This window comes from Prunus persica, chromosome G5 (genome assembly GCF_000346465.2).
Source record: "Prunus persica cultivar Lovell chromosome G5, Prunus_persica_NCBIv2, whole genome shotgun sequence".
NCBI classification, from domain to species: domain Eukaryota; kingdom Viridiplantae; phylum Streptophyta; class Magnoliopsida; order Rosales; family Rosaceae; genus Prunus; species Prunus persica.
In genome coordinates this window covers 5379390-5451478 of record NC_034013.1, presented here as the reverse complement: position 1 = coordinate 5451478, position 72089 = coordinate 5379390, and the positions used below count along the sequence as shown (strand labels likewise).

The 72089-nt window shown below is 36.2% G+C and overlaps 4 protein-coding genes across 5 annotated transcripts; 1 reads left to right on the top strand and 3 right to left on the bottom strand.

Annotated features, from left to right (window-relative positions):
• On the bottom strand, positions 15482-19100 carry LOC18777726 (poly(U)-specific endoribonuclease-B). 2 transcript variants are annotated; one of them, XM_007210764.2, is made up of 8 exons: positions 18768-19100; positions 18581-18658; positions 18426-18494; positions 17953-18027; positions 17796-17864; positions 16723-17331; positions 16459-16530; positions 15482-15874 (listed from the first exon to the last, which is right to left on the bottom strand). In XM_007210764.2, the coding sequence occupies exons 1-8, from the start codon at positions 18879-18881 to the stop codon at positions 15647-15649; spliced, it is 1314 nt and encodes a 437-aa protein (XP_007210826.2). In that variant the 5' UTR covers positions 18882-19100; the 3' UTR covers positions 15482-15646. The 2 variants fall into 2 exon arrangements, with proteins under 2 accessions (XP_007210826.2, XP_020419888.1); XM_020564299.1 differs by having other exon boundaries at positions 17953-18042; positions 18768-18999.
• LOC18777913 lies at positions 19836-55987 on the bottom strand. The gene is made up of 64 exons (XM_020563802.1): positions 55738-55987; positions 54394-54497; positions 53874-54008; positions 53733-53783; positions 53437-53531; positions 53198-53315; positions 52482-52583; positions 52202-52390; positions 51947-52107; positions 51396-51566; positions 50192-50284; positions 49766-50090; positions 49552-49656; positions 49383-49478; positions 48666-48733; positions 48159-48279; positions 47868-48074; positions 47568-47768; positions 47297-47406; positions 46669-46765; positions 46481-46579; positions 46213-46377; positions 46059-46133; positions 45546-45965; positions 45116-45463; positions 44889-45020; positions 43389-43502; positions 43124-43308; positions 42870-42978; positions 42496-42639; positions 42081-42371; positions 40397-41044; positions 40101-40292; positions 39899-40002; positions 39030-39319; positions 38844-38928; positions 38338-38673; positions 37353-37712; positions 36767-37256; positions 35472-35635; positions 34255-34417; positions 33860-34129; positions 33503-33697; positions 32782-32824; positions 32402-32526; positions 31740-32240; positions 30218-30985; positions 30040-30113; positions 29577-29925; positions 29394-29492; positions 29170-29325; positions 27712-27893; positions 27040-27546; positions 25516-25693; positions 25284-25420; positions 24544-24670; positions 24063-24284; positions 23612-23971; positions 22903-23061; positions 22523-22807; positions 22229-22444; positions 22055-22107; positions 21138-21246; positions 19836-20500 (listed from the first exon to the last, which is right to left on the bottom strand). The coding sequence occupies exons 1-64, from the start codon at positions 55832-55834 to the stop codon at positions 20153-20155; spliced, it is 13023 nt and encodes a 4340-aa protein (XP_020419391.1). The 5' UTR covers positions 55835-55987; the 3' UTR covers positions 19836-20152.
• On the top strand, positions 61814-62539 carry LOC18777288. Its single transcript, XM_020564703.1, has one exon. It carries the CDS (start codon positions 61814-61816, stop codon positions 62147-62149), a length of 336 nt encoding a protein of 111 aa, XP_020420292.1. The 3' UTR covers positions 62150-62539.
• LOC18777289 (cation/H(+) antiporter 1) lies at positions 68520-71643 on the bottom strand. The gene is made up of 4 exons (XM_020564663.1): positions 71491-71643; positions 70274-71269; positions 68949-69889; positions 68520-68802 (listed from the first exon to the last, which is right to left on the bottom strand). Exons 1-4 carry the CDS (start codon positions 71641-71643, stop codon positions 68520-68522), a joined length of 2373 nt encoding a protein of 790 aa, XP_020420252.1.

Below are 72089 nucleotides of genomic sequence, written 5' to 3'. Positions count from 1 at the left end.
TATGACTAGATCTAGCCAAATTTGGGTTGGTCTGCCCAAGTCTGTGGCTGAATTTGCATATGTTTGGCTAGTTTTGTCTAGGTTCCGCTAGACTTTCCCATATTTGGTTATAATTTCACACATACTGTTATGTATGTCCAGTTTCAACTATACATGTCTAGACACTACTAGAAATCGGACCATAAACATCCATGGTAATCTTTTCTCCATAGATCTACTTTAATGCTTTCCCTGGATTTACTCTGTTTGTAGATAAATGTTTTTCTTAGGATTCCAGTTGGAGATCCTTTCAAAAAATTCATATGCAGAAATATTGATTACTATTTCTGGTACAAAAGGAGGAATTGTTGAATTATACCATTATGGAAACCATGGAAGCTGCTTATTTTTTAGAGAAGCAGAAACATGATAATACTAGAATGGAAGTCTTTGTACGTTTGGCTAAACTGGAGGCTGCAAATGCTGACCTTGCAAAATCCCTAGCCACCGTGCAATGGAATCTTGAAGAAGAGGTTAATCTTTTTTGTTCAAGTTCAACTCCTTTTGAAGCTGCTACCGTGCAAAAATATCTTTGAAGAAAGTATATTATACGGTGGCTGGTAATAGCAGTGAAAACTAAATTATACTATACATTTCTCAACCGATCACCCACATTCTCCCCTCCTATCTTCTTGCCATCGTATCTCTTATGATTTTTTTTTAATAATCTTTTTGCACAACAGAAAGCATAAAAAAAATAATGGGGGGAAGAAAGATATATGAGAATCAGGCATAGGAGGCTGAGATTTGTTATTTGATTTGGTATTTATGTCACACACTCAAAAGTCTCAGCAATACATTATTTAATAAAATACATTAAAATCAGTAAGTTTTGAATACCATGGTACTTTTCTTATCTTTTGAAAATCCTAATTGAATACAACCAGACTTGCATTGATTATTTAAAAATCCTAATTGAGTACCATCAAACTTTTATTGATTACTTAAAATCATAATTGAATACCACTTTACTTTTAAGCTTCAAAACAATCCATTAAAATCTCAATTGAATACACCCTCCTTAATAAACTTTCGATTTTTCATGTCATTATTGTTGTAATTACTATATATAAATAATTTCAAATTCTCAATATATAATAATTACATACTTTGTATGTGGTATAGATTTCAAATTCATATCTGAGCCTTACAAATTCATATAGTTTAAAAAGGATGGTAAAATTTATAGTCCAAAATCCACTTGATTCCAAATTAACCCTTTTTTTTTAATTAGGAAAAATAGCCTTCATTGATACTGGAAAAAACCAAGTACAATCACCAAGAAAAACTGAGATGGTGCAGTTTTCCTCGTTTGGAGATTTTTTTCAAAACCTGCAACAAATATGGGAAAAACATAGTTTCCAACGATCTATCTTCGTATAACATTGAACACATATGCCAATCCAACAATCATGGCAAAAAACAATTGGGCAGATTAAGCAAACTCCTCAGAATACGATAAGAAGTGTTAGAGAGAGGGCTTTGAGAGATGGAATGGCTCAGAAGAAATTAGCATAATGGGCTTGTTATTCAAATCGCTCAAATGAATTATTCACTTACCCAAAAGACAACGGAAGAGGAGGATGAGAGGGAAGGAAGGACAATGACGCTTCTTTCTCCTCCTCCCATTTATTCTCTATTGAGTTTTTTTTTGGGACTTAGAGAAGAAGAGAGAGTGTGGCTAGGGTTTTTCGGATGAATATGTCCATCTAAACAAACTTTAGACTGTCTTACAAGAGAACATACAGTTTTTGTGTACATAAATTGCATATATAATTTATTTACTTAACTCGCCCCCTTTCCGTGATTTGTAGAATATTTTGATTAATAGAAAAAGAAGGATGATGAAATTTCTAGTGCTGAATAAATTTTATTCCAAACGAATCCATTTGATTTCAGATGTGGTTCTAGGACTGTGAGGAATAAAAATTTATTTACCAAAAGAAAACAAGGTAGCTAATTACATTTTTATGGTACATAGAGATTGACCTGATTTTTACTTAGACTCAATCAACATTATTCCACCCACTTGAGTTAGACTAAAGACTAGATTAAGGTTTGTGAAGCATTCATTTTGAACATTTCTGCCACCCACATGGGACGGGTCTTTACCTTTAGAGCATCCACAGTGGGGGGGTGTATTTTTTGGGGTGTAAAGCCACTTTTACATCCTTTTTACACCTCCAGGGGGTGTAAATACGTTTTTTGCTCCAATGAAAAACGATGTAAATCCAAAGATGCATATTCGATTTGTTTGTGATAATTCTTTTTTGTGTTTTTTTTTTTTTGTGTTTTAACTTTTTTAAATTATTTTTATGTGTGTTAGATTATTTTTATTTTTCCAACTAAATGGACCCAAAAAAATTTTAATTTGGAGAACGTATTATTTTACCTACAAATTAACATAAAAATATCTATGTAGAAATCTGGGCCATTGGAAGTGCAATGCAAATTGCATGAAATCTGGGCCTTCCATTTTGAATTCCAATCCTTCTCTTTCCCTTTTTCTTTTGTGGGTCCCGCTTGCAAAGGATGTAAAAAAAATATGCAAATGTGCATCTAATTTTACATCTCCATGGTTGTGATGTATTTTTCCAACAATTTACATCTTCCCATTGGAGATGATTCCGGCGACAAAGGGTGTATATTTAACATATACCCCATTATACACCCCTCCACTGTGGATGCTCTTAGGGAAGAAGGAGCTCCTCCCCAGTTAAGGAGACAAACTTTTTTCTTTACAAAATTATAAATAATTTTAACTACTTAAGATGCAGGGGGTAGGATCGAGGATGCAAGAATCAGTGCTCTTAACCACTTAAGTTTAAAAAAAATAAAGAAATTTCATTAAGATGGGTGTTTTGTTGACTATTGAATAATCGATGAGCAACCATGTTAATTAGATGATTTTTATAGAGTGCTGCTAAACGAACCCTGAAATTAACTGAGTACACCATATGATCTAAGTACACCTTAATATTTTAATCAAAATATAAAATTAACTAAGTACACCCTATTTAACTACCAAAAATACCCCTAGTACACCCTAATACACTCTATCACACAACACCTTAATGGATCTGAATCATCTCCTTGGATTTTGTCTGCTTGACTTTTAATATAAAGCTGCCACATAAAATATAATACAATCCAATGATGAAAACAACTGTCACGCCATATATGGTAGTGAATCAAAAATAAAAATACATTTTTGCCAAACGGACAAAAGCTACATCGATAGTTATCTTCTTCTTCAGAAATCGAATCAAGGAATCCCAAGTATAACACTCAACGATGCCAATTTTAGCCAGAAAAAGAAAAAAAAAACCCTTCTATTTCCAATCAAATGATCACCAATCTGACTGGTTCACAACGTAATTAATAATCCATCCCGCATATACTTCCATGACGGCAGCAAGCTGTGAGTGAGATAGGTGGGAGGAGATGAACGCGTGGGATTGAGGTTATGGAGCATTTTGTTTAGGGTAGAATTCCTTATAATCGGTGTAGGTGTTGGAGGAGGCCTAGTTGTTTTTATTATTCTTATTATTATTTGAAGTGTTTCTCATTGCAAATTATTGCCCTAACAAACATAACCAAAAGGAACTGCAAATATCGTGTATTCTTTTCTCTTCCATATTTTCTTCTTTTCATTTCAAATCCAGCTAACACCTCTATTTTACTCTCTCAATTGAAAATTATAGAAAAAATAATAGGGGTTTTAGCTGACTTGCTTATAAATTATAATAGGATTGAGAATAAAATGATTTCTATAAGTTCAGAGTAAAAAAGAAAGGCAATGGGATAAAATAAATAAAAATGGGGTTTTGAGGATTTTGTGGACTCTCAAATTTTTGAAGAAGAAGAAGAAAATTAGATATCCTTTTTGGTCATTTTATATTGGAGTAAATGAGTAATTCAATAAATAATTTGGTAGTAGGGCATACTCAGTTAATTTTAGGGTTCGTTTAGCAGCACTCTTTTTATATTATCTATTCTTGTGATTAATCTAAGAATTCGAAGACAAACAATTTATTTCTGTCAAACTTCCTATTGTGACAATATTTTCATCAATTTTTTGTTAACATATTTCTAGAACAACATTTACAATTACTTTATTTTTAAACATTAGCAACATGGTGATTAAGGCGTTGGAGGAGTGGAATGGCAAGGATTTGAATCCCCCTTTGCGTGTGTGCTACGGGTTCTTTTTTTCTTTTTTCCATTGCATGCATATATCGTGATATTTTTCCCAAATTTTGTTGAAGCGTGTGAGAAATTGTCGACATCAATATTTTCCCGATATAATCGTTGATATTCTCAATAATTATACGATATGTGTATGAATATGTCTCAAAATATCCTAGTCCCGAAAAAACGATAAAATTGGGATTCCAAATGAGTGTTGCTATTTTCACCCAATGTCTTTTTTCTTCAACCACCTTATCTTCAACATTTTAAAGACAAATTTTTTCCTTTGTAAAATGACTTCTAAGGACTTAGGGAAAAAACCTCAACTCACGTGACCCACCTATTCTACCGTTTGACAAATAGAAAAAGAAAAAAAGAAGTGGTTTTATATATGTGCTTCATTTTTCAGTCCATTGTTTGATTTTATTCCATGTTCAGTAGTTCAATTATTTTCATTCTTTTTTTGGGTCTACAAGGTGTTGTTTCTATTCCTTTCACCTTTCTCTTTTTACGCCCAAATGGAACACAATAGAAAATTGCCCTTTAAATGACACCTTTCTCTTTAAAACATTTATCCACAATATTTTCAAAAGCTATAAGTAGAGAAAAAAAAAACCTAAACGATCCAAAAATTAAAATATTAGATCAAAACTTTTATCCAGTCCGTGATCCTCTCCATATATCAACTACTATTGATTAGAAAAGAGAATTTGCTTAAATTAATAATTAAAGGGTATTTTAGGAATAACGGTGGGTAAAAAAATAGGATTCTGTTTTTCGAATTTACATAGTAGGTGGAACGATAAGATGAATAAAAAAATAAAATTAAGATAAAAATAGCAGCACTCTTCCAAATATACATAGCATTAATGACATTAGCTGAAGCAGAAGCTTACCATTAACGTTTCTATTTTATATATTGGCCAATATTCACAAATGAGCCACTAACACACCCTATATATACTAGTGCATATAGGGCAGAGTTTGCGTGAAGGATATTGCTTTTCACCAAATTGGTAAAGCTAGACGTGGGCTCTAGTCAGTCGATGATGCACCAAAAAACTAGTTAGAGTTATTAGTTTCTCATCTTAGTTTTCTGGTAAATCATCTATACGATTTAAGCTTGAATCCACTGAAAAAATTGATGTTGACGACCAAAATAGCTAGAACTGAAGATGAATTCTAGTCGATTAGTGATGCATCAGAAAATTATAGTGCACATTTACCAACTTTAGTTTTCAGGTGAATCTCTAATTCGATTAGATTTCAGGTTTTCAAGAAGCTACACCATGACCACATATATTTTGCATTGCAGACTTCACCATTTACCCTCTTGTTTCTATTTTATTTTATTTTTTGGCTTGATAGGCATTTCCAAATATTTGTTCTACCCATCTTCCTCTATTTCTACACAGATCTGACTATCAACTATAGCTAGATATGACAAGATCTGCCCAATTCTGGCCGGATTGGCTATGTTTGGCTAGTTATTTCTAGGTTCGCCTAGACTTTCTCCAATTTGGTTAGAATTTTACTAATTCAACTATGTATGTCTGGTATATGTGTCTAGATCTGGCTAGATTTGGCTTAGATATGGCCAGATCTGGTCAAGTCCAGCTAGATTTGTCGACATGTAACTACATATGCAGACTATTTAGCATTTGTCATCATGGTCATATTAAGTTAAATATTCCCATACTCATCTACATTTGGATAAATTTCTCTTGATCTATATAAGTCTGCACCGATTTAGCTAGATCTCCACAACTCTAGCTAGATCTGTACAGTTTTTGTGGGAGCAAATTTCCCAACGAGAATATTCAATTGGAAAGATTCCCCTTTCTTCCTCGCCGCCTTTTTCTCCCTGCAAAATAGAACAAATAAGAGGACCACACCCGGGGGGTGTTGGCCAAAGGCCCTCCGATGCCTAAATTAGTTCAATTGAATCGTATAGAAAACAATAGCTAATAGGGTACGGAGATGTGTTTATAGTATAAAACGGGCGGTTAGAGCCTTATGTAAAAGAGAGAGAGAGAGAGAGAGAGAGAGAGAGAGAGAGAGAGAGAGAAGAGGTGGCTAAGGTCTGTGAGGGGAAGATCTCTACAGAGTTTTTAGTAGTAGTTCTGACGTACCTCAATCCTTGTGCGTAGCCAAGTATTTATAGGAGGCCTCGACGAGGTTAGTGAGGTTGGTGAGGTTGGTGTATTTACGGATTTGATTAATCAAACCCTTAATTAAGTCAAATACACCCAATCTGAATCAAATAACCTCCCAATTAATTCAAGTAACTCCCAATAATTGAGAATTGTGGTAGGAATCAAATCAATTCTCGACCTAATTAGGTAACACTCAATTTAATTGGGTAATCTCTAATTAAATTGAGTAATTCCCAATTAGGTTGAATAATTTTCAATTAGGTCAAATAATCCCGAAATGGGAGGAATTACTTGACCTAGGGTTCATATTTAATTCGGTTCCCACAGTTTCGTCCAGAGCTATTCAGGTGTAGCTAGCTAGATCTGCTCGAGTACGACTAGATATACCCATGTCTTGCTAAACTTATGTTGTTCCCTATATCTGCACTAATTGTTTTGGATATACCAATTAGCCATGGAGGACACAACTTATACCCCACCCCATCCTTGGGCATAGGCGCAAAGCTATGCTAAGGCCTTAGAGAATCTCAAGCAAAGCCATTTTGACTAGAATTAGGGCAAAATGCAACTCCAGCAGACTTGCTATCTGGCTCTCTATTTTGGAGAACTCCCTATTTGAGTTTGGTGGCTCTTTACATTTAGAGAGGAGGAGAGAGAAATTGAGGGTTTTCCATTTCTTCCTCTTCTCTCTCCCTAGGCCTACAACCCTCTCTCACCTCTTACTTTTTGATTTTTTAATAAACTTTTAATTTAGAGAGTAAGAGAGAGAAATAATAAAATATTATAGATTAGCCAAAATAGAGATCATTTTTAGTAGTTTGCTATAATAGCTTTCTAACCATTTCAGCTAAAATTTGGCTAAAATTTAGAGACTATCCTGGAGATGCTCTTAGCCCCCCAATTTATTTAAGGGCTTGTCCAATATAGGCCCCTACAATTTCTATTTCCTAGACATATACCCATCATTCAATAAATCTATGTGTAAAACTCAATTTCAAACTTAAATGACCAGTAGGATATAAGAGGTCATAGTATTCCTATGTTTTTACATCCTTGCCATCAAACTTCATATTTTATTTATAATTTATTCCAAGCATTTCATTAACTGTCATAATTGTAATTAAAACTCCCTATTAATATAATATCAATCACCCTATTTCTTTTGGTTGTCATTCCCTCCAACATATTGCCCCCTAAAATTGCAAACCAAAAAAAAATATATATGTAAATTACATATCCAATAATGTACATATGAAAAATATAAATATAAATATATACGTATAAAAATATAGGTCAATTACTTTGTAATACATTTTTCATAAATTAAAAATAGGTACATAATAATTTATAGAAAATAGGTGCGTTGTATAATTGAAATTTATGCACATTTTTTTTTATAAATTAAAAATAGGTACATTATTTAGAGAAAAAAATAGATACAAAATTTAGAAGAAAAAAATAGATTCATTATACTAGGTAAATTGTTTTACTAGGTATATTATTTAGAGAAAAAAATAGATACAAAATTTAGAAAAAAAAAATATAGGTTCATTATACTATAGGTAAATTGTTTTACTAGGTACATTATTAGAGAAAAAAATAGGTACATTATTTGGAGAGAAAAAATAGGTTCATTTAAAAAAAAAAATTGTTTTCATAAAACAAACAATGAAAAGATGATCAAATTATTTTTCACAAAACAAGTAATAGGTGCTTTATTTAGAGAGAAAAAAAAGGTACATTATTTAGAGAAAAAATAGGTTCATTTAAATAAATAAATAAATAGATTATAAAATTATTTTTCAACATAGGTACATTATTGGAGAAAAAAATAGGTACATTATTTGGAGAGAAAAAATAGGTTCATTTTAAAAAAAAAAATTCATAAAACAAACAATAAAAAGATGATCAAATTATTTTTCAAAAAAAAAAGTAATAGGTGCTTTATTAGAGAAAAAAAGGTACATTATTTAGAGAAAAAATAGGTTCATTTTAAAAAAAAAAAATTTAAAAATAATAATAAATAGATTATCAAATTATTTTTCAACTTAATTAAAATGTACACTATTATTCATAAAATTATAATAAAATAGATTACTAGTCGTATAATTCATAAAAGAAAAACAACATTAATTCCTAAATTTAATATTGAATTTAAATTACTAATACGTTAAATAGTTTACTAGCTGTAATTCATAAAAGGAAAACAACATTAATTCAAAAGTAGATTAATAGTCGTAAAATAGATTACTAATACGTTAATATTTAATTTAATATTTAATTTCAAATAAGTTTCTAAATTAATTCCTACATCCATTACAACCTTTTGGAGATCTTTCCAAATTCAACGTGTGTCATTAGTTACACCTCTAATAACACATTAACTCATAAATAGGGGTAGTTTTGGAATCCGAAAAATACAATAAATCAGATTTTAAGTTATATTAGGTAACTTGTTTAGTTGGATCCTAGTCATCGGGTATTATTTGAAAAAATTGGATATTTTAAATAGAAAACTAAAGGAAAGGGTTTTAGGTGATTTAAAATGAATTTTATAGGTCTAAGCTCAATTTACTATTTATTTAATCCCTTTCAATGTATATATTGGGTGTGGTAACAACTAAAAAGAAAAATTGATATACGTAAGCCTATGGCCCCCACCCTTATTAAAGTTGTATTCCAATATAAATATAGTAGTAAAATCATACTACATTTATGAAAGAAAACCACTCATTTCAATTTAGTAATCTTGTAGATAGAAACATTCTTCAATAAGTATTTAAGTTAAGGATTGGTTACATATTTCTAATTTCGGCCATTGAATTACATCTAAGATATTACCAACATATTTAATGAATACAATCCAACGATCAAGATTAGAAGTATATAACTAATTCTTAACATAAAATATTTATTGAAGAATGTCCGTATCTACAAGAGTATTAAACTAAAATGAATAGTTTTTTTTCTTCATAAATGTAGATTCATATTGGAATACAACTTTGATAACTGTGGGGGGCATAGGCTTATGCCCCAGTTGAAGTATTCACTAGTTCTTTAATAGTTTACTCAATAGCTCAAAAAACAATATATAACTAAACTTTGTGTTTGACATTTTTGCCCCCAAAATATAAAATCCTAGCTATGTTGCCTATGCTTGGGCCAGCCACCATATTTGCCTAGATTTGGCCACATAAGCATGACAAGATCTACGCACGAAATCCACAATATCTACTTTGTTTTTTCTTTTTTGACAAAAATGTTGCCCTCGAATGCAATTTTATATTAGAGTACATTTTTTATAATAAAGGTTTTTTTTTTTATCAAAGAGAAACTTCATTCGATAAACTTTAACTATATAATCAACAACATCAACATGAATCTAAAGCACAAATTCCAAGAAGGCAACAAACTAACATGCTAAAAACAAAACTAAAGGGGACAAAAGCCGCACTAAAACTATTAGTCCACATCACCACAATTAAGCATAATCCCAAACAAAGCCCACAAACCCAAAACAAAACCTTAAAGCAACCCAGGAGCCTAAATGAACCTACCACCACCACATGAAGAACCACCATTGCAGCCATACCCACCATAGCATAAAATCTTGAAGCGAGAACAAAATCCGTAACAGATCTAAAGAAAGCATGGTTTCCAGTGATTTACTTATGCATAAGAACGTATAAATATGCCAAAACAAGAACTTGACAAAGAACAATTGGATGATTTGCAGCAAACTCCGTCAAATACAATGTAGAACCAAATTTATATAATATGAGCAACGTTAAAGAGCGGGTTTTGGGAGAAGTGAGAACATAGCCCAAAATAGGTTATGGGAAACTTCAATCTGAGTATGGCTCAGAAGAAATCACCACAAGAGGCTTCTTATTCAAAACGCCCCAGTTGACATATTTACTAACCCAAAAAGAAAAATGCAAAGAGAAATGAGGGGGAGGAGGAACAATGACACTTCTTCCTCCTCCTCCTCTATGGAGTTTTTCTTTAGTTCTCATAGAGAAAGAGAGCGAATAGGGTACATTATTAAGTTTAGCAATATGGCGGTGCTAATAGGGCCACATTCTTTGAGAAATCTTAAGCGTAAGCACAAAATCGGTGTTTGCCTTTGTGTTTTAGCTAACCATTCAACCTTGCCCAAAAGGTTTCAAGTCTTTTAGCTAATTATTCAACCTTCAATACAATTAGAGCCATATTCACGAGTTCCATGTAGAAAACCTTGCACCACAATAATGAAGTCTATTATGTTTGCAAGGTTACTTTTTTTTTTCTTCTCATATTTCAATAATCTAAATTTTCGTGAATTTTTCATTTTCGTGTTTGGTACAAAACCAACCTGTTTGTTATTGGTGTTGTAGCAAGTTCTGTTAAGGAAAATATAATATGATGAGATGGTAGACAAAATCACTCTCTTACAAGAAAGAAAATTCATCACTAGAGTATTTTCAAATTAAGGAAAGTACAAGAAAAGAAAATTGACTAAATAGAAAGCAAGGACTAAAATATCGATAATATCGAGGATATGATCGTTTTTTCCGGTTTAGGATATTTTGGAACATATCCATACACATATCGTATAAGTATCGATAATATCGAAAAATATTGACATCGATAATTTCTTTCACACTTCAGCAACATTTGGCCACATTAAGGCTATAATATCGTTGTAATATCGATAATATCAAGATGATGAAGACTGTGAAAATTTTGAAGAGTTATTTACACTAACACTCCCCTGAGGTTTCTTATGTTTTCACAAAACCCCCTCATGTCTCAAAAATTACACGAACACCCCCTGAGGTTTCAGTTTGTTTTCACAAAACCCTTTTTTGTTGATTGTTTGTCCAAAATTGATGATTTGAAATAAAAACGTATGCAAATGACAAAATTAACCTCAATGAAGTATATGTAATCTAATCTCAAATGTCAACTTTGTCATTTGGAGAATTTTTGTATTAGATCAATGAAAATGAGTTCTGTGAAAACAATTTAAAACGTCATGGAGTGTTCCTGTAATTTCTAAAACCTCAAGGAGTTTTGTGAAAAAGCCAAAAACCTCAGGGGATGTTAGTGTAAATAACTCAAATTTGATGCAATGTTATATAATCAACTTAAATCTATTAAACCTATCATGCAATGCATTTCCTTCCAATTTTTTGTGATGAAGTAATAGATAATTAACTAAATAAATATCCTTGAAAGTTTCAAGAAAATTTTTCAAGTTTTTTTTTTTTTACAATTTTCGTGATTTTTATTTCATTTTTATCGATATCGATAATTTCCCGATTTTTCTATTGAAATTTCCGTGTTTTTGAACTATCGTTATTTTTGAAATCATCGATATTTTAAACCTTGATAGAAAGTAAGTTATAATAGGTACATTGTACACTGAATGCATGCAGAGCAATTTTAATTTGCAATGTTTATACCTTTTTATCAACTCCTTAGGAAACATATTTACAGTACAACTTTTACAATTACTTGCCATTTAAAAATGACAATTATTTCATTAAATTTAAAATTATCATTCCTAACCTGTTGGAAGCATTTTGTGGTTAGGGGCAAGCTGAATCCCGAGCGGGAATTAATCCTCTCTTTCGGTGTGGGGACACCTCGTGATATTTACCAACAAAAAAAAATTATCATTCCAAATATACACAACATTAATGACGTTAGCTTAATTAGTAGATTACTATTGAAATTTATTTTTGTTTATTTTTATATATTGGCCAATATTCTTTATGCATCCACTAAGACCCCCTATATATACTAATGCATATAGACCAGAGTTTGCACAAAAATTATTACTTCCTTTGATTGGTAAAGCTGGAGGTGAGCTCTAGTCGGTCGATGATGTACCAAAAAACTAGTTGGAGAGTTTGCTTCTCAAATTAGCTTTCTGGTAAATCATTGATTCAATTAGAGCTTAATTCCATTGAAAAGTTTGATGTGTGATGCACCAAAAAATTATAGTGGAAATTTTCTGCCTTTAGTTTTCTGGTGAATTACGAGTTTGATTAGAGCTCAAGTTTCAAGAAGCTATACCATGTGACCATAGATCTTTTGCATTATAGACTTCACCCTTTACACTCGTGTTTTTATTTTATTTTTATCTTTGTTTGGATGGGCATTGCCCAATGTTTGTTCTACCTATCTTCATCTATTTTTCAATAGATTTTGCTAGATATGACTAGGGCTTGTCAATGGGCCGGGATGGGCTAGTTCGGTTCAAATTTAATGGGTTTGGGCCAAGTCTGGCCGGGCTTTAAAGAGAAGAGAGAAAATATCGGGCTGGGGTGGGCAGGGTTTTTTTAGAAAATTCAAAACCCAAGCCCAACCCATGAGCCAGGCTTGAGAAAGCCCATCAGGCCAGGCCGGGCCTAAACGGGCCCTACTTCATTCAAAAAAAAATCAAAAACTTAATCATAAGGGCATTTCAGTCCAAATTTGAGATTAAACTCACTTAATTCCAATATGTTCACTTCGGACCAAATTCATAAAACACCCAATAAAGTCACACAACTTATAAGATTTTTCACAAAAAAATAATAAAACCAAGTATTATTTTTGAGGTTATTACATAATTAGACCGTAATACGTTTTAAGAAATAATTTTAAAAAATAATAAGTATCAAAAAAATATTTTTTTAAAGGATAGTATGAATAAATATGCAAATATTTGGTGATGTGTTCAAGAAAAGCATGATTTTATTTGGTGGTACGATTATGTTTCGTGATATGATTATATTTGGTGATGTGATATATATATAATTGTTGAATTAATAATTGACACAAATTAATGTGCTAGACAAAGGGTTTTCCCTATTTGTCTTAGTTTTATTATGATTTGCATCCAACCATTATTGGCGGCTGCGGCTCAGCGTCGGATCTTCACCTGCATTTCGGCGTCAGATCTCCACCACCATCTTTTTTGCAATTTCTTTATGTTTGGAATAAGTTGCAGAGACTCTTTGGGTTCTCTGTGTAGTTTTCACCTCTCCTTTTGTGAGAGTTTTTCATCTCTCCTTTGTGAGAGCTTTTCATCTCTCCTTGGTGAGAGTTTTATTTGTATTGTTATGGCTTGGTTTTTTCAAGCTTTATCTCTTTTTTATTATTCTAAGTTTGCAATCTTAATTGGGATGCCTATGCCAGAGTTTCTTCGATCTTGCCTGATCGTTGGTGGAGACATACCTGATTTTCTTAATTTTGATATTAGACCGCTCCGTTATTGTAATGGCCCTTTTGTGACTAGTTTGTATTGGCCCTTTGTGGCTAGTGACTTTTTTGGCTGAATTATGAATGCAATCATAGAATTTCTCAAAAAAAAAAAAAAAAAAAAAAAAAAGTAGATGAAATGAAACAAATTATATATGTGATAGAAGTGATATAATCCTAAACTTAAACTCTTATTTATACATAATTATATATGTATGCGGGCCTAATGGGCCGGGCTTTTTTGGACGGGCCAGGCCGGGCTTTCTTGGGCTTAATCAGGCCGGGGCCTATGGACAGGGCCGGGCTTCAGACACCCAAACCCAAGCCTAGCCCGACCCAAGGCGGGCCGGGCCATCTCAAAGCCCATAACGGGCTGGGCCAGGCTTTTTTTTTCGATGGGCCAAGCGGGCCCCCATCGGCCCATGAGCCCGCGGGCCAAATGATGAGGCCTAGATATGACTAATCTTTTTGCACAATAAGCATAAAAAAATAATGGGGAAAAAACGATATGAGAGTATATATGAGAATCAGGCATAGGAGGTTGAGATTTGTCATGTGATTTGGTATTTATATCACACACTCAAAAGTCTCACACAGTACACCATAATAATGAAATACATTAAAATCAGTAAGTTTTTGAATACCACGGTACTTTTCTTGTCTTTTAAAAATCCTAATTGAATACCACCGGACTTGCATTGATTATTTAAAAATTCTAATTGAATACCACCAAACTTTTATTGATTACTTAAAAATCATAATTGAATACCACTATACTTTTTAAGTTTCAAAACAATCCATTAAAATCTCAATTGAATACACTCTCCTTAATCAACTTTCAATTTTTCATGTCATTGTTGTTGTAATTACTATATATAAATAATTTCAAATTCTCAATATAGAATATAATTACATACTTTGTCTGTGGTATAGATTTCAAATTCATATGTGAACGTTACAAATTCGTATAGTTTAAAAAGGATGGTAAAATTTATAATCCAAAATCCACTTGATTCCAAATTAACCCCTTTTTTTTTAATTAGGAAAAATAGCCTTCATTGATACTGGAAAAAACCAAGTACAATCACCAAGAAAAACTGCGATGGTGCAGTTTTCCTCCTTTGGAGATTTTGTAAAGAAAGGTTTTAATGAGGCTAAATAAACCCATTTGATTACAAATATGGTTCTGAACTGGCCCTGGTTTTGGATCATATTTCAATCTGATTTTTTTTCCAGACATGTGTCACTTTTGGGCCTTAAATCGATTCCCATGCAAATAGATGGTTTCATAACCTGATTATATTCCGATTTTGATCATTCATTACCCTAATAAATCAAATATTTTTAGTAAAATATTAATAAATGAATTATGAATGAGTTTTATTTAATTGTGGGTGAGAAATTTTTGGAAATAAAGAAATGAAAATTGACTATGAATGTTAATTCTTGGTTTTTTAGAAATTCAGTTCGGGGCAAAATGTACTTAAGTTCATACCAAACGTTTTCTGTTGGATGGTTGCGTTTTTATGCAAGATTCAAACTCTGATTTGCTTTTTCTTAAATATAAAAAAAAGGTTTGAGTTTCTCGTTATTTTCCTTTCTCCAAGACCAAAAGCTGAAGATATTTGCTTTGGTTTCTGTCAAATTAAAATTTTGAAATTCTTCACAACGAAGACGAAATGAGTAAAGGCAATTGAAGAATTAGAGATGGCGAGAAGCTCCGCAGCATCCATAGCCTGGTCAGCTGTCAGCCTGTATACACAACTGAGCTGAAGTATGATACAGAAATGTTTTCATCTGAATTTCTGTGATATTTTCTTTCTTTTTTCATCAGCAGGGGGGGAATTACGAAGAAAGGCTAGTTGGTGCATAAAATTCTTAATGGTGGCTTCAATTATAAGTTACAAATCTTATCACACTACAATACAAATTATTGTCATTGCCCTGTACTTCCAGTATAATTTCACCTACACATAACTCAATCTTATAGGACAATAAGTTGTTTGGTTTAAACCCTGAGATCAACACTATGCCATAGGAAACACAGATCCAATTCTGTCTCCGAAGCGATAGCATTTTATGTTAACTTGGTATGGACCCAGCTCGATATGGTTGTCCTCTCCACCCATGAAGAAACACAGGGTGTACAATGCAATTTCAAATTCTGGGCTCACTCCAACTAAAGTGCTTGATACAGCTTTCAAAACACCGTTCCATTCGAACTGGATCGTAAGCAACTGGGTTTCAGAGTCTGGCTGCAATTTAGTATACATAATACTTTCCAAGTCAGAGCAGGACAAAAATTCATATTCAAGAATGGCAGGTTTCGAAAAAAATATATAAATAGGGAAACCATTCTTTACCATAAACTGAACATAAAATGTTCGAAGCTAAGCTCTGAATTTGCTTCCACAGTAATGAATTCTTCAAGAGTCTCAATGAGATTATTAAGATATTTAATGTTAAAATATGATTTAGCATGTTTGTTGACACTGGAAATAGAAACAAAAAAGAAAGACAAATATCTTTGCGCAAGTCATCAATGCACAACCTCAAGTCTCAAATTGTGCGACCTTCATGAGTTATTCTTGCATCTTTCTACAGTTGGAATCAACTCTGAGAAGTCATTGCATTACTGTATCATTTACTTCTCAGTTTATAATTTCTTGAATGTTTTGTTACTTCATATTCCATAAGGAGTTCAGTTAAACATAATATCATAATAAAATACCCTTAAATGTGATGCAAGAAAGAGTAAGAGAGCTTTATCTCGTTTCAAGTAATCCCATTTCCACTATCTTCTAGCCTTGTAGGCAGAACACTTAATAGAATTACTTACAGTTTGCCCACGTCGACGGGGGAAAATATAACCTTGATAGTCAACTCTTCCTTTTGCTTCTTCAAGGTAAAACTGGGAAGATATAGAATAAAGATACTTAGCATTCACGAGTAAGACAACTTTAGATAGATGGGGAGAGAGAAAAAAAAAGAGACAAGAAAATAATACCAAACACACATCTCAATTAACATCATATTTATGTTGACATGATAAGATACAATAAAAATGCAAAATATAGGTAAAGAGTAAGTCATAAAAGACAACCTGAAGCCAGTTGTGGAAGCCTGAAACTTCTTCTTCACCACGTTGCTTAATTTCTCCAACAAAAACGTGTTCAAAAGCAGAGGAGGAAGCAGATGCACCACCACGGCCATAGAGATCAAACCAGAGAGTGGTCAATGTTCTTTTAAAATCTTGATAGCTCTCAGATAGAATGCCCTTGCGTGAGAGATACTTGTGAAGATATTTAATGGGAGCAGTTCTGCTGATTTCTTCTATGAATGCAGCCTGCTCTTGCTTCTCCTCAGATGTGATAACTTCTTTGCACCCCTCATTTGGGTTGTAATTATCTAAAAGAGAACAGAAACGAGAAAAAGTAGGTCTCCTGAATATATCTTCACTCAGCCAGGTAAATAAGCTGCCTTCTGCCAAATCTTCCTTTTGGTAGACCTTCTTCCCTCCACCACAGTCAATTTCATAGTCCTTTCCAGGCACTAAACGGTTTAAATCAAGTTCCCAGATTTTACTGCAAGCTTGTGACAGATCAGAAAGCTCTTCTTCAGAAGGTTCTATTTTAGCACCTACTTCAGCCTCATCAGAGTATTCTTGCTCAGTGGAAGGCCGTTTATATCCATTCCACTGGCCCATCTGAATCTGTTGATTTTTTATTTAGCGATCATTACATAAGGAGATTACAAATTCATTTTTTTTAAACTTAAATTAATAAGACAAGACCTCTAGGAAATAGAATAGATTAGAATGTTATGAACTTATAATATTGCATAGTCAACAAGGAAAAAAAGGAAAAGTAGCAGAAGTCTGTAATTCATATAATTCAAGATTAATTTCTAATAGCTTCAACTCAATAGAAGTACAAGTTAGTTAATGCACTACATGGATATTGGATGAAACAGTTTCAAGGCTACAAGCCCAACTTATCTAGGAAAACATCAAATGCAGCTAAGATGCCAATCTACTGAAAAAACAAACTATAACCCAACATCAAAAAGTTAAGACCAAACTTTTTGACAGTTTTGCTGCCCCCCCATAATGAAAATGGAACCAATATCTGTAGGTGCCTTTTTGATGTTTGATAAACTCAAACGAAGAAAACAAACCTTGTGTGGTTGTTGCCTTGGAGGCCTCTTTCCAACAGTCTCCCAGCCATCCTTATTTTCCTCCTCATCCTTCAACATGGATAATAAAATATGACCAAAATGTTCGAAATGAATCCCACTAAATTAAAATTAATCAGATAATTAAAACGAGACAAACCTTCCTCCTTGAGTAGTTTTGGTTATAACCATGTCGTCCACCATCATCATTCCTTTCATATCCCTCATGTGCAGCCTGCATTTGAGATATCTGTGAGGATATGACACATGAAGAGATAAAAAGGACATTAAAACCCACAAAACAAAAAGGTCACTTAAGTATGATGATGAAGATGATAAGTTCTTTCGAAACCACGAATACTTTCTTTCATTATATCATCCATATGATAACCAACAGAGAAGCCTGATCCTCTATGAAAAGGAAGATTATCGTTAAATTTCATTGTTCCTTATGCTTCAGTCATTAAATTTTGGATATTATGTACAAAAACCTGAAGATGTTTTCTTTCTAGAAAATGGGTTCTTCAGATTTAGAACAATGATCTTCAACAAATCCAATCTACCACAAATCGAAATCCCATAACAAAATCTCAAACAAATAAGTAAATTAACTACTTAAAATATACAATTCACCTTGTGGGGTCGCCTTGAAGGTTCCGAATCCACATTGTCCCACTCTGCACGCCCCAAATGACTCTGTTCCTGCAAGTTTTCACACTTGCAGTTCACATTAATTTCACAGTAAACAAAACCAAAACCCAAAAACCCCAATGCAATCCAAACCAAACCTGTCGATTCCAATGACTCTGCTTGGACCCATGTGGGCGATCACTGTCATTCTCATCTTGCTCCTCCCCGGACACTACCTGCGCATTTCAGCAGGTACAAGCAACACCAAAATTTAACTCTTTAACTTGTGATCTAAGATCGAGAAATTCAAAAGGCTTTTGAAAAATAAGAGTGGTGGTAGCTTACCTGAGCCCAGGTGGATCTGGACTGTTCCTGCCGGTCCCGTGGGCCCGGATCTTCATTCCTGTTCTCGTCGTGACCGAGCGCCACATCGATCAGACCCTTGATCAGACCCTCCATTGAATTTCACAAATGGAAAGGTGAGAGAGATCCGAAAGGTTGAAGAAGATGAAGAAGGTAGTTAGGAGTGAAGGAGTGGCGGGTAATGGCAACTTTGTAAATAAGGAAGTGTAAAGTGTATTGATTTGATTGGATTGGATTTGGATTGGCTTTGGCTTTTTTTGGTCAACGATTTAATAACCATTTTGTTAAACAAAAAAAACTTATTGTTATTTTGGATATTTTTTAAAGAGCATTACTTTGGCTCCGTCAAATTGAGGATGAGTTCCTCTTTAATACCATTTTGATTTTGACATTGTGATTTTGACATTTGTTAAATATGATCAAAACTAAGAAAATTTCGACAAAAATGAAAAAAAAATATTAAAGAAATTTAACGTGTCAAATTTATGTGATTGCATAGACGGATTCTTCCTCAATTTTAAAAATATTAAATTAAAAAAGGAAGAAAATCATTATGCACTTTTTATGTGAAAACATAAGAGAGTAGAAAACTTAATAACATTTTTCATTAGGATATTCTGTGAGTTTGTTAACAAATTTCTCTCGAGATCAATAGTTAACAGATCAATTATAATATTTTGCTAATTGAGGTGGTAAGAAGTCGATGCAAGACATACATAAGAGTGTCGGCAGAAAAGTGTGTTGACACTTGGCACGGGCGAACCACTCACATTTATGTGTGGGGCAGCTTCCAGTCCCCAGTGCACTTGGCACGGGCACTCACATATTCTTTTTTTTTATGTATAAAAAGTTGTTAGTAGTGGTAGTGATAAGAGTATAATTAAACTCCTGAATTGCTTTAAGGTGGAATTATGCCAAAACATCGGGTACCGAGCAAATTTCGGTACGCTTGTAAAATGAATCTTCAAACTTCACAATGTTATATATATAATTAACAAGTGATTTGATTACTCAATGAATTGAAATGGGCCGAATAAAATGGCAGAAGTCATTAAAAAAATAATTTCTGCTTATTTAGAATTATGAAATTTGACGATCTGTTCACCCATATTTGGTAAGCATTGTATCAACTTCGAGCCGGAAATCAACTGGCAACGGATTATAGAGAGACATCATAGTGATACAATCTGCCTCAACTATCGGATGCAAATTGCATAAAAAACCATAACATGAGAGAAGACATGCTATCCTATAGAGTCCTATACACTCAGAATTTGATGTATGATCAAGCCCTTTTTTTTGTTTTTCTTTTTGGTTGAAATTTAACTAGCAAAATTTGGAAAGGCCTTACAATATAGACCCACATTTCAGGTCTCTTTTAGTGAGTCCAATAGAGGCTGAGGATCATCAAGAACCCTCGTAGGTTTCCAGTCAGATTCTTCCTTGGCTTGTCTTAGAGCCACAAAGTGAAGAGCATCGCTGCGGACTTGATAAATGTGGCACACCCACGGGTAAGAATCTGGAGCCGACCAAACCTTTTGCTCTTCAAATTCCGTCTCTTCAGCAAGTGATTCAGCTATGCAGTACACTACATCAAGTTCGGGTTCAACAAATCCCGCCACCGCAATGCATCCAGGAGATACATATCCCTCTGGAGCCCGAGGATGCCAAATCGATATTGGTGTTGTGTAGTCATCCATGCAGTTCCTCCATACCTGCATATGTACATATATTAACCATTTATATAATAGATGACCAAAGAGAGGTCATCAATATTTGACCAGAAAAATGCCATTCTATAATAGGAACCATTAAGCTTCTCACAAAACTTCAAGCTGCATCGGACTCATCATAGTTCAACGCCGTACGTAATCAAAGTAGTCACCACTAACTGTAGTGATAAGACTATATTGAACAAACTTAATCTCAATAAAGATCACGACAAAACGGTCTATGTGTAGTTTAAAATGAGTGAATGATTTATGATCAGATTTTCCAATATCCCCTACTTTCATTCCAATTGTTGTTATGTAACAAATCAAATGGTGTTTTGACTATTTCACACATGACTTGACTATATATGAAAAGAAAACATACATATTTCAACTGAAGATGGGGGCAAAAGAAAACACCACAATTCATCGATTACTCTCCCAGGAAGTTATATTGAGAGAGAAGCCATACTACAGTGGGGCCAAGCAAGGACCTAAAAGTTCTAATAATCCTAGAGTTACATCGAGAGATGACCTAGAAATGTTAACAATCCTAGAGACTAGCCTAACTAGGTTATACCCAGACGAAAAACAAACCTAACCAGGTTTTACATTTGTGATTTAATTATAAATTTCTTACCAGGTCATAACCAACTGGAAGTGCAAACAATCTGTCAACCTCACGGTAAACTGCGGCAACGTTTGGAGGATGGCTGCCAATGTGAGCAATATCACCGATGGAGACATACCTGGAAGAAGAAAAATAACACTTCAAATCTTGCAATGATAACAAGTGAGTTAGCAGCATCTGGTGGTGAAATGCATACTTCCTTCTTTATTGAAAAGAAAAGCAAACAGGATATACAAACCAACCACAAACAGAAATTACAACATGGAATGGAGACAATCAAAGTAGAGGTAGCAGCCAGGGGATGTCCATACTCCACCCAATTATTCAGTACTTTCATACTTTCAGGATACTGAAATTAGAATATAAATTGAAACCCAGGGTTCTACTTTCTTGCAACATATAGCATCTTGATGGCACCACTTGAGACGTGAATTTCGTTTTTGTAAATCACATTATATAAAAGGCGATAAAAGAGAACCACAAACGACTATTTTTGTCTTGTCTTGACTTTTCTCCTTTGATTGGCGAAAAGTGGGATAGGACGGGTGGGAGTTTAAACCTGTGATATTCCCTAGCCGCCAAAGCTTTAGCTCAGCTACAGAAAAAGCATTTTCTCAACATTTCAGTCCCTTTCAGTTGATCAAGAATGTAAAGGAAGTTTCTCAAACTTAGTAAGGTTTGGTAACAAGTAGCCTTTAAACAGTGTAGGCTCAAATGACTAATGCAAAGAAAGATGCAATTATAGTCAGGAAAGGATTCTACAACTTGGCCATCAAGAAATTGAACTGCACAAGTATTGGCATTCAAGATCTCATGCCAAATAAATAAATAAAAATATATAGTCACTGATAAAAAATAGAATTAAATGCAATTAACATTATAAGGTTTTCAAGAAAAATAGAAAACAAAACAATTATCATAATTACCCGTCTGGACAAATGGGTCTCCAAATGCTACAGATTCCACCATCTCCCGAAACCTGAATGTATGAAATAACGTTTCATCTAAAACTGCACCACCGCAGGGTTCTAAACTCTCGACCAGAAGACAATAAAGTTCCAAAACTGGACACAGGTACAACAGGATGAACGCTAAATTACCTGCTTTCTGCACACTGTGCATCGGCCTCTGGATTCTTGTTCACTGCTCCAAATCTTTGAAAAGTTAATACTGTGTTTAACAAATCTCCTACCATCCAATGCAGAACTGTCTGATGGGAGCTCTCTCAGCCTGGTAATGGCCTTGTTCGGTAAACGATGTTCTCTCCCATCAGCTTCAGACCAGGAAAAGTACACGTGTCGCTGGCTTGATGGAACCTGAGAATGGAGAATCATATTAGGGGTTGGTATATCCTACCTCCTCTACAGGAATTAATACTTTTGTACACTACTGACCTTCAGAATTATGCTTTTCATGTCAGACTGATATGCTTTCCACATCTTACGTACTACAGAACAGATCTTAACAGCTTGGGGTTCTCGTCTCTCAGTTTCTTCTTCAACACTGCACTTTATAACCCGTACAAAATTTTCTGATCTCCTAAAATTTTTGAGGTGGAGGATCAAGTGAGATGGCTGATTGCAGCCTGCTTTTGCCAACTCCAGGGCCATAAGCTCTTCCCAAGGTACATCCCACATGATCTTGCAAGGTTTCTTATCCATTTTGTCTGGAGCCAAACACTAAAGGGGAAAGAAAAGAGACTGAATGTCAAGCAGACAAACTTGGTAACATATAACAGAGGTATCTATAGGCTATAGCAAAGACTGTTACTAACCTGAAGCAGCATGACTCGCTTATTGGTCACTAAAACAATTCGCTGGTAAGGCACAACAAAATGATCTTCATAATAATCGGACCAAGCAAACTTTGAGGGCTCCTTGAATAATTCAGTACAACCAAAATGCCGATGTGCTTCTGCAAGGTATAAAATCATCTACGAAAAAAAACAAATAAAATAAAAATAAATAAGAAGTGTACATTAAGATAATAGTGACTGACTACAGCTACACTCCTTTTCCTGAAAATGATAAGACCTAGCTAACTTCTTTTGGGTTGAAGCAGTGTCAAACCAAAATACCGAACACTCACAACTTTTGTAGTTCAGGGGGTAAGAATTAAAAGATACTTTTCATTTATATTTCATACAACGTGTATTTCAAGCTTTTCAACAATGATTCATTAAAGTTAAGAATTAAAATCACAAAAACTCCATAAGGGCTTCTTTGAACTTTTAACCATCTCAGGCTCACAAAAACCAAGCCATCAAATATTGTATGGATCCTGTATCCTACTCACTCAGACTCGCAGTATTACTAATGTAAATAGTTCCATCCATCACTCAAGTCACCCTTCTCACCAGTCAACTCTCATCCTCTGTTCTGAAGTTTACAAAGTTAAGAAAAGGCTCATAGTTTCTCTGGCTAATGGGAGATAAAATTTCTAGTATTGCACATAGAATTTACATAAAAGCGGTAACAAATTACCTGCCCGACAGCTTCTCTCTCACAATACTCTCTGAGTACAGCATCGGCCCGGAAAGCTCGGGGATTTCTAATTCTCTGGAAGGTTGTTTTGCTATTAAAAACCTCTAAGCATTTGGAACAACTTGCTCCAATTCCATCAACAGTCAATGAGAAGAAGTCCAATGCCCCACTGACTGGTTGCACTATCACTCCCACGAAAGCACGTCCAAGCCCATGAACAAATCCTAAGAACCCGTTCTGTCTAGCACTCTCTACAGGTTTTTTCACTACTCCAGACACCCCAAAAGCAACACCTTGCACAAGTGCTTCTGTACCTTGCATAATTCCATCACCCACCCCAGTTATTCTCCTTGATGATACCTGAAACCATGTCAAAATTAGCCTTTTGTAATAGAAATGAACAGCTAATTTTTCTCTCTTTGTTGTTTTCTAGGTTAATATGAGAACTTACCTGCTTCGAACGTAGTTGCATAAATTGCCCATCAGTTGACAACTCTGCAAACCCTTTACTAAGAGATGCCAAAGTTGAACTTGTCATACCAAGTACATCAACCGCAAATATCAAATGTAAAGGATTATGGATCAGATCTCTCCAAATACGGTTACCAATGGCAGAAACAATGGAGCTCTTCCGCATGAATCTGTCTCGATGCATCACCCTTCTAAGATGCACCTGCAGCAATGAGATATTAGTGTCATGAGCATAGCGTCAATCCCAATATTACCACTACATAATAGATTGGAAACGTGTTAAGTCTACATATCATGTTGGCCATACGAATTGCTGCAAATTTAAGAATACTTACAAACGTGAGTAGGAAAAATTAAAAATAAAAAAGTCAATACAAAAACTGGAAAGAAAATCATAGCATTCAACTATAGAACCACCCAATATGCACAGTAAAAACACCCAGATAAGCCAGAGAGCTGACCTGAATCTTGAATGCATTTCCGACAGCTGATAGTATCGGACTCCACACCCCTAAAACCCCATGAGGTCTTTCAGCCGGCGCTGTTTCCAATGCGACCTTCAGCCTAACTTCTGAAACATCTATTAGGCTGGAAAGAATGGGGGAAAAAGATTAAGGAAATGTCACTCCCATAATCAAATCACAGAAGATTAAGTTCCTGCTAGTTGACAATATAATTCTATTTCCCATCAGTAGACGGAGTTATAAAGTTTGCAATATCAGTAGAAAGATGACACTACTAATTCTAGATGTACTATTGCAACACGCATACTATACTGTGTTTAGTAGGTTTGGGGAAACCCAATAGTTGACAGGCAGCAAAGACAGAAAACTACAACCTGGCAGCAAGGGGGTTGGAGAAAGAATTATGACAGTACCAATCCAAGGGGTAAAAAATACGAAGTCACTGAGAACCCTCACAAGAAAAGGAAACATAATTAATACTATTGCAAATGACCTGGATATGGACCAAGTTTATTAATTTTCACATAAGTATTATACACTGATATATAGTTTGAACATGAAAGTTGATTTTTAATAAATAAAAAAAGCCAAAGCCTTGGCATATGCACTTAACCACCCAAAAATAAGGATGGTGGTGAAGGAGAAAGCACAGTTCACTTCAGCACACCAGAATTATATCACTGCAAGTCCAATGAATTGCAGTTTTTCAGGACACAAAAACAAGTTGTGATACTTACTCAATGCGTAATTCAGGATCAACTTCTTTGACACTAGAACTTTTAGGTACACGATCTAACTGTAGATTATCGTAGAAATCCACCAACGCCCAAATTATTGGTTCATGAATATTAAGCCTCCAACACTTCTCGGTTACCTATCATGTCATCATAAATTTGGTCAGAGCTTAGGCAAACATCTCACTGTTGCAATTGATACAGACCTTTTAGGCATCGTGTTAAAAAGAATTACCCGTATATAAACATAAGGGTACACCTGGATACCATCAATATTTTCATTACGCATTGTAATTGTCATCTTGAACACTGGATGATGCAAGTCAGAGTTCATTTCAGGAGCCAACAACACTGGCATCAATGTTAGAGGAAGCTGGTTGTCCAACTGCAGATGGCCCAATATGAGCTTGAACCTGGCAGAAAGGAACACGAATGTTTGGTGTAAGCATTATTTCTAATAAGCAAAGCAACATTTGAGTGATGATGGAGCTGATAACGCGGAGTTATAGACAGAAGATGCTTCAGTCACTAAAATCTAGCACACTTTCCACTATGGAGGTGGAAAACAGAAAAACTGATCAAAAAATTTCAATAATGCCAAATGATAGTCACATATTCAAACAATTAAAATAAAATTCCAAAGCAATTTTAATTTTTATATACATCTACCCGTATTTTTGTTCACACATTTAAACAAAACAAGCTGTGCAACCTCTTTCTCTTCTCTCTCTCTCACACAAATGTATTAACCTTTGTCTCTTCTATGTCTCACACACAAATGTATTAACAATCGTCAACAAGGATGTTTTCATTCCCAAAGAGTAGGCCAAACATAGAAAAAAGTTGTTTTTCTTTAAAATAAAAAGAAACCTGTTAGTTTTCTTATGAATCTTTACTCTAGCTGGATGTTTCTACTGGCCACATAACCTCTTCAGAGCAATAACAGCTACAAGAAGCCACACAATTTGCTCCCAACCAAAAGGACTACTGCGCACATTGCACGTTTTAAAAAAACATTAGGGCTGGTTGAGTCTACCTACCATGAGAATACCATAAGGCATTAAGATGCTATTTCTTTATTAGAAATGGTCACAGAGTTCACAGCTTCGGATAGTTATCTTTGTGGAAGTTATTTTGGTGGGCTCTTGTACTCTCATTTTCATCTTGGTGCTTCATTATTTTCTAGCTTTCCATCGGTTTATTTGTGATGCCAGTGGGATTTATTCCCAACAAATTTGCCATGCAATAACATCCCCACATTTAATATTTAAGAAAATGCATCTATAATTCATATATATTTCCTATAACTAGGGAAATGCCTGTAAACATCAGATTCAAACTTTATTAGGAAACTGTTTTATTAGGGTTTTGATTCAAACTTTCATACTCACAATACTTTCACAGCCACAGTTCACCAAACACTTGGTTTACTAAGGCTAATTTTTCTCACAACATATTGAAAGTAGTATTTTAAAAGTCACAACAATACCAAACAGGTCCTTGATTCTATAAACTATCAATATGACATTCTTAAGTATTGAAATGATTCTTTTGGGCATGCAAAAGAAATGATTCTTTTACACTGCTTCATATTCATTGTATCCTCTATTGGTTTCATAAGTGAGGTAACTGTCAGTCAAGAGTCCTAATTAATGTATTCAATAGCTCCTATCATTTGATAAACCTGTTTCACATAACATGACAACTGAATCACATGTTGAAGAAAATGTTATGGAGTTTAAGAAGGTGATGCTCTTACCTGGCCGTTGTCCCACCATCATAACCAGTTGAATATGATACGAAGACTCTCTCAAAATACAAGTAGGACACCTCTTTTGGTCTATGGTCTATAATAGAGACCCCTACAACTCCAAACTCAATTATAAGCTCAACAGGTGTGGCACCATTATTTTGAATGGTGTTTGGCATGTGGGAATGCCCCCAATTTCCAGCAAGTTGCCGATGTGAATTTGTCCCTGAAGTTGTGGCATTTGTGAACCTTGCTACCTTGATATCACTGGTTTCTATAACATGAAATTGTAATCCAAGTCCCTCCTCTGCATAAAATATCCCAGTCCTTTCCAAATCGAGTTCCCAAGGTCCAATTTCTAGCTCACTGTCAACCTTAGCTTGTATGAATTTTTGGCCATAAGGATCCTCCCATGAAAAATTTGTTGTCGAAAGAGGTGCTATGGGAATCCAGGCATCTTCACCAAAACCCGATTGTCGAATGCTAATTGTTTTGCTGTCTGTTCTGTTCTCGATTCTGACGATGCAAAGGTTTAATAGGTTAGTCACATCTCTCTCTCTCTCTCTCTCTCTCTCTCTCTCTCTCTCTCTCACACACACATATATATATATAAATATGTGTGTATATATATGTACACATTATATCTGTGTGTGTGTTGTGCATGTAGAAACACACAAGTACCTGATAGGACCATTGGTTGATCCAAGGCGGAACACAACGATGAAACGTGAGCCTTCTTCATAGCCCCGAATTTCTGTTCTCAAAAATGTCCTAGTACCAGGATGCTTCCTCAAAACAAGAGATATGGTGTCCTCCTTTACAATTTGGACAGGAAAAGACCAGTCGGTGTCTTCTAATCGAACCTAAAAATGTAACAGAACAATATAGTAATAAAATTTGCCAAAGTGTATAAGATAAAATCTCTTGATCGTGACCATAGTTAAAAGAAAAATTCTGAACAGTTGGTTGATAAAATGCAAACCTCATGGAACTTGGAAGGAAAATTGAAAGTTCACTAAGGATGAAATCAAGATTGCACTTCTACGTAGTTCATTTTGAACACTTACCCTCAATCTCATGAATAGCACCTTTTTTATGACCTTATACAGACTCGTGACTGAACATATGGGGCTAGTAATTTTTACTCTCAATGACTGGGTTTTCTATGGTATGTAACAAATATAAGTTATGCTAGTACAAGATTTAACAACTTGGTGTAGAAAAAGTTTCCAGAAAACCTTCAATAAGTCAACTTTGACAACATCCCAACAATCTTGAGAAACCGCCATCTGATCTGGATCATATGTTTCAAACCACAGTCAAACTCAGATTTTCTATTTTCCTTCTCATCGAAAGGTGTTCCCAGCCAACTAGCTTTCTCCACAAAAATTGAGCACCAATCTAGCTCTTCCATCATAAATGCCACCCTTTCATCTTCAGTACAAAGCCAATCAAACAGTAATTACTTCACATTCATAACTACCTCCACGATCTTTATAATGTTACCCTTTCCATCCTCAAACTTATTTGTCAGACTTGTTCACTCTCCTACATTCCTAGCACTAGCCTACCCTCCTGTGGTCCTACCGCTTCCATTTTTTTCCTTTTGTCTCCAAGAAAATTCCCTTAAGATTCATATTTGAATTTGAATTCATCCCTAAGTTCACATCTCTTTCTTCTCAGCTCTCCAGGAACACAATGTTTTTCTGCTTTTAATTTTTTTTTCTTTTCTTTTATGTTCTAAGTTAGTTATATTTCTCAAGTCATGTTAAGCTATGCAAAAACGCTCCAACTTGAGAGGGAGTGTTGCAGAACAAAGTATATTGTCAATAAATTATAAGAATATTTGGTTTTCAAGTCAGGTTAGGACTGTGATCTAATTTCTTCAGTCAAGTGATTTGGTTGTTAATTAGTTTCCTACTAGTACTACGACGAAATTTCCTAAGTGATTAGGTTGCTCCTTATTTTGATCCTTTTAGGATTAAGATTAATGTACCTCATGCTCCCTTATTTTTCTCAACAATGGGCATAAACTTTAGGGTTAGGTCTATAGGAGGGTCACGTCAACAAGTAAAGATACAAGGTTGATTGGTAGATATGTCAAGACAATAGTATTATAACTATATGCACTCCACTAACCTCAAGTTTATCAGGTCTGTCTGATTTACGATGTACAAATGAGACTCTTGAATCAGTTGCTCGAAGGACCTTTGGTTCATCCTCATTGCACAACTTAATATATATGTCCTGACCAAGTCTGTTGGTAAAAGTCATATATGGTCGCACAGAAATTACCTGGAAAGAGGGCAAAGAGTAAATGACTAATACAAAGATTCATTGCAATCTCTCATATTTATAACTACCTTTGTGGGAACAGATTGATATAGGCATGGTTTCGTTGTAATAAAAAGCCTCATGCAATTGCCTTCACCATCATAAGCATAGAGATCCAGTGACCCATCCTAAAAACAAGAACAGAGAAAATCTTAACAAGGCTTCTTTACCAATAATGTCTCAATGCAAAGTTAATATTGATTGACATCTACCAAGTCACCAAGGGGAGAAAGATCTTTAACAGGTCCAAACTGCTCCGTGCCAGATTGATCAATGGACACCACAAGGCCCAACATTTTAAAGTTCAAAGCTGAAGCAATTGTATGGCCTTCATATATTTCCTCTTCAGTTATTTCCTCGAGGATAGCTTCATTGTTCTTTTTAGATTCAAGTGGACAACCAACCTTGCGTGTATGTTTCTTTCCTTTTATATCTAGAAGCCTAAATGTAAGAGGGGGACACCTAGCAATTGAATACCAATAAGGAGCATAGACTCTAACGAGCTTAGCCTGCAGTGGTCGTTCTTGGTTAGAATTCTGTTCAAGAATGATTTGAACAATCCTGCAGAAACAATACCTAGCAAGATTAGACTATAAAAGAAACCCACTTCAATAAATGTACAAAAGAGCTAAGATATCCAATACAATATATTATGCAAATTATTCAATTTGAAACCTTCCAGATATCGAACTTCTCAAACTTATGGTTTTTGACGGAACTTCATGAGGATGTGATAAAAGAACAGCCTCCTGCAAACAAACAAATGAAATGGTCGGATTTACAAACATTTTATGCCAAACAAAAATATCAGCATAAGAAAAGAGCAAGGACTAGATTGGTCTTGAAAGCTTACATGTATGGGCAGCCACCCTCTTTGTGGAAGCAGTGAAAAGAACAAAGGCTTTCTTATGTCAGCATTATAAACATCGACAGTTTTTCCTGGAAAAAACACTCCTCTGGAGCGGGCAACAAAGTTACCACTTTCTTGCATCTCAAGAACAGAAAATTCAGCAGCAAGTGGAATAAAATTGGAGATGCATAACGGGGACTTGATTACAAGATTCCAATCCTGGATAGGATCAGAATGAATGTCTTTTGCAATATCAGTTGCTTGTACACTCATACAAAACCACAACTTAGGCAGAACACTTGAAGAAGTACCACTTATCTGGGTGCAATACAACAGTTCCTCTGACTCAGTGAGAGATGACACACTTATCCCGGAACATAGTTTTGACTTACTAGAATCCTCTGCTTGTTCAGACCCATCCACCACTGAACTCCAAGAATATTCAATAGGATTGCTGAGATTGGACGGCCTTAAACACAAGACATACATTCCAGGTTGTGCTAACCCAGATAGGGGAAGGGATATCGTATCTCCAGGTTTCAAAAGTCCAATATGTATTTTTTGATTTGTAACATTTTGTTTTCTATTCCTGATCCATCTCCTTTGCCTTGCATAGTTTACAAACCTTAAGGGATCAAATGACTCCGGCCATTTTAAACTATCAACATCTGGAGCATAAACCCAACTGTCAGCAGTGTTAACAGATGCCTTATCCAAATGCCAATCATCAACCCATTCCCAGCCTGGTGGTAACTCAACAGCAGGAATTCCCTGCATTACCAACAGTAATTAGAAACAAGCTAACGGCTCCAGAATTACTATTCCAACCTGTCTAATAATGCCACAGACAATAAAGGAGTTTAACCATCCCTAAATCAATGTGTTTGAATTAGATATATTCAAGACCGATGTGAGTAGGTTGCACAACAGTTTAGAGTGGAGTGGGTTTGACCAAGAAATTGCTGTGTTCACCGAGGACCTTTTTGTAAAGTGGTTTACACTTTGGAGATGTGCAGTTTTGGTTGGGGTAAATGAATAAAACATTCTCTGATGACAGGATGGAGGAAGTTTTACTTTGGATAAGAGTTGACTATCTATGCTAATAAATTTAGAGACCTTTAGTGTAACTCGTCTTGATTGGCTAGAGCTGTTGTAATTTTTCTTGTTAAGGCATTCGTTGCCGCTTTTGCAAGTTTGCTGGACTTCACAATCTTTCTTCGTATCACTTTTCTCTTTTATAAAATTTTTTGTTCTCTAATCAAAAGAATCACAAAGTATACTACCAATCCATATAAAAATATAGTTTACGGATATTATAGCTTCCAATTTTGGATTAGAATTGGAAATAAAAGTAAAATACAAGGCAATAATAAAATATGAAACCATACTGTAGTTTAAATCAAGCATGGTAAGCTTTATCAACAGAATTGAAATTCAATATGAAAAGCCTTGCATAGAAGAACAATGACTAGATCAAGCTACATGAGTAACTAACACATGCCAAGAACTTCAACTAATATCTTACCTGATGAGATCCTCCACTTTCGAAGATATCTTGGCTTGGTTGAACCATGTAGCCAATCCAGCCAGTGCCTGGGCTGTATTTTTCAGTTTCAAAGAACTCATCACTCTGAAGTTTATTGCTGTGGATTTGTAAACCTTCAGGGGTACTTTCATTATTTGTTGACGTCGTCTCTTCCATGGAAATTTTCGATGCAAGGCACAAATCAAGTACAAAATCCGTACTGTTACGTACCGAAACAAGAGACCTAATATTGACATATCGGTTGCCATCCTTCACATGTACTTCACTAGCAACAACATCATTCCCTAACCGCCAACAGGCGGCCGGTGCAGCATAGTTCAACCTCACAGTAGTCCAAGGTCCTTCCCTGCTTGGACTGATCTGAATAAATCCAGATTTTCTGTTACTGTTATCTGATTGATCACTTATCTCAGCTTCAGATCTTGGTGACAAGAGCACAGCACATCTGATTCTACCACTCAACTTTTCACCGTTATTTCCCTGAATCACAGTTGACGTAAATATTATAAGGTTGAAAAATACACTTGTCAGTAAATGCTTGATAAAATTTTACCCTAGAAGGAGGCAACACTACATGTTTTGCCACAAAACAGATACGACAAGAAAAAAGGATATTGCTAAGATATGAGAAAGAACTCTACCGCAGAATTTGTCGAGGATAATTCAACCCAGGTCCATTTGTTCACACTATCATATGCGTATGAATCATCATGGATATTCCCTGCAATCTGCTTTAGAGGGGATGAAAAGAATCCAAGAGGGACCCCTGTAAAATTAAACATGAAAAGTGAAATTCTTGTCCAAAATAGATAGTTTGATAAACAGAGGAGAAATAATGCATATTTTCCTCAAGTACCTTAACTTAGCAAATAAGAAGTCTAAAGTTGACATTTTCTACAGAGGCTTAACAGAGTATCTTTATAACATAGATATTCCCTATGGCGTGCAGATTAATAATAAACTATCGTGTATTAACTTTAAAAACAACAGATTGAGTAAGGGAAAAAATAAAAAGCAGTACCTTTCCCCAGCTCCGTGACAATTAATTCCACTGAGTAGTAATCCTGCACAAATTTGGATAGAAGAGGTTGAGGTGGCCACCAAATGGCGACAGAGAATATGAAAATAGGATGTTACCACTAATAAGAAGGCTACTTTATGCTCATACAACTTCCAAACAAATGACATATAACATGGGCAAAAGGATGTATCGTTGATACTGTGAAATAACCACAGCAAAAAAAAAAAACCAAAACAAAAAAAGCAGAGGCAAAAACAAGCATTAACTCATTTTAAGAAAACGAATCATTTATGATGTGCCAGATTCAGATGGTATAACTAGCAGGCACTATATTCATCAACAAGCAACATTAATATCTATCATTTGAAAAGTATGAAAGCTGAAATTTAACATGTGACGTGGGGTTAAAAAAATTGACTTAGCTTGTCTTAGCAACCAAAGGGAATGAAATTGTTCTCAAATTATATTTTAGGTGAACAGATGTTACACAAATTTCTTGGCGCAAGAATAAAATTTATTTATAAAGTGGCCAAGGGGATATGAAGCCCTTCTCCTCATATACAGCAAAACTGGACATGTTGAGTTGAAGAGTCATGCTTTAACAAAATCAAATTTTGGTGATAAGAGATGTGAAAACAAATGTGCAAAGACCTCGCACATGTAAAAGCAGAGCAGTTATTTAATTGGGAAGAAATTGTTAAGAGAAAAACATTCTACATACTGGATCATCAACTTTAAAGAAAAAAATTTCATTCCACTTGACCAACTCAAGCTCTGAAGATAACTGTTCCGAGCTACTTCCACAAGTACGTGCACTTTGTTGATGGCTCAATGATTCACTAGGGAGACTCGGGTCAGGACTGAGGCGGATTGCTATGGTATACTGGGGGGATGTCAACCCTCTACCCTGTGGGAACTGCAATTGCAGGTAGATGAGTAGTCAAGATAAGGGAAGCCATTTCACTATGTAACATATACAAAAACACAATTGTGTGACTAGCTGAAATTCAGATACTCTTTGAATACAAGATATATGGAAGGAATTAAGCAATTGCGTCCATAAGAAAAGAGGGTATACCTGCCCATCCACTATGATAAGAGTCACCATTCTTCTAACTTTACGGAAAAGTTTTCCCTTCAAGTGAGAGTCCAACATATTCTTGGAAACGGGAACTTTTAGAGGCCTCATATCCCCAGATGGCATCTTAATTATGTTTGCGAGTCCCCTTAATTCAGTAGCTCGAATATAGATATCCTGACCAAGTTTGTTTTGTGGAATTATATAGTAGTTTCTCCTGTGATGGACGTCAATAACAGATACTCCACCATCTGTTGGAGAGGATGCTTCCTATATGATGTCATGTTAAAACAAAAAGAAAAGGTAGAACTGTAAGCAATAATCGACAATTGCAGAAAGGAGAAAAAATGTACAAGATAAATTTCATATTAGTGATGGAACCAGAAGAAATTTACTCTTTTTCTATGATATTCATTAACATGAATAAGACCGTTCCAGCTTGCATAAGCTTGAATTATCATATTAGCATTAGACACAGAAACGTTCAAGTTCAGTTCCCTAGTAGAGGTAAGACGTAACTGGGAAGCTGCAGTTGGAGCACTAGGATCATATTGATACCTGTAAGTAACCATAAATTAGGGAATAACTACACGTGATGCATATGTGAAAATTTGAATCAAATATAACCACAATAACATCAAAAGCAAGGACAAAAATAAATAAAAACAAACAAACACACACACATACACAAAGCTTCTCCCCCCACCCCTTCACCCCAAAAGAACAAAAAAAAGATGGAAAAAGAACAAGAAAAACACCACATGAGATATAAGATCTAGCTCTCTAACCTTTCAATTAATGGAGTCACAAAAATTTTAATTTTTCTTATTTCTTCTCCCATTTACACTATCCATTACATATCTTCCCATTTCAAATGCCTTCACCTAACATGCAAGAATGATATGAACACAAATGTCTTTACCTAACGTGCAAGAATAATACATATTTTCCACTTATTTTTTGGTTTTCATGGTGCATGGTGGGGCTGCACCTACGCCTATCTGTTTTTCTAGCTCTCCGTCCATCTTCGAACTCTAAGGTGCCAGAGGGGCTCACTGCATCTTAGCCAGTTCCCTAACAACTTAAGCTTTTGGAGCCGCTGGTTGTCTAACAAACCCAATTTGTCATCCATCAAATTAACATTGGTAAGTCACCCACCTTGACCTCATTTAACTAAATTCAAAATCCTAGCAAGCTCAATAGTGAGATGAACACATATCAATGGCCTTCGCTGATATATAAAAAGACTATAACAGATACAAACTGTTCAACGGATGTTCCTCAAGCCCTCTTCCTTTTCAGAATCTTACCATAGTCTCGAGACCCATAACCAACAAAGCATGGTCATCGTTCAAATCCCAAGATTGGGGCCAATTGAAATATAATATAATAGAAACACCAGAAATTCAAATTGTTCTAAATTAAAAGAAATGGGTAGGTAGGGGGAGTTCATGCTGCTACTAAAACTGTGAATTTACAGCACATTTAAACAGTACTAGCAAGTAAAGCAGGGAATGGAATTAAACAATCGATTCAGTGCTGATCAAAATATTAAATGCATCACATATGTTCCCAATATAGTGTTAACATTTGACGTAGTACAGTAAATTACCTTAAGAATCCATCCATTGGCTCAACAAGAGGCTCCCAAATTTCATACTTATCGTTATATGATCTAGCAGCCAAAGAGAAGCTCACAGTAGAATTTAAGTATTCTGTTCTTCCATGCAAACTGAACCCAATTCCACTTAAAGAGACATTAAACAATGGAACCATCTGCCACATTCCATAAAACAAAATCATAAGAAAAATTTCCTTGCCCACTCTTTGTAATTAGCTTTCCTACTTTAATAAAATTATGTTTCTTTTCAAAAAAGAAAAATTAGAAAAATACCTTCAATTAGTAGCAAATTAATGTAACAGTAGGTTTTTCAGCTTTCAATAACAATAACCATGAACTAAAATAAAACATTAACTTATTATTTTCTTAAAGAAAAGAAGATAAAAGGTTTAATTATGTACAATTCAGAACATTAATACAAAGTATAAAAGGTTTCATAAGAAGAACAGAGAACACGAGATCAAAACCAACAAAGGAATAAGTAAATGCATACAAAAGTTCAAAGAACATGAAGCTGAATATGAAGGATGAACAAAAAGTCAAATAAAAATTGAGGCATAAAAGAACACCAAAGCAATCCATTGAAGAGTATGAAGCTACCAAAAAAGGCAAACCCAAAACTAGGAGAATTAAGTCCATAGAAATATTATGTCAATATACCCTTGTTCTCTTCCATCTCTTCTCCAAGGCCCTGTCCTTTCTCATTAAACAAATTATATCAAACACAAAATTATTACTGTTCAACCGGTCAAGCCCCACCCTCAGAAAAGCTTTCTACCAGGAAGTCGACTATATAAGAGTAAGTGCTTTCCCATTAAATGCATGAGAGAAACCTCATTGGTTTTCCAAACTTTCAAGAATCAGAATTATTGATTCACCAACTAAAAAAACATAATGTTTTTTTTAATTTTTTACTTTTACAGGAAACAAAAATTCTATAAATAACTTTTTATTTTAAAAAAAAGGATGCAAGAAAAGATCGACAACAAATCCATTAAAGTGAACTGACTACCAAAGAATGACCATAATTAACAAAAGAAAACAAACAATCAAAGATGAATTATACTAAAAGAGACATCCCTAATGTTATACAAAGATGCCTGTAATGAAACTAGGTCTCTAATTTTAGTCCAGAGATCTCCCACCTCATCCACAAAAAGAACCAACTAATTAATCCCTTCGCATACTTCGTTATTCATTACACACTACTTTTAACCAGGAGAAATTTCAGCATGTAACAGTTAGTTTAAATTCTATATGAAACTATATAGAGTATGAATTCTCACCAAGCCACCGTAGTCATCAAAAAGTGCTGCAGAAAAAGTTCTAAATTCTGCATCAATTACAGTATCATCTGAGCCACTCCGTACATGTGAGTCAGCCAACTTTAAAGCCAACCTTCTTGGAGGTTTCTTGAATCCACCACGAACTATAAAGGTCCCCAACTCATTGCCAACTGCCCATATACTAAACGAATCTCTTGTAAGCTTGGCATCAGATGTATCCCATACACTTTCTTCCAAAAATTGATCCCCAACTACCATATCACTGCGCATGCATCTTAATGAGCTGAAATCACTCTGTTTTGGTGTTCCCTTACATGCTATGCAACCAAGAGCAACAAAACCTGGAGGAGCTTGAGGAAGCCAAAACGATATACTCTCCATTCCCCTCTGTTTCTTAATTTGACCAACAACTTGGAAATCAAGAGGGGCTTTGAAGATCCCTTCGTCTCCAGTATCATGAAGAACAATGCAGTTATTTGGAGGCTCATACCTAAGTTTAGTAAGCATCAAAACTTATGTTACTTAGATACAACAAAAGAAAACATACACGGAATGTAATAAGAATAAGATATCCATTATCATATACCCTTTGACTGCAATATCACCAAAATATACCATCCCATGAGGGACAACTGGACGCCATATGGACAGTTTCTTCCTTGAGTTAGAGCTCTGATTCCACCATATCAATCGGAAACTAGCAACAGCTTCATAACGCCGAGCAGAATTTACAGATGCTGATACTTCTGATTGGAGGTTGTGACTGTGAGCAGAAGAAGCTTGCACATCCAAATGATTAGATGACTTTACAGATGCTTCTGGCAATCCAAATATCATGTGACGCAAATCATATGCTGTACCCATTACAGTAGAAGTACTAGGATCTGCTGGCAAAAAGGTGCCAACAGAATTATCCACACGCCAGAATGCTACACTTGACGGATATCTGCAATTTAAAATGGAATGACAAATCAAAAGTCCTAACCATTTCTTATCAAAACAAATAGCGTTCAGACAGACGGGATAGGAATTATTTAATCATAAAACTATTCCTCGCGTTATAGTTTCCCAAGAACCAGAAAAGAAGATTAATCATAAAACTATTCCTCACGTTATAGTTTTCCAAGAACCAGAAAAGAAGATGCCCTAACATAAGGCTATCAATGGGTCATTCTAGTTGGATCTATCAGGATATATGTACAAGTCCAATTATATTGAAGAATATATGGATACCCCCAAATCTGAAATAGTTCTTACAATATGTTGAAGTTTGGAGCCAAGAAGAAATCAAATATATATTCTATGTTTCCATTACGTTCTGGAAAAGACTGATAACTTGCACAATATTATCTCTGACTTGACGATTATTTTTTTAAGGTAAAAACTGCAATTCAAATATACTATAATATGATTCAAACTTTTGGTGGATCAGATTTATTAAATTTTAAACCATCGAAACTGTATTAAGTCCTGCCTAATTTGGAACTGTGTTGAACCTTAGTATGAACCATTGGCACCCCTGGTGTAATCTGAACTTATTAAAAGTAACATAGTCTGAAAGTACAACATACAGATTTGTGGTGCTGACTGCAATGCAATCCCCTAAGGAACAAGAAGAAACCAAAGAAGCCAAGATACAAAAAGCAGCTGACAGTGGTGGTTGTGTTCTTCCTGGGGAAACCACACAGCCCAATGCAACATATCCATTAGGCGCTTCAGGAAACCAAATGGAACAACTATCTCCGTCAGAAATGATGTCATTTGGTAAAGAATCGGAATCATTTACACCATGAACAGATGAGCCCTCGGAAGGTAAAGGTGGCCAAATCAATTTAAAAGATATGGGTTTCTTGACTCTAGAAAAATTGGTATTTATAGCAAGAACTGCTTTTGTAGGTGGCTTGTCCCTGTCATAAGAAAATTATATTATCAGTGTTCAAAACTTTAAGAAATGAAAAGCCTTCATATTTTTTCATAAAAGTGAATATTTAAGAACCACGAGGTACAACTAAGATATGACATTAAAACCATCAATATTAAGAGAACCATGAGGTACAATTAAAGAATGTCCACTAACAATGGTGTCAGATAATCCCCAAGAACAGCAAAACCAGGAGGTGCATGAGGCCTCCAGAAGGCATATGTTTGGTCATTGTGGGAATCTGAAAGTTCAAGAAGCAGGGAACACGTATCAGCATCTAACAATAGGCATGTTAAAACATTCTAGCAACAATATAGAAAAGAAAAAAAAAAATCAGCCTACTTCTTATTGTTCCAATTTTGTCGAACTGTGAGCAGACCACTGTCATTTTCTTTGATGTTGTCCTTAAAAATGCCAAGATATCATCTTCAACTGCTAAAAACAGTCTCAGGATGCTGAATGAGAAATTCATAAATACATCTGAAGCACTTAGATGAATATTGGTCTTTCCAGAAGCATTGGAATATTTTACAGAGGTGTCAAAAGGCTCCAGAATCGTGAATCCATTACTCTCCATTGTTAAACCAAGAACATTTGCATTCATCTCAATGGTATCACCCTTCAAAACAAGCCTGGAGGCAACAAGAGCACATAGAATGTCACTTTTCCATTACATTTCTTTAAGTTCAAGCATTAATAACATGGAATCTAAAGCGAACATGGCCTAGGCAATAAATATGATTTTTCTCACTTGAACTCCTGGAAACCTATGGAAGCAATGTATAAGGAACCAAAGAGCACTATCCAGCGATATTGCTCTCAACTAAAGCCTTATCAAATCCATTTATGTCTGGTAAGAATCCACAATAATAAAAAAAAAAATAATGGGAAATTTCAATGGAAATATAGATATATCGCAGATATTGGTAGGAATCAAGAAACCAAATTAAGACTTTTGGGTATGACAAATACCATGGACATTGAAACAGAGGGAGTATGAATGTGTCCTAATCATTTTGGTTTAAAAAGGACTTGGAACTCAATATTGCGTGTCATTTAGTCAATCCAAAATGCAATGGAAGAACCCCTAAATAAGAGACAAAATCCGATAGGAAAAGAAAAAGGGAGTCCTTGGAGACCCTTTCGAGAAATGAAAGAAGATCCTATACTATGAGTGACATTAAAATCAACAAAACAATAAAATTATTTACCTGCAGAATCCATCCAACTGTGCATGTAAAAGTTGGTTGGAGAGCACAAGGGATTCCCCAACATCTTCAGACGTATTATAGAATGTCAGCTCTGGGCCAACCAACTGCAATGAAATATTTAGTTACGAAAGACAGTTGCAGATCCAAAGAATGAGTATGACCCCAAATTAGGAAAAAGAAATCAAATGAAGCAATATTGAACCTGCAACTCAATAATAAACTCTGTCGACCTGTCGACGGCAATACTTTGAGATGGCACATTATTGACACTTTCTGTTGGGGAATTCAAATTAGGAACTTCATTCCCTCCCACGAAGTAGACCTGATCTTCCTTCAAAGCTGAATAGCTACTGTTGGTTCCCATAGAAATGCATGAATCTAAGTACAGTCCATTCTACACCAACACAACTTACATTAGAAGTTTAAATATGATAGAAGTGCTTTTGAAGCACAAGTATGCCAGTAAACTAGAAAAAAAGACATCGTAAAGAATAATACCATGATAACAACATTTTTGAATTGCAATCTTTTCCCATCTCCTACATATATTATAGCCTCTGTACTAGGCCCTGAGAGATTAAATCCCTGCCTATCTTTCAAATACAGTGTCCCAGCATTGCCATCATAAACAAAATGATCATGCCTTTCATCGTCAACTATTAAAGGTCTTAGAGGAGAAAGAGAGAATTCAGTAGAGGGTTGCTTGTAAGTTGATTGGTCCAAAATTACTGCATCAATTCCATGGACAGAGTTCTGTAGTTCTTCATTTGACTGCACATTGCCGATGGTAGGAACGAAAAACTCAACAACACCCAGCAGAAAATCAAGTGCAACAAGCAGTTGTGGCCTTTGGATGCACAAAGAAACAACTGTTGACTGCTGACAAAATTTTGCATCAAGAATGAGCATTGTAGGAACTAATTTGACATCATTCTCTTTTGTAACATTTGCACCGGAGATGTGATGGTCATCATGAGCAACAAAATCTAGAGGATATGAACCAACATACTCAGGCTTTCCTATTGCCAACCTAAACTCTGGTTCCGTACCCTCACGATCATCAAACACAGTGAAACCCTTTAGCGTTGCTGAGAGGAAGCCTTCTCCTAGTGTATTTGACTTGTACAGCAACCATGCACCGCTAATCTGTACAACAGAGTGGTAGCATAATAAACCAAGAACAATTATATGTATATAATAATATGTACTCTTTTCTCAAAACGTGAGCATCCACCCTATTAAATGTTCTAACACATCCTACACGCATAAACGCACCTGATACAAATTTTGACAAAATATCTTCTTAAAATAATACAGTTATTTTTTTTTTTTGAATAGAAACATTTTTATTCAAATATTTAGGATCAAAACAAGGCCATTTAGCACGCAGGAAAAAACACTAACCGGTGAAACAGACACAAGGCCACTCAACACATAACTAACCAACCAACCATAAAACAAACCCTTAAGATACTACAGCCAGCAGAATGCGCATAATTATAGGATAGGGTACATCCTTAAACGCTGGGGAAGTTGATGCCCAAAGGGCAGCCCAAAACTTCACTCTATCCCATAATTCTGCCACTCCCACTCCCTTATTACAATGCATTATGCAGAAATCAACAGAGTTTAACCCTGCCAACAGTTGATTATTTACACATGTTTTTGTGTCCCTTTTTAGTTGACTGACGGTAGTATCTCTTCTAGACTGCTGGTCCGATTTGACTGTACTTTTCTTCTTTATTAATAAAATTATCACTTTTGCGAAAAGAAAATGAAATCCAGTTTTGCAATGATGTTCAAGTACGGTGTAAATCGTAAATTAGACACAATACCAGACAATTTGAACGGAGAATACATAAATATTGATGCAAGGATTTGAAAATGATTTTAGGATCACTAAATGATATTTACGTGACATATAGGACCAAAATATATAGCATTCCCAAACGAAAAAGGCAAACAAATTATTTATTTATTAAATAAATAAATAAAAAGCAAACACGGGGTTCAGAAGATAGAAAGCATAGCAAAACAAAATACAAATTTAGTCAAGCAAGAAAAACTCTTGTGATGCATAAAACCAATGCCACCTCAATGAGTTCAATCTTCTAAAGAGAGAATATACAAATACTGTAATAAATTCCCAACAGTTAAGAAATCCACCAAATTGAGAAACTACCTGCACAGTGGCCAGAGATGCATCTCTTGCTACACCAGCATGTAAGCACAATTCAACCAAATCAATAACAACAGAGACTTTCATCATAACCCAGGCTCCCCCACTTGCACTTTGGGATTCAATACCATCTGGTTCCTGAGGAGTGATGTCTTCTTCAACATCAACTGAAGATGTCATAGAATAATGGTTCAATGGGGGTACAATACGTGGAGTTTCAGAAATATTAGACTGTGCACAATCCGTGATAATCTGATATTCCCTGTTTGACAAAGCTGCTTTCAATTTCTCCATCTGAAAAGCACGAATTCTAAAAACATTTAAATTGTGACTTCACTTATGTTTGCAGTTTTCCCAAATTTAAAATTAAAAACAAAGTTAGCTTCACAAAACGGTCAATGAACATGTAATCCATTACCTTGATTATAACCTCAATACTTGGTATTTGATGCAACAAGTCTCGAAGTGACCTTTGAATCACAACTGAAACTCCATTCACATCTTGAATTATGCTTTCACCTAACTCACCTTTAGTGCCAACATTTAGATTGATGTCCTCAACCTACAGCCCCCATCATAGTATTAATCGACATGCAGAGACAGTTAATTACAAATTAATAGATGCAAACCAAACCAAAAAATAAATATTAATTCCGCTGCCAAGCACTCCACATGACAAAGCCTTTCAAAATCCATTTGTATTGGAACCACCGTATCCCATTCCAACTAAATAAAAATTTCAGCATGGGTTTTTGTTGGTAAAAGAAAAAATAATTAAATGTATTCAATCACCTGAACTGTTAATACTTCCATATGAACAGCATTAATGTCACTTCTACTTCCACCAAACCATTTAAAAGTGTTCCGGACAGTAATATGAACAATATCAAGCTTCAAGTAGCTGAAATAGAAAAATTCAAATAATTAGAGAATGCCTATTAGGTTTATCAAATTGAGAGTTGAATTATACGAGTGCAACCACAGACAAAGATGCCAATAGTCTAAAACTAAAATCCATAAGAGCCTAGATTCCAATATAAACTTACTCAAGACTGTCAGTTCTCCGAGGCATCAAAATAATAGGCTTCCTAAGAGAGACATCCAACTTTAGGGCAGGTGATCCTTCGAAGTCACTAGTTGTAAACATCTTTTCCGAATCTGTTACTTGATCTTTTAGCTTGACGACACCTTTTGAATTGTTGGGAACAAGACCCATGAAGTAACTAGCCACCTACAAATGATTTTACAGACATAAGAGAAGTGGAAACGAACCAGAGTGCATAATGAACAAAAGAATTAAATGTATATTACCTCCTGGATAAATCGATTCAAATAAACAATGCATACTTCTGAAAGCTGCCCATAAAGGCTATACTCATAGCCTTCGTAGTCTTCATCATCAACGCTGAATGAAGTAAAAACCAACTGCATCATAATGACTGTTATTTGTAAAACTATCCCTAATACCAATAAAAGCAAACGAAATAGGAGAATAGTAAAACAGTAGAACGAAAAAGGGAAAAAAACAACTGCAGAACAGAAGAAAGTAGATTAACTGTCGCAATAATGTGGAACCCTATAGTCTCTTTATACATTTACTCTAAATTTATTCACCAAATGTCTATCCAAATTTATCTATCAAAGCCATAAACAGTAATATAAATGTTAGCTTGCCTACATGATGCAACAGTGTGGAATACGAAGGAGTCAAATAAAGTTGTTAACATTTCCTACCACCATCGCCCTTTCCTTTTCCCCACCTTCCTTCCTACAGAAATCTCTTACAAAAATTAATTACTTCTTCCTCAATCCTCCCCTTGTCATCAGTGAATGGCCCATCACTCAATTCCAAGATTTTGATCAAATTTCTTTTTTTCCTCCTATTTACCATTTTATCAACATGTTTGTACTGCCATCACCCTCATTTGCCCAAGCCACTTTTTCGCCTCCACAAATCTCCTTGAAAACAAGCCTCCCACAATTTTAGTCTTAGCTTGCCCTCTCCCTTCGGCACTCTTCCAGCAATATGTCCCCTTACTCCAACAAATGGAGCTCTTTAATTATTTTTCCTGCACTTCCCTCTTTTCCTTTCTTACATCACCTAAAACTTAACCCTAACAACCATTTAAACTCCCTACTTTCCCACCACTTCTTGAAGCAGTTCCAACCACATGTGATTAGAATCAAACAATATAGGACAACGATCAGAAACAACCCCACTAAGGGCCATCTCTCTCACATTAGGAAATCCCTCTTCCCACTCTGCAGTATGCAAAAATCTGTCAAATCTTTTGGAAGCACATTTTCTCTCATATTGGACCTAGTGAAGAGTGAAGACTGCATTGTGTAACTCGGAATTACACAAGTTTGTTTCCCTTAAGAAATCATAACACGTGCTCCTTGTCACCCTTCCTGCATTACATTTCTCTATGACAAATCTCACCATATGAAAATCCCCACTCATGCACCATCGACCAACACAACCCAGACAACCCAGCCAATTCCTCCCAAAACCTCACTATGTCCCTTGGCATACATAGAGAATTAAAAATTATTTGGTCCCTTGACCTATTCAATAACCATCAAAGAAAGCACACAAGTTACTGAGGAACATGTCTTAAAATCTTCAACAAAAAACAAAGCCTCTGGAGTGATAAAAAGAAAGAAAAGTTCATGAACGAACTTAAATTTCCATCATCAGAACTTTAGGAACATAAGCTCAAGACAGAATCTTAATTAGTTGTTCTTGTGTGATCAGTCTTTTTGTTAAATGATCATACGTTATTCTTATTGGTAGGAACATAGTGTTACCTCAACAAATGAACTGCCGCCTGGATTTCTCATATCACATGCCCAGAAGTACATATGGCTGCTAGGAAGACTCTCATCACTAATTTTAAGATTTCCAAGGGCTGCCTTAATGCTAAAAGAGGATGGGAACACCTGAAAAACAATAGGGTTTATAAACCTGAAACAGGTGGGTTTAATAAAAACAGAAATTCTAGAGGATGAATGAGGATGGACAAAGTTGAGAAAACCTTAATATCGGTAACCAAATTATCTTGTGACAAAGTAGCAAGTTTGGTTTCATCTTCATTCATTAATATAATCTGAGCGCGAGCCATATTTAATGTTATATTAAAAACCACTCTGGACTTTCCCTTTCCCAGCAATCCTTTAATTGAAGGCTCATTGATTGTCACTGGTCGTGGACTACCAACTGCATCATCTCTAGAGAGTTCCTGTTTCACAATAGCTGCTGAAGAACTGTCACTGAAAGATTCACAGCTTTCATCCTTAATGTTAATAGAATTAACAAATTCCATGATGGCAAGAATTGTTGGTCGCCGACAGAAAAATGATAGGGTAGTCAGGGTGACTGAGACCTAAAACAACCATTTAAATAATAACAAGTCAAGCAACAACATAACGGATCAAGCCCCAAATTTAACACAGAATAATACTCACCTGCATGTCTATATTATGGTATAGAGGAGAGCTTTGGTCATATCTAACTATTTGAGCTTTCACAAAACTATCCAATGAACCATTGAGTTCAATGTTCTCCTCACTTTCTTCAAGTCCATTAACCGGGAGTAGACCAGGAAAACGAGTAAAACGAGGGGATTTCAACAATAAACTTTCAGGGTCAACCAAATTTTCTGGTGCCTCGTAGAATTCATCTCCTTCAGTCGGGGTTAGTTCACTGCCATCAAAAGTCTGATTCTCTGTGGCACCAAAGGTTAAACGTGTTTCTGCATTACGGATGAACGATGTTGCCAGATAGCGAGGCTGAGACATGCTATTGCCAGAAACTAAGTCTTCAATCTCCAAAGATTTTAAAACAGTTCCAACGAACATATCACTTGATCTAACCGATACCTCAACCTGTGTCCAAAAACATAACTCTCTGGAGTCGCAAAAACAAAAACATTTACAAACATCAAAACACACCAATGCCTATTTCGATTAATGTATCACCTGGCCACCTATTGCTCGAAATTCAAATAATCGCCTTTCTTCAGTTAGGAGCACTTTCATAAAATTCTGGTCGTGCTAGAGATTAGAGAAAAACAGCTCTGTCAGATCTTCCCTTACAAGGCAAATTTTTATCAAGTACATAGTTTAGGCTTACCTGGTAACTATAACTGAAGCAGACCTTTAGTTCATCAAGAACACCAGTAATAAATGCTCTCTCCATTTTCGATAAATCAACCACATCATCTTTATCATTAAGCTCCACTATAGAATCCTCGGACTCGGATGAAGTTTCAGATAGACTAGTTACAGGAGCAGTACCCTGCATATAAAACTACTTAAGAGGCCTATGCATGTCCTTAAAAGTTAAAAGTGCTGTCATATCGAAGCCGGGATATGTCTACCACAAACTAAACAAGGATTACCGATGCACGATAGACAGCCCCCTTCAACCGGCTTTGCCAAATTTTCTTCGAATCATCAGAATCACATTGCACTATTAGTGCATTTGCATCCTCCACAACCTATATAAAAGAAATAACTAAAACTAAGTAATACTCAACAAACCATTATACAGGGGCGTTCTTTCTAACTATAAAGATGGAGTTACAACCTTGCTATTTGCTCGTGCAGCATCACAGACAACCAACACAAGATCAGCACCACCAACAGACTCTGGGGGAACTTGATATATGTGTTTTCCACTTAAGCTGCCACAAGCATATTGCAAGCATTAGTTAGAGTTAATACAAATTCTAGTATACAACATTCCACTTAATATATACTTGTTATGTTATATGAAGTGTTGCATATATAATTTTTAGTAGTTAGAAAATGTTGAGAGACTATTTTAGAATTTTCTAGAACATTATAAATAGCAGTGAATTCATATCTAGAAACAGATGGAGTTATTGGAATAAACAAAGGTGTGGATGTGGTTCAGTGAAATGAACCAAGTCAGTGGTACTTGCGTAACACAAGTAGTCTGTATAAAAGGCTACTTAATCAATTCAACTCGAGGAATGGAAGAAAAACCAAAGAATATATGCATTTTTTTAACAAATAGACAAATAAATCATTCCACAAGATTTCAATTAAAACTTTTGCAACAATGGCAAATATCTCCATCATTGTTTTTTTTCTGAATCATACTTTTTGGATATATATATATATATATCTACATATTAAGTAGATACTATCATGTCGATCACAACTCAATTTGGAAAAGTTGGCATCCGAACCTGATACACTGTTTGTACGATTTAGAGCTAGGGTTCTCAAGTACATAAAGGTAAGGCCCAACTAAGCATAGGTAGCGCCGCTGCCACACCGCTTCCCTATTCCCGAGACCCTATCATCACATTAAAATAAAGAAATGAATAAATTCTGTTTATAGGAATGGGTGCTCAAACATAGCACTATAATAAAGACATGAACTACTTTTGGGATGTGTTTTTTTGTTTAGGGGCAAATGGGAGACAAGAGGGTGGGGAGAGAGAGATAGATTGCAACCTTCCAAGCAAGAAGAGACAACCACCCCTCAAAGTCAGGCTCATTCCAAGCGCAAAGGAGATCCAAGTTCTCACCATCCTCTTCAAAAATCTTAGCAATTTGCATCAATCGATGATACCGAGCTGGAGAGAAGTGAAACCCTAATGATGGTAGCCGTACAGCGACTCTTGTTGAAGGGTAGGATGGGCTCTCTAATCGAATCTGGATGTAATAACAAAATAAAATCCAAAACCTTAATCTTCACAAATGCCACGTGAAAATAAGCTTCGTATTTAAGCTAAACAGGTCACAGTATTTTACCTGTTGAAGCTTTACAGTTACCCCACATTTATCGAATAAAGGCAACAAACTAACACCATTTAATTTGGCACAACCAGCAGAATTGTTTGAAGGAGATTGGCTCCAACAGTAGTCACCATCAACCAGAAAAGCAGATACATCTTTTAAAACCAAATTAAACTGCAGATACAGATCCAGCTCCTCCGGGGATCCACCTCCATAGTCATCCTGCATGCACTTTCAAGCTCAACATAAATGTCTGTAGGAAACAAACTCATAATTAGATAATTAAGAATTAATATTGTTGTTAACCTTGGTTCCAATAACCAAATTTCCCAAGTCAAGCATGAGTTTTGTTGGATGTGTGTTGTCGGGACAAAAATCAGTAGGAATTGTAATCTTCGGAGCCGCAATATCCAAGTCCAGCAAAAACCTAACAAATGATAACAAAACATTAATAGAATAAATACAAAGAAGCTAAGCATCACAAACTTTTATTAAGAAAAGATACAGAAATAATTGTCCACCCAAAAGAAATAGCAATTTTGAGGCCAACCAAACCCACGGCACTCCAAACAACCTGGCCCATGGGACATAACAATGTGAAACATATATTATGTTTATATATATACAAATATATGTATGTCCACTTAAAAAGGGATCCCGCTATTGTATTTGTCCGTATATAATCAGCACTTCCCTCACCCTTTTGTAATTCTACCATTAGCATGTTATGGTCAATTTTTCCTCTCATTCACGGGATCAATATAATTTTAGGGAAGGGGCTCAAGGTACTCCAGAAAGAAATGAAATAAGAACCTGGAATGGTCTTTCAATGCTCTGTTCACTTGTTGCTGAGCTGTGCGCTTGACTCCATTGATTGTCATCTGGTATATATTGAAAAAGACAGTTTGTATACCATCATTAACAGAAAATTTGATCACCATACTTGCTGCGACAGAATAACAAGCACCCACAGCTCTAATCAGGCCATGGTAAAATCATGCATATGCTGCGAAGAGAGTTGTAAAACAATATAATCATCATCTTTCACTGAATTCTTCCTAAATTATTCCATCTTGGGCATCTTTAGAAAAATCAGCACGCAAGCTGATGTACTTCATTTAGCATCCTGACAATATTCTCTACATTTTCCTGATCTTGCATCATGACATAGCCACAGAAGGAAAGTCACAAGTAACTCAATGTTGTGCCTTAGCATATAAACTCCATAAAGAACATATCCAATGGATGCATGTTTCTTTGAATATTTAATCTTTGTTCCTAAATTTTTCTACTTTTTGCTCCAAAAAAAATCTCCCAATATTGCCCCTATGACTTACATACCAATCAAATAATTGAAGTTTCCAATTAATTTCAGAAGTCCAAGCAACAATATTTAAAATTTGAAGAAAAACACAAACAGACAAAATGATGTTTCACAGACAAAATGATTGAAACATCTTGGTTAACATGTTCAACACCAGCAAGCTTGGAAAGCAGTCGAAAGAACTATTTAAGCATATTTCAAAGAACCTGCACTGCAGCTGCGGTTTCCAATGCTATCGTCTGACTAACAGCTGTATTACTTCGGAAGAATTTTATAATTTGACCGATTACGTCCTTTAGATACTGCCAGAGAGATCAAATCAGTAAACAAATACACCTTGGAGGAAGTAATAACTTTGGCGTAGCAAAAACATACAGTCACATAACAAGGAGAAGCTTTAGCAACCAAGCTCCAGTCCACATTTGCGTCAAAAGGCTTAAAACAGAATGTGCCAACTAAAGAATCATGCGCACTTGCACTCTGCAGGGAAGTAAATAGATGATTTATGGATGAAATAGGGAAATTAATCCATAAATATTGAAGAGAAAACGTTTTAAAAAATACAACACACAGCAGGAGAAAGGCCTACCTCAGCAAGGAGACCATTCGGTGTTGATAACTTATATGATCCCAATTTTATGTTGAAAACTTTTGTCTCTGGATAAAGCTTTATAAAGCAATCCAGGCCCTCACATGATAATTCAGCAAGACACTCCTGGGACTCATCAATAAGCTTAGTAGCATTATGTTTCATACAAATGCTCAAGGAAGTCTGAAGAGCATCCGCCTTGTCATTAATTACAACCGACAGCCTATCATCACTTTCCTTATACCCAATGATGTTATTTAACTGCTTCCAGTCTTCCTCGCTGAAACTAAATGGCTCACTCTCATCTATCTGAGACTGACTGCCCCTGGAACAGTAGATAGAATTAGGAAACAAGCAAACATCAGGATATACAAATACCTAGGGTGTCGAGAGACCTAGTTTCAAATTTGACGGTAAAACTATTACCATCCTATTGACCACCAAGATTTCTTTGCTTTCTGTTTCCTCAAGTCAAGGTCTGACTCTGATGACTGCTCTACAAACTTGTGAGCCAACATCCTGCATGAATGAGACCACAATACTACAAAATACTTCAAGGCAAAAATCATTTGAAGGAATGGTCTATCTACAAAATAAATGTACTATGCAGCTAAAAATGCATAGAAACACACCAGTTTCAACAGGTAGAGAGAATGGCCAATTTCATACAATGGGGTTATTCGTTTTATTAGTCCCTTAACTTAGATCCGATTTGCATTTGAGTCCCTCAATTTCCAAAATCGTTCCCGTGGTCCTTCAACTTCAGTTTTGTGAGGACAAATCATCCTGCCGTCAAATTTGTTAACTTTTCTGTTAAATGCAGGGGTAAAATGGTATTTTTATATTTTTTAAATTTTAAATTGATTAAAATATGAATAAAATATTAAAAATAAGAAAATAAATTCAAATCTCTCTCTCTCTCTCTCTCTCTCTCTCTCTCTCTCTCTCTCTCTCTCTCTCTCTCTCTCTCACACCGATTTCTTCTCCCCCTTTCTCCCATGACCACCCCCCTCCAACCACCAAACCCATCCGACAGCCACCACACTCCAACCCCAAAACCCACCCCACCGCCCCACCCCTCCACCCAGAAATCATCCCAAAACCCAACTTTCCTATGCACTGTTGTCGTCCTCTGCTTATCCTACGCACACAGCACTGTCATTGACAAGCCAACGCGTCTTTTGCAGAGAATAGACTAAGAGCCAGTAGAAAAAGAAAGGGCTTTTAGAATCCTTTGAAGAATGGCAGAGGAAGATCTTCAGAAATTATGGGACAGAATTAAATTTTGGGCATCCCTTTGGGCTTCGGTTTTGGGGCAGTTCAAGGACTATCACTACTCTACCATCATGAGAGACATGATGGCAGTCTTAAGATGATTTTACTGAAGTTTTGTGTTTTTTGTGTTTTTTAATTACAGAATTTTTTCAATCTTAGTAGGTCAGACAATCTTTATTTCTGGTCTTCTTGTTTGATTGAGGATTTTTCCTCTTGTTTATCAATACAATGTTTCTATTCAAAAAAAAAAAAAATGCAAATCGAGTCAAAGTTCAAGGACTAATATAAAACGAATAACCCTTCATACAATTAATAACTATCAGAAACTAAATACATTTACAACAAAAAAGAGTACCTCCACTGTAGTATGAGTTCAATATCAAGTCCACGATCTAGCTCCTCGATGTCTTGGTTGTCATCAACTACTGCCCGACTAGGATCAGATTTAAGCAGTGAAGCATATAGCGAGATATATCTTTTACGTAAGCTTGCGTACTTCAGAACTTGATCCCATGACAATCTCCCACTGCCACAAAGATAATGCTTTAAGCAAATATAAAAAAAATATGTATCTAAATTCAGTTTGCAGAGCATATAACGAAGTTCACTGCTTTTTCATTTGTTAACAAAATTTGCATAAATTAAAATGTATAATATTAATAAAACTAAACTAAGTTAACTGATTAAGAGAGGAAGTCCTTTTCTTTACTGTTAAAAAAAGTATTTCACTATTTTGGGATTAAAGCTCACAACATAAAATCTCATCGGGGAGGAGAATTTTCCTCTTTTTTTACAGGAAAAAACAATATATAGATAAGAAAATCCCAAACAATATGGCCACGAAGTCCATCAGAAACACAACAATTCATAAGGTAGGAGAATTAAAAGAAATTCATTGATCCTGACCTTGCCTTCTTCATTTGGTCAGAAACGACTCTATAAGCATACTTCCACCAGGACCTAGGATCAGATTTCACAGAGACATGCGGACGATAATGAGCATACTTCAAGCGCTGATTAAATGCTGCAAAATTATCAGCTAACTTTAGTGCATCCCTGTATCCATCCTGCAAACAAATAGTACTCAATTGCTTTTAAAACAAATCACGTTACCTCCCAGCACTAAATCAGAAGGAATAGAAAATGAAAATGAAAATGAACCTTTGGCAAACAGAGAGTCACATCATCCAAATTAACTGCTGCTTTGTGTAAAGGCTGGCCACTGTCAGCAAATTCATTTGGCTGTAGTTTTGAGTACTTGGCATTTCCAGACACAGGTTCCAGTATGTAAGTGTGCTTTTTTATTAATCCATCTGCTGGTTTACCATATTTAGTGCCAAATCTAAAAACCTGAAGTGCCAAAAAGGTAATATATAAATATACGCATGTATGTGCATGCAGGTACAGAGCCTCTATTTCTAAAAGAGGATTGGGCATATACCTGGACCCACTCTGATGGAAGCAAATCCTCCCATGGCTTGTTAACATGCCATGGAGAAATATCAGAATCCAGATAAAGTGCAAGCCGATCAAGTTGAACGGACTGAAAATGACAGAATATAGCATAAGCAGAAAGAAGGGATCAATATATCGATGAAGCCAAGTTATTCACACGTACAAGAAATGCTTAGTTGTTCTAAATTTTTTTCTTAAATAGACGCCTTTAATCAGTATTTGAAAGAATCTCAGGGATATATGAAGTCAATTTTAAAAAATCAAATGACATGCAATAATCAAACGGTGACTTCCCATAACATCAACCTGGAAGTATCCATTATTGAACTTCTTAGTCTATACATTTATATTTTATATTTTTGGTAGTTTGGTGGAGAGATATCTAAGGATACTTGATATTTGTTGGAGGGTTCAATTTTTGGCATCTTTCTGGGCTACAGTATCTGTAGAGTATAGGGACAACTCTTTTCCTGTTGTTTTTTTTATTGGATAGCTGTAGTGTCTTAGAGTTTGTTCTCGCTGTATTTGTTGTTTAGTTGTATCTTCTTTGTTGGGTCTGTTGTCCATAGATTTTGTTAGTTAGGAGCTGGAGGTCAGTGGACACCTTGTCCTCTGATGCACCAGCATCTTAAACATGCACAAAAAAAATATCTGAATACTGCTGTGGAAATTAGAATTTCATATAGTATGATAACAAGGAACCTTCTGAATACGGTCTAGAGCACCCCCAGTGACAAAGGTTTCCTTTCCATTTTCATCAACTGTCATAGCTGAAAGTCTTTCCAAGGTTATGCCTGCTGCAAACGGATGGCCAGGATTGCTACACCATAGAAGACATAAAGCATAAACCCAAGACATAATTAGGATTGCTACCCAAGACATAGTTGACTGAAAACAGACTAACTAAAAAGAATAAAACACTCAAACAGGTTTTTCTCTACCTCTCAAGATCCTCATATCTGATGTGAATATTTGAAATTGAAAGTTTCAAATTTCCAATTATTGTGCTGATCAGGGATCCCAACCATGATGTATTCTTCAAAGAGAAACAAATTACAAATAGTAAAATGATATCATAATAGATAAAGAAGATATGAATTCCAGAAGAAGAAATAAAGCATTAAAATAATCACCCATAGATCAGATTTTAAACCCATATGCTGGAGCAAGGAAGCCTAAAGTTAAGGTAAAGCCATGTTCTAAAATACAAGCAGACTTGGATTATGTTAAACCCTACCATTTCTGACTTTAGTTGCTGCGTCCTCTCCAACAGCTTCATTTCCATTTCCTATTTACAAGGCAAAAAACACATATGATCACTCAAATATGTAGTGGCAAAGAACACATGAATTCCACCACATAGATTAATGTGTCTTACCCGCACTCGATTCTTCTTAGCTTCCTGCACAGCATCCTCACTAAATCCTTCAACTTGGGTTTCGGGTTCAGCTAATAGAAAAATGCGATCCAAAGAAACTAAAACTGGATCCTGGCCAAGCCTGCTCCATGGAACCTTCGTTCAAAAAAAATAATAACCTCATTGGAGAAATACAGTTAATAACAAATATCATAAGAAAACTTCTCAAAACCAAATATTATAACAATATTCCACACAAACAAAATATACCCAGTAAATTAGAAAATGAAAATGTCTAGTAATAAAAAAGTACATACTAGGTGAAAACTGCAATTATCATATTATATGTTCATGTCAAAGTTAAGATGCATAATCTATATCAACTAAACATCAAATACCACTTTTGGAACAACTAAAAATATTACTCCAAGAAATGGAAATGAAGTCAAATTTCACAGCATTTCGTCCAATACAAAGCTGAACAACATTCAAAAAAAAATAATTCAACACAATTATAAAAAAACCAATGATAGCCCCGCACCTTAAGTTTCACTGATCCAAGAAATCCTGCCTTAACCTTCACTGGCAATTTTAATGCATTGAGTGCCTCTGGCTTCAACTGCATATTTTTTAGCTCAACATCACCTGATTTGCATTTTAGGTAATAAGTACATAATTAGCTTCTCAGGCTCTATCATAAGAATTTGATACTGCTGAACATGCACAATAGCATTTCTCTAACCTTAGAGTAACCGCATTTATAAAGCCAATGACAACTTAAAATGTACAATAAACTAAAGAAACCACAATTTATAAGTGATGGAGAGCATGTCAGTCATATTCAGATACATTGTTCCGTTGCTTCAAAGCAAAGGTAAAAGTTGTTCAGAGAAGCATAGATGGCTTGGGATGCTCCAAAGGGGTGTTATACTTGCTGAGAGCAAGGGTTTCAGTGGAGCGAAAGGGACCAAGGTCCTATGGAGCTGTAGATTTTGGCTATTTTATGGTTCATTTGGATTGAAAGTAACAAACGAATCTTTAAGGCTTTTAGAGGGACGGGAGTGTAGGTATTGGGGGATGGGGTGATTTTTCGGTCCTCTTTGTGGGCATCTGTTTCAGATACTTTTAGGGGCATAAGGCTTTCATCCATTTTGTTGGATCAGAAGGCATCTATTACTTAGGTGTTTGTATAGCTGAGTATGGTTGTTATTGCTCTGTATGCTGTAGTCTGTATTGCTGAGTATGGTTGTTAAGTGCTGGTTACTTATGTTTGATAAAACTAATGGGTGTTCTGATGGTTGAGTTTGGTATTGAAGTTTGTTTCATTGCAGCCAAAAGTTTAAAAACTGCATGTATATATGTATGTGCATGTGTGCATTGGTGCCAAGTTTTTTGTCATTAAAGGTATCTAAATCCTACATTTCTAATGTCCCCCTTCAGAGATTTTCACTAAAATAATAACCAAAAAGAAAACCATTTAGTCATTTAAATTTGATCACATAAACACAGAAATGATCATCATGATCAAATGAAGGTTAGACTAAAGCATGTGCATAGCTACTTGCATAAGGTTTTCAATTTGAAACAAACCCAAGTAGCTAGTAGAGTGTCACTATTCAAATCATCCAAATCAAGTTATCTTCACTAAAGCCCTCAAAACCTGCCATTGGCACCAAGCTATCCTAAAACCCAAACAAAACCCTTTTTAACATCACTCAAAACGCACCGTTTGGGACCATTTCAAATTCAATCCACAGAAAACAACTCAATTCACAATCAAACCAATCAAAAGCACAAAACCAAAAGCATCAAGAAAACACTTTTCACAAGAAGCGAAGAAAGAATCAAAAAGAAGAAGACGAAGCAGCAAAGAAGCTACTCGAACCTTGCCACACGCTGATCTTGAGGGCCTCCTTGTTGAGCCCCTTCACGTAGTTGCCGAGGTACCTCTGCAAGAGGTTCGCCACCTGATCCTCCAACATCTTCGAGAAGAGTAGTCGAAAATCGCTACTTCATTCCGCGATTTTTATCAGAAACCGCGAGAGCAAGAACTGTGGAAATTAAATTTTCAGAGTGAGAAATCGAACAAGGTAAAGGCGGTGCTCGCAGAATGATAAAAGTTTCCAGACCACGCTACGTACGTGCACGACTAGAAGATGCCGCTCTGAGTTCTGTTCCTCTGCTTACCTGATCAGTTTCTAATTACGATCCGTCCAATGATCTCTCGACGTGTGTGATTTTGGGTTCTTTGATCTTACGTGGCGGGTTATTGAGACGATTTTTTGCGCGGACTGTTCGTTGGGAGTTGGAGATTGGCGGTAGAAGGAAGTATCAGGTGAGCTGGGTATCGGTGGTTTGTGTGGTGGACACGAAGGTGAAGTGACGTCGTTTGTCAGACGGGTCTTTGTTTCGGGCCCCAAATGTGATTATTGGGTTTTGGTTTTATTACCATTTTAGGTCTCTGTTTTGGACACACTGCCACGTGCCATAAATGGTCCAAGCGTAAAGGGCGTTACGGCACCTCGCCCCTCTCTCACGTGGTGATCTTCTGCGATGTGGATCCTGTTATAAATCTAGTGAGAAAATGGAGAGAAAATTGGGATAGAGAGAAACTGATCTCAGAATGTTTTAGTTCTCAAAACTGTCAATTACAATGGAAGGGTTCTCACTCTTTTGTAGGCAGAGCCCCTTCCAACAAGGTGGAGTAGGTAAAGCTCCATCCAACAAGTGGTGGAGTAGGTAAAGCTCCATCCAACAAGTGGTGGGCTCCACCTTATTATTTACAACACTCCCCCTTGGAGACCACAAATGATACAGAATATGTCTCGTTAAAAACCTTGCCAGTAAAAACCCAGTGGGACAAAAACTGGACAAAGGGAAAAAGAGTACATAATCATGTGTAACATAAAATTTTAGGTATATTGACGCGCGTGCGACACTGCCTCGTTAAAACCTTGCCAGGAAAAACCCAGTGGGATAAAAACCAGGACGAAGGAAAAAGAGTACGGTGTTTGAAGATCATTATTGATGGTGCGCTCCCCCTGATGCTTGGCAAAAATATCTTTAAGTCATGCTGTTGATCACCTTTCTGAATATCGTAGTTGACACTGCTTCTGTGAGTCAATTTTAAGCGACACTGCCTCGTTAAAACCTTACCAGGAAAAATCCAGTGGGATAAAAACCTGGATGAAGGAAAAAGAGTACAGTGTATGGAGGTCTTTATTAGAACCACGCTCCCCCTGATGAATATCTCCCCCTGAAAAATTTAGGACTAGCTTTTGTCCAGTAATCGATCATAAAGATTTTCATGGTATACCCTAAACCCTTGAGCGACACTGCCTCGTTAAAACCTTACCAGGAAAAACCCAATGGGATAAAAACCTGGATGAAGGAAAAAGAGTACAGTGTGGAACTGAGCTCTATCTGGTCTAGTATACTTCCGGAAAAACATTTAAGGACCAACGGATAATCCTCATAAAAATGCTTCAATACTTTCTTAGTATAAGCAAGAATCTCGTTGGCACAATGTTCGATCCTTAAGTCGAGACAAATATTTCGTGAATTCTGCAGAATCTTTAATGTGTTGCAATCACATTATAATCAATGTACTCGCTGAGGTAATTTATGCATATTAATATTGAGTACAAATTTTGTGCTTCAAGCACATGTCCTTTAGGGACTTACTTTATGCAATGTCAATCCTCTCAACGGATTTTGTCTAAAAAGGGATTAAGCTTTATGACACATTATATAGCTTTAACCCAGCTATTTATACATCTTTAGGGAATCGCTTCTGACGATATGCTCCGTGCATTTAATAACCCTTAAAGATAATATGTTGGTCTCCGCAATTGTGTAATAAGGGGGGGGCACAATTGAATCTGTAAATATGAAGAAAACCCAACATTCCTTGTTTCTGCCAGAAACAATGTGTCATACAAAGTAGGTATATTCCCTTTTATTCCGAACACCCAAATATAACTTTCAGTATTAACAAATTTTGGGGTTCGTATTGTGGGTTTGTTCTTTCACGTTCATTCTCTTTTATAATGGAATTACCTCGTTCCATTTTGGCCAATGATATTGTCGACATTTAATAATTGAACGTGGTTCCAATCAACACAGCCCATTGATGATTTGAGTAGCTACTCCAAAACCAAAAAATTGTCATTCATCAATTCATGATCTCACAATTCTCATATGCATGCGCATGCATCAATTATAAGCATTTCTTTTGCTTTTGGGTACCCGAGCCACTTCATGGGGCTTTTATTATGTGAGAATGTGGATTATAACCTCCATTGGAGCGTTATTTTACATAGGGCGTGGAAAATCTACATTTAGGGAGTTGGAACATTTAGAACCCATATATCTGTCATGCTGCAGGCATGCCACAGATTAATACATACATGTCAATTAATTTCTGGGACTTTAACCCATATAATTTGCTACGCATTAGGCGTGCATAATATCAATATTGACATGTCAAAGGATTGTCCTTTCGGGACTTCAATCCATATCATTTGCTACGCAACAGGCGTGCACCCATATATCTGTCATGCTGCAGGCATGCCACAGATTAATACATACATGTCAATTAATTTCTGGGACTTTAACCCATATTATGGGACTTTAACCCATATAATTTGCTACGCATTAGGCGTGCATAATATCAATATTGATATGTCAAAGGATTGTCCTTTCGGGACTTCAATCCATATCATTTGCTACGCAACAGGCGTGCATAATATTGATCACTGCTATACCCATATTCTGTTCTTATGGGACTGTAATCTGTGGCAGTGTATTATCAATGTATCCAACTTGCAATCTGTAAAATTTGCATTAATAATTCATGGATACATACAAGCCATTCTTTTGGAACGGACTTATCTTCCCATTTGGTTACCTTTCAAGATAAAATATCAAATAAGTATATAAGCAAAAAATAACACAAGTATTGCTTACATCCTTAGGTGGGAGAAACTTTTCTCAAGTATCATTCAAGCTTGTATCGGCCCAGTAAATGTAGCGCTTGATGATCTAGTTATATCCTGCAAGAGTAAAATCACAACTCTTTTCTTGATAAGAAAAACAAGTAAATATCGCATCACTAGGTATGGAGAAAACTGGATGTCTTCTGCAAAGAAAATTTCGTTAGTAACACATTTATACACAAATACAATGAATAGGTAGAACAGGTGAATTTCAAATTAACCATAGAAAAATTGCGAGATTCTCGGGGTACTTTTGAAAAAGTAGCTCCGTGAAATCCGTAAAGCAAGATCGGCTTTTGATGAAAATAATACTTTGAAAACGCCGAAAGTGCCGACAAACATTTAATGGAGGTCACGTGAAGTTTTGGAATCTGGGAAAGAAAAAGATAATATGGGGATCTGAGATAATACTGGGATCCTGGAAACTGTAGCCATATTTCCTCCTATAGATATGGCCTTTGCAAAACTTGATTGGAGCAACTGCGTTTCAACTTGCTCCTTTCCTGTTATAATAATTGCTCACATTCTTAAAATTTGCACCTGTGGTTTTTACGTCTTTTCAAAATGACGGTTTGGAACCTTGTGCCTTATAGGTTCAAATGACCACATCGACTCTCCCAAATTTCATATTTCAACGTATGGGAGCCCGGAACTTATGGCCTGGGCTAAACACAAACTCAGAATTTATTTGCCCTTTTCAAAATGGACATGAAATATGAATTGAGTAAAAGCCACGCTAATATCTCATATATTTGGGTTCATGAGCTTCCAACCCAGATATAACAAAATATGTGTGGAGCCTCAATTCATCATTCTCTTATGCCAAAGAGATATGTGGCGTACCACAATTTACAATAATACCTCAAGGGTTGTCCATTTAATTGTTGGAACTTCAGGTTCTCAACACTGTTAGATTTTGAACTTCTGGCCAAAATCACATATTCTTATGGTATGGACATTCAATCCCCTTAGATTTTGAACTTCGGGCCAAAATCACATATTCTCATGGTATGGACATTTTTACAATTTTCTGTACATATTTCTGGACTTCAAGCCCTTACATAATTGTCCATATTTTGAGGAACTTCTGGCATCTCATTTAATTGCTCATCCATGAGTTTAAGGAACTGCAGGTTCCCTTTTGAATGGTGATGGTTTACCCAAAATGGTAAATATTTATGCATACATCACTATTCATGTATACGGCACTATTCATGTATACAGTACATTTGCCAGTACAGTTATCATCCATGTGTACGGCATTATGAACCAATACGGTACTGTTACATCATTAAGGAATCCCAGGTCCTTATTTACATGTCAGGGATCAAGGACCCTCAAGTCCGATCACATGTTTACAAATATAGTGCCGGAGAGACTGCCAGCTCTCACATTAACATCATCATCAAGGATCTTCAAGTCCTGATGTAATTGTATGATGAGGATCAAGGAACTTCTGGTCCTGATCTGTATACTGTAAAAACATTCAAGTCCTGATGTAATTTGTATGATGAGGATCAAGGAACTTCTGGTCCTGATCTGTATACTGTAAAAAAAAAAAACTCATCATACAGCACATTTAATCCATAAAATAAATTGCTGGTAAATAAATTACTGGTATGGACGATAAACCCGCACCATACATTTAAATAAAAGTAAAGGCGTGGACGATAAACCCGCACCACCCTTTTAAATAAATGTAAATGTGTGGTAAATTAAATGTGCTTGTATGGGCACTAATTCTGCTCCATACATTTAAATAAAAGCAAAGGCGTGGACGATAAACACGCACCACCCTTTAAATATTGCCGTATGGGTAATAAACATACACCATACCATAAATAAAACAGATAAGCAAAGGCGTGAACGATAAACCCGCACCACCCTTTAAATAAATGTAAATGTACGGTAAATTAAATTCGTAAAGTAAACGTGCTTGTATGGACGATAAACCCGCACCATACATTTAAATAAAAGTAAAGGCGTGGACGATAAACCCGTGCCACCCTTTTAAATAAATACTGTTGTATGGGTAATAAACCTACACCATACAGTAAATAAAATAAATGTGCGGTAAAGTAAATTTGCAGTAAAGTAAATTTCATAAAGTAAAGAGTTAGTATTAGTAACGGTCTCCCACTGATAATATGTTTAGTATTACCAAGGGTCCATTTTTGTTAATGGTTAGTAAAAGAAAAGTAGATAAATATAATAGGAAATAATAGAGAAGATAAGGGAGCAGAAATCTTATCGCTTATTCTTTCGCTTATGCCCTTGCTGAGTGATCCCCCTTTCTTTTTTTTCTTTCTTTTTTTTTTAATATATATATTTATTATTATTATTATTATTATTATTTTTAATGTTTCGGTGGGTGGGGCTGTAAGCATGCGTGTCCGACAGCATGTGCTGTTCTTTTTCGGTGGTGCTGCTCATCAAACCTGGTATCTGTGTACCTCATGTGCTTATCACTACCTGGAGTAGCTGTGCCTCTGTGGAGCTCCGCGTGAGATTTGTTAACAATATATCAGATCTGCAGCTTTGCCTGCTCCAAGACCCGTAGTTTTGGTAGGGGTGTTTACAGAGACAAACACTATATCAGCTTCACCTCACACGTCCAGATCCGTTCTCTTTATCTGTGACCAACAACAACACAAAACACGAACCCAAAAGCTTCGAATTTCAAAATTGAAAAAGCTGAGTGGTCGCGACCTTTCTCTCTCTCTGCATTTTCCATTTTCTTCTAATTCGTTCAAATTGTTGATTCGTACATAAACATACTCGCAGTTCACACTCTACGACGTCGTGTTGATCATCAACTCGGCGAGAGAGATGGTGGGGGGGTATAGCCATGGATTTCTCGGCCAACGAAGCGGCGTCGTTCTCCTCGCCTCCAAGACTTCCCATGAGGCTCAGACGTCGGCTGAGCCTTGTCGACTGTAACAAGACTCCATACCCGCCTCCACAATGCTCCGCCAGCGCCTCATCCAGACTGTCCGAACTCGCGACGGTTCAGCCACAGGTCCGAGCCGATGGACCTGCCCGGGCCACGAGGAGCAACCCAAAGGTTACCTCTTCAACCGGACCCCGTTGTCCCCAGGCCAGACTCGAAAATGGGAGGACTGGGAGCTCCCTTGTTACGTCACCAGCTTCCTCACCATCGTTATCCTTGGCGTCGGCCTCAACTCTAAGCCTGATCTCAGCATCGAGACCAAGCACTTCAGGTGCATAAGAGGCCAAGTACCATTCTCTGCTTTCAACTGGGGCTGTTGGAATGTATGCAGGACAGTTGGCCAGGCTTAGGGGATGCAAGGTCATTTGTCGTGTTCCTTTTGCTTCTGATTGGATCTGAGTTGATTTTTTATTTTTTTTCAATTCGGGATCTGGAATTTGGCTCGCTGATATCTAGTAAACAGTCCATGGCCGAAAGCAGCAAACGCACCGTCTGGACAAGGATAGTGATACAGCACCGCTGCTTTCATGGGTGGAGGTAGCAGATCATTTCTCGGATCTAGCATTTTTCCCCTCTCTGTTTCTCTCTGTGTGTGTAAGTTTATCTGACTGGGTTTCATCAGAGAACTCAGCCGGTTAAAGACTCGTGCTGATAACGTGTTATAAATCTAGTGAGAAAATGGAGAGAAAATTGGGATAGAGAGAAACTGATCTCAGAATGTTTCAGTTCTCAAAACTGTCAATTACAATGGAAGGGTTCTCACTCTTTTGTAGGCAAAGCCCCTTCCAACAAGGTGGAGTAGGTAAAGCTCCATCCAACAAGTGGTGGGCTCCACCTTATTATTTACAACAGATCCCAAGTTTTCTTTTTCTTTTTCTCCTTTTTCTTTTGGTTAGATTCGAAGATTTTCTTTTCTTGTTTGTCAGAATATGAGAAATTACAACAAACACTAATCCAATTTGTAGAAAGCTGGCAAAACAGAAGAGGGTAGAAAAATCATTACAATTTGTAGAAGAATACTAATGCATCACTCGCAAACTCATCTCCTAAAAGTTTCTAGTTATATGATAGGGTTTTAGATTTATGTGGTTCTTGAATTTGTAAACGAGTTGCATTTTGATTTTTTAATAACTAATTTATTTGTTTTAATGGTCTTTCCGCTCTTTATTTGATTTTGGTTGCAAGACATTAAGGCTAGTATGGCGATGGTCAATGTAAATTGAATTCATTGAACAAGATTAATAAAGAGTGTTTGGAGTTTCACATACATGTGAAACAAGAACTCTGAATTGTCATAATTCAAATAAATCATTCAATCTAAAGCACTATAGTTGTCTTTTTAAGTGTCGTTGATCTCTTATGATACAACGAAATTGTAAACCCACATATTTTTTAAATATATATATTATATATTATTTTGGGAAAATTAAAAATTTTGTTACATATTTAATTCATAACCTAGATAGTTAAATCTATATATATATATATATATCTTATTATATGTGTGTGTATTACATAAATATCTTATTCTATTATATATATATATATATATATGGATATGTATTAATAGAACTTTTTAGTTAGTTTTGTCAATTCATAGACCTTATTAATAGTCCTTGTACATGTCAAAGTGAAAACCATGTTAAGTAGTAAGGTTAGCCAACTCACCAAAGAGAAAAGAATATGATTGGAGGAGTTGGAAGAGTCACAAAGACATTCTTCCTTATCTGCTATATATATTACTTGGTTAGGAAGTGTAAATCAATCACCATTACACCATCCAATAGGAAGTGTTTCACTGCCGACTTATTTCCTTATATATAGGAAGAGAGTTGCACATCAAATGAAAAAAAAAACAACAAGAGAGAAATAGTGGTAGAGAGGAGTAAGAAAAAGAGTGAGAAACTGAGTTTGTGAATGCGGTGGAAAATTAAGAAACACCTTACGTTTTTAGCAAAAGCTTTGGTGTCAAGATATGGGTTTCAATGGGGCCTTTTGTAGAAATTGATCTAATTAAATTTCGTGAGCTCTATATTATGTGTAATGGATATTTTTTATATTGGATGTTTATAAATTGTTAACTATTTGGTTAATGTGGTATTGTTTAATTTACGTATTGGAAATTTATGTACTCTTAACTATTTGAACAATGTGGGCATAATTATATGTGCATTAGTGATGTTTTAAATGGCTACATGGTTGTGAAGGGTATAATTATATCATGTCATGGAAATTGGCTAGAATTCTGGAGTTGAGAAAATAATGGTGGAAAAGAGGGTAATGGAAATAATTTTTTGTGTAGTTGAGTCTAACTCTTGGCATGTACCAGGTCTCAGGAATTCCACAATGCACATGGTTTTTTGGGTGATTTGGGACTGGCGACAAGGAGTTAGACAAGATGACTAACAAAAGAAAAATTATAGAATGATTGAAATGGGTGTAAATTCATATAAATGGGCATTCAGGACCAAGTGGTATAAGCATGGTATGGGATGTGCAGGTCTGTTTGTCCAGTTCTATGAATTAACAGGATTAGATGAAGAGTATTCATGCATTGTTATTAATAATATGATATTTGGTTGTATGATTATTTGTCACTTAATTTAATTATATCAATGTACAGTAAAAAGGTTTATGTCCCTACTGAGCTGTGGTTTCGCTCACCCCCTAATAGATTTTGCAGTACTGAACCTAAAATCTAGAGCTTGTGATGATTTTGGCATGTCTATAGAGTGTATTATGTACATAGCTTGTGGATGAATAATAAGCTACTCTTTCAGTGAACTCTCGAGTAGTTCTAACTTGTAAAATAATGTAAAAATTTTAAAGTTTCAGATGTTGTCGTTTCCGCGTTTCTGTTGAATATTCTATGTGAAATATTTATTTTATTTATTTAAATGTTTCTTCACATTTGAGTTATAGTTTTTATTAAATTCTATAATTAAGGTGTGAATCACGTCTTAACCTAAAGTTACGTAAATCCGTGGGTTGGGGCGTGACAGAAATCATGGCCTAAGAAGAGTGTAACTCAAGTATTAGGTTGTACACTATTCTACTTAGACTGCTAAAAGGATGTATTGCTAGTTATCACTCATGGTTTGTGTTAAGATTTCAGAGGGACAGACTCTTGGCCCACCATTAGTAACATCGATATTGTCCCCAACTTAACCACATGTTTGGTATAAGTGGGGTTTTATATAAAAGGCCTAGGTGATATTAATAGTGGAACCATACATTATATATTATATTTTATTTAGTCAAGTTTTCGATGTGAAACTTATATTCTTTAACACGCCCCCTCACATGAGACCACCACATAGTGGGCCACACGTGGAGCCAAGTCCACATCGGAGTCAATCATTTAAGTCCAACACATGAACAACACGTATTGGGTAAGGGGTAGGGGTAAACATTCAAGCCTTACATATGAACACCACATATATTGGGTAAGGGTAAAGGCCCAATTCAGTCCCAGTCAATAAACTCGCTTTGATACCATGTTAAACAAAGTAGGGTAAATATTCAGATATGCTCACCTATGCTCATATTATTATTCTTCTCCGATATTGAGGTATTTATACAAGTACAAAGATGTGTTAACCCTAAATAAAATAGGAAATATATCTAAATTACAATAGGAAGTAAATCTCTATTACAATAAGACTAAATAATAATTGGTAAGTAACCAAAATTCTAATAAAATAAGGAACCAAAATCCTAACTAAGTAAGGACTCGCCAACACTCCCCCTCAAGTTGGGCAAAGATATTTCGCACGCCGAACTTGACAAGCGAGTCACAGAACACCATACTTGACAAGCACCAATTGTAGAGAAGGTCTTTTCATCAACCACGAGTGAAACAAGTGACAAACTAAAGCAAAGTTCGCATTGAAAACACAAGAGCAAACCGTAAAAAATAAGGCACATAGCAAAACACAGAAACCCTGTGAGCATGGCAATATATAAGGCAGAACACAGAAACTCTGTGAGTACGGCAGCAGGTAAGGTAGAACACAGAAACTCTGTAAGCACGGCAATATATAAGGTAGAACACAGAAACCCTGTGAGTACGGCAGTAGGTAAGGTAGAACACAGAAACCCTGTGAGCATGGCAGTAGATAAGGCAGAACACAGAAACACTGTGAGCACGGCAATAGGTAAGGCAGAAAACAGAAACCCTGTGAGGACGGCAGTAGGTAAGGCAGAACACAGAAATCCTGTGAGCACGGCAGTAGGTAAGGCATAACACAAAAGCCCTGTGATCACGGCAGTAGATAAGGCAAAACATAGAAACCCTGCGAGCACGACAATAAGTAAGGCAGAACAAGAGGCAAGTGAAGAAATAAAGGCATCAACATTGGGAATGATGATGGATGGTTGGGTGGCGGCATCGGAGGCAATAGCAAGGTAGGCGGCAGCAACGGTAGCAAGGTAGATGATGGTGGCGGGCTAGGATTATGGGCTAGGTGTATAGTGCAGCAGAAATATGTATTGTTTAAGGTTAAGGAAGAGACAGATAAAAAACATGGCAACATCATCAGCAAAAACCATAGCAACGAAAAGCGAAGCAAACAAAGGCAAGGTCAATGGTCATGATCGCAGCGGAAAAAACACACCAGCAAAGGCACGAACACGATAGAAGCAACAACAACAATGTCCCCAGCAAGAGACAACAAAACTAACAGCAGTAAGAGCAACACAATGCACTGGCACCAGCAAGAGCAATATAAGATATTAGCACCAGCAAGACAAGGCAAGGCAAACAACTGTGGCAGCAGCAACAACAGAGACAATTTCTCTTCACTCTCCCTCTCCCCCTAAAAAGAAGGGGTCGATAGAGCCAAATGATCAGTGGTACTTGAGAAACGGACATGGACAATCAACCATGATAGATAGGTAGGTGAATTGCAATGGAATAGATGAGCAGCAGTGCCACTTCCCCTCAAATCCGACGATGTATGAGAGTTGAGATTTGGAGAAAGTAACACCTTAATAAATAGAGAGACAAAGGCCAGCTATGAGAAGGCTTGGCTAGCTGTGACGAGGCTTGCAGAGGTTTGAGATGGCTCGATGAGCAGTGACGAGGCTCATGGAGGAAAGAGATCAGGCCATCAATGGCCAAGGGGCGTGTTGCCCATATGGTATACATTTAAAAGAGAGGCTCGACTGTGAGCGCAAGAGATTGAAACTAACATGGGCTCAATCTGATTTTAACATAAAGCAAGCTCATAGAGAGATGAAAAGTAAGAGAAAAAAGGCAGCAGCAGGCATAGGTAGAGAAAAATAAAGGTAATGACTCAACATAAACATGGCAAGGACAGAGACAAGGGTAAAATTGCAGAAATGTGCGGTTATGGCTAAGGCATAAGAAATATATGTTGATTATTAAGGAAAGGAGAAACGGGGATTTACAGCAAGGTGAAGACCTATGATGGGTTAGGAATAAGGAATGCCAATGAGTCTCAATTTGTCATAGGATCTCAAGGATTAGTAACCTGGCTCTAATACCATGTTAAGATTTCAGAGGGACAGACTCTTAGCCCAGCACTAGCAACATCAATATTGTCCCCAACTTAACCACCTGTTTAGCAGGTGTGGGGTTTTATACAAAAGGCCTCGGTGATATTAATAATGGAACCATTCATTGTATACTATATTTTACTTAGTCAAGTTTTCGATGTGGGACTTATATTCTTCAATATAGTTTGATCAAAGATCAAGATTATTCAAGTCTTCTTTGGCCACTCATAAGTATTAATGGTAATCAATTCATATTAAAATGGAAAATACATTCGTATTTTATTAAAATGAGTTTTTAAGTGCTCACTGTCTCCATAATTAGAGAATCTAAATGATTGCAAACTATCAATGGGTGTATTGCGTAAATCAATTAATGAAGTGGCACATTTGTTTTTTTTTAAACAAAAATACAAGTGATGGTCTAAATTACAAAAGTAAGGGATTTCTCATACACACTACCAATGTGGTATAGGAGTTCGAACTTGAAATCACTGATCTGCAAGTTAAGGACCTTTTCCACTAGGTTAGACCCCGTTGGCGCCCCTTTTAGTACACTCTCACGCGTGCGCCAATTGGATTTTTTTTACTAAGTTTTATAAATTAAACAATTTAATATTCAAATGGTAAGTTTTGAAGGTAGTTGTCTCCTGCTTTTATGGACAACTGCAGTACAATTTTTTTTTTATAATTTAAATACATTGTGAATGTTTTATTTAGTCCCTATTTAATAAAGCGTCTTATGTTTTAGTATTTTTATTAATCAATAGAAATTTTGAGGATTTTGAATGTTTCACTTTTAAGATGAGGATTTTGAATGTTTCACTTATAAGGCCTTCTGCCTAGATTACATGATGTGGTTATAAGTTCAGGTCACATTCATTGGGCATGTGAACTGCATTCTTAAGAGCTTCATGTTCATCCACCATGTCGCAATTTTCTGAAACATATTTCGAAATGGATTCCGATTCGGACGCTGTGGTCTGGCTTTTTGGGCTAACCCTTTAAAGATTAAAGATTTCCCTATGATAAGGACCAAGAAGTTTAATGAGGCCTTTTCTTGTATATGTATAAATGATATATAAGACAGAAACTAGGATGATCCAGCCATAGTCGAAAACCCTATTATATATTTGAGTATGTACAATATTGAAGGAAGCACTAAATTACATTATGAAATAATTATAAATTCACAATATATAGCTAATCATCTACAAGTTCTTTCTTGGAATTTCTATGTTGTTGGACGACCAAGATTGAGCCATTGATATTGAAGTCTGAAGAAGCCAAGAGATCTCCTACTGTTCCAAGTTCAGGGCACTCTTCCCAATCACTGAGCTCGGTTGTCAATGGTGAGTGTCCTCGACCACCCCTCCCTACTATAAACAGAGAGTACAAGTCTCCAATGTCTCTTAGGGCTGCCACTGTTTCTGCTCCATTATTTACCTGCTTCTCTACGTACCCAACTTTACCAGACGCCACATACCTACCCAACCAATTAAGACACAAATGTTTATTGAAAATATCCATATGCTTATTTTGAAACCCAAAAAAAAAAAACTATAAGAAAATTTGATTAATAGTTATTCATTAACATTCGCACTATAAGATAAATATAGAGGTGGTACGTACCCATTATAGAAGTCATTGAGAAAGGCATTGTCAATGTCATTGCCCGTTTCTAAACTCGACAAGGCCATGTAAACCTCAATATCACTATTGCCTCCCGTTTCATTCTCCACCTTCATATTCCGAGTGTTGGATGACTCCGTCGCCAAAAACCTAACCACCGTCAAGTTAACCCTTGGATGGTTTGCGATCCTTGTACTCCAAGCAATGGCCTCGCGGTCATCGGGCCCCCCGAAAAATAGCGTCGCAACATGTTGCATAATGTCCACGGTAAACAACTGCGAAAACCCTAACGCCCCGGCCAGCCCTTTCTCGACGATCATCCCGACAGAGCTCGGGGCGTGACGAAGAATCTTTTGATTCGTGGTCCGTACAGCGTCCTTCCCGGACTCCATTTTGCCGTCGATCCTTTGGTGCTTGTGAAACGGCAGCAAAATAATCGTCGCACGCAAGTCCTCGGCTGCGTTACACACCTCCTCATGTAAATTCGACAACGTGGACACGGCCTTGTTGAGGTTGATTAGGATCTGGGTCTCGGCAGTGAAGGCGTCGACGGCTGCATGGATTTCGAGGACGTCGTTGCCGCCGTAGTCTTCCTCGTCGCTCATTTCCTCGGCTTCGAGCTCGTGATACGACACGTTGGTGCGTCGTTTTTGGTTGAGCTCGATAAGGTGAGCCATGTAGGGCATGATGGATGCTGTTTGGGTGCCGCGGATGGTGGCGATGACGGAGAGGATGGCAGAGATGTGGCGGGGACCGTAGACGCAGGCGAGGAGGCGGAGCTCGTTTTGGTCGGGATTTTCGGGCTCAAAGCCGAGGGAGGTGTGTGTGTGAGTGAAGAGTTTTTCTTCTCTTCTTATTAACAAAGCCACAACTGGCCCTGAGATTACAGTGTTAATCACAACTGTTATTAGTAACAGATTGTAAGCCGCTGGGTTCCAAGTCTGAAACAATACCAGAGCATAAGAAGAAAAAGAAACTTAATTAATTTAGAGCCAGGATCTATAGTTTTGACAACAACAAAAAAAAAAAAAAGAAGAAGAAAGAAAAGGTCAATGTATATTAAGATGTACGTTGATCATATTGTTGATCTCATTTGAAGGAGTCGAGTCTGCCAAATGAAACTATTTATACCACATTTCTAATGAAGGTAGTAGGCGATGTCATCTAAAATGTGGCCGATGAATGTGGTACATATAGTTTCAGTCAAAGATTTTTCTCACACAGAGAGATGTGATACATTTAATGTTACTTGTTCTCTTTTTTTTTTTCAGTTGGAAGGTGCAAATCAAGACTGTCAAATATATAATCAAAGTTAAGAACCTTACAATTAGAGCCTTCGAGGCGCTGCCAACGAACAAGAGATCGGCATGTCCCTTCAAGTTCAACACAAAGCCAAGAAAAACCCCTTCGTTTAAAGGGATCTTCAAAAAGTGGCAAACCGCAAGAGTGCCACTAATCTTGCTGCCGAGGCTCAACAACACAAGTATGGCAATAATCAATATGTTGGTCAAGCTCTTCAAATGGCTCGCATCAAATTGGAACCCAATATAGCCAAAGTAAACAGGCAACACAAAGTTGTGGACAGAGTAAGTAAGCTTGTGCAACAAAGTTCTTGCCGTCTTGCCTTCCTTGGGGAAAGCCAGGCCAGCAACAAAACAAGCTATCACACTATTAAACATGGCCATTTCAATGAGCATCGAACCCGCGATTAGAATCGACAAAATGAGAAACACTTCTGGGTTTCTAAGGTACTTCTGCTTTCTGTTTCGTTTGTTCAACCACACTGCCAAGTACTTGAATGCGAAAAGCATGGGAACCAAGCCGAGGAGGATGAAGAAGCCGTCCCTCAAGGCAGTTAGTCTTGTGAAGGCAATGATCAGATTAAAAACAAGTAAGCAAGTGAGCTCAACGACCATGGCAGAAGATGTTGCCAAGCGGCCAATGTCTGATGTTGCAAACCTTAACTCTGCTGCTAAGCGGTTGACGACTGGTGAGGAGGTGTAGGACACCAATAGCATGGTGCAGAAGACAAAGCTAGCATTCAGCTTGGCATTCTCAGCCAGTAAGTGTTTGTAGATAAAGAAGGAGGCGGTAAGGCCGAAAAGGCTGGCTAAGAAGGCACCACCGTAGGCTACGATGCACACTACGCGCAGGTTGCGGCGTACATAGGCAAAGTCCATCTCCAAACCGAAGAGGAACATAAAGAGGATCCGGCAGAAGAACCCAAACATCTCATAGTATTCTGCAGCAGAAGCTTGAAAGAAGAATTCTTTTATTTCTGTAATATTAGACAACCCTGAAGGACCCAACACCAAACCAGCCTGTCAATTTGACATGTTATATTACCAAACTGAAAATCATAATCACCGTTTGAACAATAATATTTTACTTGAACAATGACCTAGATTGACAAAACCAACCTCATATATAAACAAGATATATAACTTGACATGTTATGTTACGAGACAATCAATTTATATCACAGGTTAGAATGATTCATATTGACAAATTTATTTTGTTTTAATCAAAATGAGATGCTTACAAGAATCTGGGCAATGGGGCCTGGTTGACCTAAGGCCTTGAGCAAAATGTGAAAGAAGTGTGAGATGACAAGGATGCAAGCTACTTGCATTCCCATGGAGGAAAGTGGGTTGACCAAATCGTCTTGGCACACGAATTTGTGAGTAGCCTCCATTTTGTTGATCAGTATGCAAAATGAGAGTCCAAGAATCAGAAATGTTGAACAATCAGATGAATTTTCACACAGATTTGTTGTCAATGGTGCAACAAGGAGGCTATGGTTGTGAGGAAAGAGGTTAATTAGTCCAGCCACCTAATGGCTTAGATCCCTTTTGAGCTTATTTTTGGAACCGTAAAAATCTGTGGTCTTAAATCCTCTTGTCCTCGTTTATCAACTTTTGAATTCTCACATGTTTATGACTAGTATCTTTTAATCCTTGCCTATTTGACTGTTTCCTCAACTTCAAATCCAATTTCTCAAGCTTTGCTTACAATATGAATACAAACTATTGGTATCATATATATGGACCGCACATTGGTGACCACATGCATATCTCTAGCCCACTGCTTTGTATATTCAATTTGTTTGTTATGCATTCAATGACAGAGATCGAACTACTG

Excerpts from the sequence above, each read along its gene's own strand:
- LOC18777289 (XM_020564663.1), bottom strand. The coding sequence starts at position 71,643 with ATGGAGGCTACTCACAAATTCGTGTGCCAAGACGATTTGGTCAACCCA. Across the intron at positions 69,890-70,273 it reads GCGCCTCGAAGGCTCTAATT|ACTTGGAACCCAGCGGCTTA; the intron begins GTAAGGTTCTTA and ends GTATTGTTTCAG. Across the intron at positions 68,803-68,948 it reads CTCAATGACTTCTATAATGG|GTATGTGGCGTCTGGTAAAG; the intron begins GTACGTACCACC and ends TTGGTTGGGTAG.
- LOC18777288 (XM_020564703.1), top strand. The coding sequence starts at position 61,814 with ATGCTCCGCCAGCGCCTCATCCAGACTGTCCGAACTCGCGACGGTTCA.
- LOC18777913 (XM_020563802.1), bottom strand. The coding sequence starts at position 55,834 with ATGTTGGAGGATCAGGTGGCGAACCTCTTGCAGAGGTACCTCGGCAAC. Across the intron at positions 32,241-32,401 it reads TATCCTCGACAAATTCTGCG|GGAAATAACGGTGAAAAGTT; the intron begins GTAGAGTTCTTT and ends ACTGTGATTCAG. Across the intron at positions 27,547-27,711 it reads TCAACCAATGGTCCTATCAG|AATCGAGAACAGAACAGACA; the intron begins GTACTTGTGTGT and ends TTGCATCGTCAG.
- LOC18777726 (XM_020564299.1), bottom strand. The coding sequence starts at position 18,881 with ATGGAGGGTCTGATCAAGGGTCTGATCGATGTGGCGCTCGGTCACGAC. Across the intron at positions 18,659-18,767 it reads CCAGATCCACCTGGGCTCAG|GTAGTGTCCGGGGAGGAGCA; the intron begins GTAAGCTACCAC and ends TGAAATGCGCAG. Across the intron at positions 18,495-18,580 it reads AGAGTCATTGGAATCGACAG|GAACAGAGTCATTTGGGGCG; the intron begins GTTTGGTTTGGA and ends GAAAACTTGCAG.